Source organism: Salvia hispanica, chromosome 5 (genome assembly GCF_023119035.1).
Source record: "Salvia hispanica cultivar TCC Black 2014 chromosome 5, UniMelb_Shisp_WGS_1.0, whole genome shotgun sequence".
Classification (NCBI taxonomy): Eukaryota; Viridiplantae; Streptophyta; class Magnoliopsida; order Lamiales; family Lamiaceae; genus Salvia; species Salvia hispanica.
The window spans coordinates 37489075-37561163 of NC_062969.1; the positions used below are offsets into that span (position 1 = coordinate 37489075).

At 35.2% G+C, this 72089-nt stretch overlaps 2 protein-coding genes and 2 pseudogenes across 2 annotated transcripts; 3 read left to right on the forward strand and 1 right to left on the reverse strand.

The window, feature by feature from the left end:
- Positions 1–41490: 41490 nt before the first annotated feature.
- On the forward strand, positions 41491–43049 carry LOC125191132. Its single transcript, XM_048088606.1, has 5 exons — positions 41491–41862; positions 41998–42109; positions 42204–42296; positions 42401–42610; positions 42697–43049. Exons 1-5 carry the CDS (start codon positions 41558–41560, stop codon positions 42925–42927), a joined length of 951 nt encoding a protein of 316 aa, XP_047944563.1. The 5' UTR covers positions 41491–41557; the 3' UTR covers positions 42928–43049.
- Positions 43050–45784: 2735 nt separating this feature from the next.
- On the forward strand, positions 45785–51682 carry LOC125189046 (pentatricopeptide repeat-containing protein At2g41720). Its single transcript, XM_048086215.1, has 11 exons — positions 45785–46009; positions 46327–46736; positions 47133–47305; positions 47449–47554; positions 48014–49123; positions 49224–49329; positions 49417–49621; positions 49712–49844; positions 50025–50129; positions 50398–50518; positions 50807–51682. The coding sequence occupies exons 2-11, from the start codon at positions 46365–46367 to the stop codon at positions 50914–50916; spliced, it is 2541 nt and encodes an 846-aa protein (XP_047942172.1). The 5' UTR covers positions 45785–46009; positions 46327–46364; the 3' UTR covers positions 50917–51682.
- A 7739-nt stretch (positions 51683–59421) lies between these two features.
- Positions 59422–60133, forward strand: LOC125189972 (annotated as a pseudogene).
- A 7618-nt stretch (positions 60134–67751) lies between these two features.
- Positions 67752–71450, reverse strand: LOC125187553 (annotated as a pseudogene).
- Between the last annotated feature and the right edge of the window lie 639 nt (positions 71451–72089).

Here is a 72089-nt window from a genome sequence, read left to right on the forward strand (position 1 = left end):
CCAGGATGTGGGATCGCATTGAGGAACGCTACAACGAGGTGAAATCGAAGTCGGCGTTCAAGCGGACCAAGGTTCAGCTGCGCAAGTGTTGGGATCGGATCAAGCTCCACGTCAACAACTTCTGCTATATCTACAACAGGAACAGGGACGGAAGAGCTAGCGGTGAGAGCATGGAGGATGTCCTCAACAAGTCGTTGTCCGAGTACCAACAGCAGTTCGGGCAGTTCAAGCTGTACAATGTTTGGCTGATCTTGAAGGACAAGGGGAAGTTCAACGGAGGGATACCGGTTGGATCCTCGGCTCCGAAACGGACGAAGAACACCGCCGCTGGCGATTACACGAGCAGCGGCCCATCTCTTGTGGATCTGAACGCTGAGCCGGAAGGGAGTTCCGGCACGCCTACGTCTACTTTTAGACGTCCCATTGGTACCAAGGCTGCCAAAGCCCAGGCCAAAGGGAAGGCGAAGGCGGGCGCGTCTGGATCAGCGGCCCCCCCGCAGGCTGCGCCTGCTCCATCTGTTCAGCTCATGGACAGGGCGATCGAGGAGTTCGGAGGTTATCGCGAGGTGGTTGAGTATAGGTTTATACTTGACGCCCAAAACAGCCTTCGTGAAGAAACCGATCCGGAAGCCCGACAGAGGACTAAGAATATGATCAAGAATTTGGCGCAGAGGTTGAATTTAGATGGCTAGTTTGGTTTTTTCTTTTTTTTAGTATTTTAGTTTTAATGTAGTTTTTTTTTTTTAATCTAAGTATGATGTAGTTCCACTTTTCTATTAAGTAATGTAGTTTTTTTTTTTTTTTTTTTTTTTTTTTTTTTTTTTTTTGCATTTGTGGTGTTTGAAATAATATATTTTGATAATTTATAGTAATTAAAAACAAATTAAAAAAAATAATGATTTAAAATTGAAATGAAAAGTGGATAAGAGATAGGGCATGCACTAGGGCTCCACCATTGCAGAAAGATAGGGCATGCTGACGTGGCAACTACTAGGGCTCTCACTAGGGCTTCCACTAGGGCATCCATTGTGGATGCCCTAAAGAAATACAAATACTCACCTCGTACACGATAAATAGTCTCATTTTGCCATTTTTGCATATCCACGAAAAAGTCTCATTTTGATATTCTTATGTCTAAAATTGGAAAGTTTATATTTCATATTTTATCTACTTTTTCTCCATTCTCTCATACTCATGTCTAAAAAGACTTAGACTTTGTTAAGTTACTTATACATTTAATATTTCATACATTTTGATATTCTTATGTCTAAACTTTACTTATTTTTTCTCCACATCCCTCTTACTTTACCAATTTCTCATTACAATTCATGTTATTAACAAAATAAGACTATTTTTTTTTAGATGGAGAGAGTATATCAATCAGTTATATTTTTGTATGTACTTAATGTTCTCTCAATCCAAAACTTTCATGGATCTAAACTCCAAAATATTTGGTTGCATTAGCATTTTCCGTTGCGGTGAGAGAGGGGTTCAAACGGGGCTAGGGAGTGCGATTGTGGCCATTAATCAATTAGTGTGGCCTGGTTTGCAAATCGGGTCGTGACTCGTGTGTTTAAAATTTATTTTCCTATTCTTACTCTTTTTACTATTTGAAAATTTTCAGTTTTCGGTTTCTATTTTTGATATTAAACATAAATAATGATCAACGAAGAAAAAAGTTTACTTGTTAGTAGTATTTCATAGATTTTATTAGATTAAAGGCTATCTGTGGTCCTAAATATATGATGATTTTATGATTTTAGTCCGAAACATTATCTTTTGAATTATTATATCCTGAACAAATACGGTCCGAATTTAGTCCATTTTGGATGGAGCCGTTAAATTTTTAAACGGTCAACGGCAATTAATTAAAGTTTGACTAGATTAACAACTTTTAATTAGAATATTTAGGTAGACCATGGTATAGGGGTATATAGGGATGTAAATCTAGCCCGAAACCCAGGGGTCGACCCGAATTACCCGGAAAAATCATAGGGTTAGGGCCGGAAAATCACAACCCATATTTAGAAGTGGGCTACACGGGCTAACCCGTTCGGCTCAGCGTGTTGTGCGGGCTGGCCCAGGTGGGTTGCGGGTTAACCCACGGGTTGAGCATTTAATATAAAAATATAATTAAAATTTTGGATTATATACTTATATGAAGTATATTTGGTAAAATCAATATTAAATACAATATTGATATGAAGAATATATGGTAATTATGTCTTTTCTCTCAAATTGAAAGTTATAGTTATATGAAATGCATGATTTTCATTTAATTGTAGTCAGATACATGTAGGGGTGGGTCGATACGATATATCGTATCGAAAATATCGATATGAAAGAATTTCATATCGTTATCGTATCGAAAGTTTCGATATAAAAAAATTTCATATCGTTCTCGTATCGATATTTCGATATATCGTACCGAAATTCGATATATCGTTAAATATCGCTATATATCGAAAATTTTGATATATATCGATATATATCGAAAATAAAATATCGATATATATCGAAAATATCGATATATCAAAAATTTTCGATATATATCGTATTTTCGATATAAAACGATATATCGCGATATAAGGAAATTCATATCGTTATCGTATCGAAAACTTACGATACGATATCGTATCGTATCGAAAAATACGATATATCGAAAATTCGATAATTTTTCGATATTTTTCAATACGATACGAGCGATATATCATTTTTTCGGTATTTTTCCCCATCCCTAGATACATGTGTGTTATTAATTAAACGATATGTTTATCTATTTTGCTTCAATTTTCAATTACTATTATTTTCTTTCTCTTGATTACTTTGATAATACTTTACTATTTGCGACAATCTGCTTTTTAATAATTTAGAATATTGGATTGGATAGATGATGTGTATTTTTCGAGCTTTTATATCAATGAACTAATAACACACAAGTATATCAAATAGCTCTAAATTACAACTTTTCTGCAAGAGTTTAGATGTAGCTGTAGTAAAAGAGTATCGAACCACAGGGAGGTGTACGGTTATCTAATTCAAAAGCAAGTAAATTTTGGAATTTTTGGATTGAGAAACCAAATTGAAATAAAAATAAGTGAAGAAATAAAATGACAACACAAAATATAACCAAGAGAATGAGAACAATGCTCCTAATATGCTCCATATGTGAATTAACTTAATGGACCAATAAACCAATGGATTAAAGATTAATCTAATGAAAGTTGTAAATATCTCATTCATTATACTCACACTGAACATGTTCGCAGATTCTTGAATATAACCTTGCTGAACACTAAGATCAAATTCGTACTCATCGGATTATCACTCCTACGGTAGCGAGGTAAGCTCTAACCCAACTTCTTAGTTCCAACGTACATAATTCATTTACAAAATCAATTGAACATTCCTACGGAAGCACAGTAAATGTCCAACAACTATTGTAACGACATGTAAATTAACTTATCCAAGATTTATATGATGAACACAATACAAATCTCAAACTCTTTATCTACGTTTTCACCTTTTAACCAAGTTAAAGAGACATTGGCTAAAAGACATGATTGAAATAATAAATGAGGCCGGAATTATAATTCAATGTAAAAAGCACCGTAGAAAAAGATCATAAATTAATACTAATCCATAGAATCAAAAAGTAATTCACATCTTTCACAAATTAGGAGCAACGTAAGAGTTTAGTTACACATCCACAAACAATAAAGAAGAACCATAGAACTCATGAAATTGATGTGTAGATGGTAGCAAATCTCCTCCGGAATGATGGAAGTTGAATGATTGCAACTCCAATCTTCCTCTCTTCCTTTCTCCTCTCATTTCTCATCTGGAATATCTGAATAACCCCACATAAACCGCTCCAGAAACCAATTTGAAGACTAAATTCAGCAGTTTTCGAGAAAAACGCCCGACCTAGGCGTTTCTACTGGACCCGGATGTTTTCACCGGGTTCGCACTGCTCCGCGCAAATTTAGCATGATGTCCGTAGTGCATTCGGGTGGGAGGGTGGGTGTATATTCCATTGTAGGTGTGCTCCCTTGTAAGCTCCAATATGCATTTGCAATGTAAGTGATATCTCCATGTTGCTCCTACACGAAATTAAAAATAAAAAAACCTAAAAAGTCACTCAATTAATAAAAATACATCGAAGGAAAGAATTGAGTAAAAAAAACCCTCGATTTATCAAAAGAAAAATAAATAAACTAAAAACTCATTGGGTTGCCTCCCAATCAGCGCCTTTGTTTATAGTCATTGGCTCGACTTAGTCTTCTAGCTACAACTCTGAAACAAAAAAATAAAATGTTAGTAAACTATACAAAATTAATCCAAAATTAAATAACCAGTTGTCTCCTGATAAGGCTCGTTTCATGCATCGGTTTAGGGTTAAAATTCTGTGCATTTGGGGCGCTAATGTGCGTTATTGAGTTCAGGTGCGAAGTAAATCTGCCGGACCCAGGAGTTGTTGTTACCGGACCTGGCGATGCAAAAGAGATGAAATTGAAGCAAAATCAGAAGTTGTCGTTCGGACCTGGGAGAATCAAAAGTTGGCGACATGAGCAGAATGGAGCGAGAGCAGATTATTTTAAAAGAGTCTTACTAAAGGGCAAGGGCGTATAATCACCAGAGGGATACCCTAGGGATCAGAGCCTCACATATATAAAGAGCTCGACCTTGAAGAACAAGAAATCCGTGAACAGCCACTTCTACGCTCTCCTAGCTCTAGTTCTAGTTCTCTACTTCAAAATTTTTATCTTCGACTGCTGCGCACTTGGACATGGAGGATTCTGGCCACCGTGGTTCTCATCGTCATCGTTGTCATTTTGCTGTGTAACACCGCCTTGTGGAGGCGAAGAAACAAGTTTATTTGCTTTCGTTTAAAACTTGTTGGTTTTTAGTTCACAACTCTAGTTTCTCGCTTTGATCTACTGGATTCAGACCTATTTCTAGTTATTATGGAAGTTTATGTTTGCTTTTGGTTGAATATCTCTGAGTTTATGTTCATCTCTTGTTTTTAGCTTTCGTTCTTGTTTGTTGTTGGATGTTTGGAGCTGAGGTCTATTGTTTTGTTGTTAGAGGTTGGGGATTTGCATATGGAGATGTTTGGATTTGTTGAATCGGTGTGTTTTGGAGTTGAAGTTTCGCACATTTGGTGCTTGGCGTTTACGTTATGCATGAGTATGGCTATTTACTTTCTGTTCTTTGCATCCTTTAGGTCCAGTAGCGTAGATCTGTTAGTTTAGACTTTAATTTCTCATTTTAAGTCTAGATCTTGAGTTTGGTTTGTTTTCATGGTGTTTAATACTCTGTTTTCTCTGCTATTCTCGTTTGATTCCCGAAGAAGATGAAGTTGTTGGTAGTTGATAGTTCCACGATCTTCTAGCCTTCGAAGTCTAGTCGAATCCTCTGGACCTGTTAGATCGAGTGACAAATATCACAGTACAAACCTGCACTGCACTTCTAGGACCTATCATCTCCCCGGCAACCGCGCCAAAACTTGATGTGTATTTTTCGAGCTTTTATATCAATGAACTAATAACACACAAGTATATCAAATAGCTCTAAATTACAACTTTTCTGCAAGAGTTTAGATGTAGCTGTAGTAAAAGAGTATCGAACCACAGGGAGGTGTACGGTTATCTAATTCGAAAGCAAGTAAATTTTGGAATTTTTGGATTGAGAAACCAAATTGAAATAAAAATAAGTGAAGAAATAAAATGACAACACAAAATATAACCAAGAGAATGAGAACAGTGCTCCTAATATGCTCCATATGTGAATTAACTTAATGGACCAATAAACCTATGGATTAAAGATTAATCTAATGAAAGTTGTAAATATCTCGTTCATTATAATCACACTGAACATGTTCGCAGATTCTTGAATATAACCTTGCTGAACACTAAGATCAAATTCGTACTCATCGGATTATCACTCCTACGGTAGCGAGGTAAGCTCTAACCCAACTTCTTAGTTCCAAAGTACATAATTCATTTACAAAATCAATTGAACATTCCTACGGAAGCACAGTAAATGTCCAACAACTATTGTAACGACATGTAAATTAACTTATCCAAGATTTATATGATGAACACAATACAAATCTCAAACTCTTTATCTACGTTTTCACCTTTTAACCAAGTTAAAGAGACATTGGCTAAAAGACATGATTGAAATAATAAATGAGGCCGGAATTATAATTCAATGTAAAAAGCACCGTAGAAAAAGATCATAAATTAATACTAATCCATAGAATCAAAAAGTAATTCACATCTTTCACAAATTAGGAGCAACGTAAGAGTTTAGCTACACATCCACAAACAATAAAGAAGAACCATAGAACTCATGAAATTGATGTGTAGATGGTAGCAAATCTCCTCCGGAATGATGGAAGTTGAATGATTGCAACTCCAATCTTCCTCTCTTCCTTTCTCCTCTCCTTTCTCATCTGGAATATCTGAATAACCCCACATAAACCGCTCAAGAAACCAATTTGAAGACTAAATTCAGCAGTTTTCTAGAAAAACGCCCGACCCAGGCGTTTCTACTGGACCCGGATGTTTTCACCGGGTTCGCACTACTCCGCGCAACCTTCGTCAAATGGCCATAACTTCTTCATCCGAGCTCCGATTGAGGCGTACAAGGTACCCACACGAAGCTATTTCAGAGACGAAGATAATGGTTGTAAGCTAAAAGAATTTGGAGACCGTCTTGATAGGCAACGAATACTTTGAATCAGACCACACCGTTTTAGCTCATTGTAGTCACTTCACATGTACCTCTATCAACTAATATATAATAATCAAAATTTAATGATTAATTGATAGATGATTTTAATATCAAAAATAGGAGAAATCTTGGAGTAGAATTAGCATCATTTGATTCACATTAAATACCCCCAAACTTAAGTTCTTGCTCGTCCGGATCGAGATTAACTTTAAGCACAATAGTTCAACAAAGCTTACTCACAAAAGTATTTCAAAAGTTTTCATAAAAAAGAACCAAGGACGTGAATGAAAAAAATGTAAACCTCCAACAATTCAATCAGGATTTCCCACTCTCAAGAACAATCACTAATCAACCTAGAACTTCAAGTCTAGGTGCACGTCAAAGTAAGTCCAAGCATAAGATCTTACAACTCAAACCGTTGTCATTGACTCGTCAAGCCATTACTTATCACACAGACTCGCGGATTTCAAATCAAACTTCTTTAACTCTACCAAGCTATTTACAAAACATCCACAATGTATCAACAATAAGGTCCAAGGTCTTAAGTTATAGGTTGTAATGGGGCAAGGGATGAAGTAGGATAAATATGGATAGTGAGCTCAATAACTACACATTTGAGTGCCAAATTTTCACTTCTACAACTTCCTTCCAAAGAACCAAACAAAATACATTTTACAACCACGCTTTCACTCCCCCAAACTTGAGATCTTTTCTAGACAAGAGTACATCTTTACAAAGCAATAGAAGTTCTACTTTCTTTCACTTTTTTTTTTCTTTTTATTTTTCTTCTTTTTTAAAGGCCTCGACTTTTACAATTTGAAGGCTGTCTTTTTCCTTACAAAGAACTTCTTTCTCAACACTTATACATTACATCAAATCTGAAAAATCTCTAAACTTTAATGGAACACCACCCAAAACTTACAACACGATCAACAAAGCTCAAACTTGTATTTAACACCCAAATAGTAGTAAGGTTTATTGATGAGGTTAAAATGAGGTTTATTTTAGTAGCTAAGTAACTGGATAAGTATTTGTACACAACAAAAGGGATTAAGCTCAAAGTGGCTTCTAGGAGATCATTTGTTGGACTAGGCATGTGATCATTTGGCCATGAAGTTTATCCTAGTGACTTATATTCCCTTATCATTAACACAAATGAATGCGAGCACGCAATTCAATAAAGCAAAGCGATCTAAGATAATTTCCACAAGACATATAACTTCCATACTCTCCTCAACTCAAGAAATCGGTTGTAGTCACAAAATGCTATTTCAAATAAATCAATGCACAAATTCCATCCATCCTAAGCTTCAATGATCAAGTAAAATCAAGCAAGATTTCCCAACCAGAAAGCCGAAGATAAAGCATGCACCCGCCAATTACATTGATTCATAAACACATTTGGCATACAATACACCCAAAAACATGTATCATGCATAAAAAAAATCATTCAAACTCATTCAACCCCCCCAAACTTGAATGTTTCATTGTCCTCAATGCAAGCAAAAAGAACATAAAAAAGTAAAGGGAAAGGAAACTCCCCCAAATTTAGCATGATGTCCGTAGTGCATTCGGGTGGGAGGGTGGGTGTATATTCCATTGTAGGTGTGCTCCCTTGTAAGCTCCAATGTGCATTTGCAATGTAAGTGATATCTCCATGTTGCTTCTACACGAAATTAAAAATAAAAAAACCTAAAAAATCACTCAATTCATAAAAATACATCGAAGGAAAGAATTGAGTAAACAAAACCCTCGATTTATTAAAAGAAAAATAAATAAACTAAAAACTCATTGGGTTGCCTCCCAATCAGCGCCTTTGTTTGTAGTCGTTGGCTCGACTTAGTCTTCTAGCTACAACTCTGAAAAAAAAAATGTTAGTAAACTATACAAAATTAATCCAAAATTAAATAACCAGTTGTCTCCCCGGCAACCGCGCCAAAACTTGATGTGTATTTTTCGAGCTTTTATATCAATGAACTAATAATACACAAGTATATCAAATAACTCTAAATTACAACTTTTTTGCAAGAGTTTAGATGTAGCTGTAGTAAAAGAGTGTCGAACCACAGGGAGGTGTACGGTTATCTAATTCGAAAGCAAGTAAATTTTGGAATTTTTGGATTGAGAAACCAAATTGAAATAAAAATAAGTGAAGAAATAAAATGACAACACAAAATATAACCAAGAAAATGAGAACATTGCTCCTAATATGCTCCAGATGTGAATTAACTTAATGGACCAATAAACCTATGGATTAAAGATTAATCTAATGAAAGTTGTAAATATCTCGTTTATTCAACTCACACTGAACATGTTAACAGATTCTTGAATTTAACCTTGCTGAACACTAAAGTTCAAATTCGTACTCATCGGATTATCACTCCTACAGTAGCGTGGTAAGCTCTAACCCAACTTCTAAGTTCCAACCTACATGATTCAATTAAAAATTAAATATAGAAATAATGCTGATATTAAAATGAGATGGGAAGTTGGATAGGCCCTGAGATAGATCCATTCATTGTAGGTAGGTAGATAGATTCGATGGATAAAATACTGACGTAGAAATAGAAAAAATAGTAGGCCTTGAGATGGACTTATCCATTGTGATTGCTTTAATATACAAAGTAAATGATACGAAGTAATAAACATACAAGAATGAAGTAAAATGAGCTTGTAATGAAGACTGAAATTATTTACACATCAGCAAATCTCATAAAAAAAAAAACTAGATCTAATGATCCTAATTTGGTCTCTAGTTCGACCTTTAAAAATGGTTCAACATTGATCACAACTCTAGTAAAATAATTACTATTTTAAGTAAAAAAACTTAACCTGGATATATTATGAATTGGCACAGAACACATTCGGCGACTACATGAGCCTGATCGAAGATGGGTGATCCAAACAAGTTATTTCCATTTAAGTGAAATTTAGTTTTTAATAGCATTCTTAATGTCATACGCATATTATAATTATTGAAGTTAGAGGACGGAGTAGTATAGGGTTGGGTAGAAGTACGTAATGTCATAGTTATAATCATAATACAGGCGTCTAAAATTTATACTAATAAAAATTCATTCTAGAAACACATGCTCAGGGAGTCTTACAATAAGAGTCTTATTTTAATTTCGTCCGTCCTACAATAAAAGCCCTATTTCACTTTTACTATAAATGGTATGTAGACTCCATTCCATTAACTTATTCCATTCACGTGTTAATATAAAACTAATACACTCCATTCGTCCTAGATAATTCGTCCTAGTTTTCCATTTCGGTCCGTCCCACATAATTTGTCCCATTTCACTTTTACCATATCTGGTAGTGGACCCCATATTCCACTAACTCATTCTCACTCACATTTTATTATAAAACTATGTAAAGGTAGAACCCACATTCCACTAACTTTTCAACCCACTTTTCATTACAATTCTTAAAACCTGTGCCCGGTCAAAGTGACCTGAATTATCCGGGACGGATGGAGTACTATATATGTAGGACTCATATTCCACTAACTTAATCAACTACTCTATCCGTCCTACAAAAGATGTCAAACTTTCTTTTTTAGTTTGTCGTACAAAAGATGCCACATTTCCCATTTTTGGAAAAAATTCTCTCTCACATGAATATAAAAATTGTATTTTCTCTCTCCATTTAACACACAAAACAAAACCTCCTAAAATCCCGTTCCGCAAGTGTGACATCTTTTATGAAACAGAGAAATTACTATTTTTCTTTACATTTTTTAAAACCCGAGCCATAACTAAATAGAATTCTTATTTCGGACAGAGGACCGTAGTATACACTTAGAGCTTTTCTAACGTTTGATACCAAAGAAAATGGAGTATAACTTATTTTTTTCCAAAATTTCTCTCTATCTTGTATCACTTGGTGCAACTAATTTAATAAACATAATAATTTATTTATCAATCTATTTTTCATCTGAATATACCAAGAAAGCTACGTGGTGCAACTAATATAATAAACATAAAAATTTATTCATCAATCTATTTTTCATCTAAATATACCAAGAAAGCTACTTCTTCATAAGTCATGATATGTCAGACAGAACTTTGCAAAGGATAGCAAACTCGGTTTATTGCGACTAGGGGAGGATTAAAGAAACGAAAAAGAAAGTGAAATCTTATCACAACTGAATATGAACGAGATCAACGTGGGATCACTTGAAAAATATATATCAGAATACATGATAAAAAGAATATAAGCTCGACTTTTACATTGCAGCAGAAGAGTCAAGAGAGAATGACACCATGTATGTGTTGGGGTTTCGTGCCCCTGCACAGCGGAAGACTTTGTACAAAACAAATAAATCAGATACGGATCTATTTGACCGATTATGCAATTAATCAATTCACATGTTAAACAGATAATTGCATGCTAGAATGCAAATAATTCATGCTTAAAGAATATTAATCCTAAAACATGATTCCTATGGTTTAGGGTTACCGATTTGATTCTCCAAAGAATCGTCGATTGCTCGCGCCTTCTCCACGTGATGATATTCAATAATAGACCACGGATCTTCTGATTGGTTCCCGAACTGTATTCCGATATCAGGGTGGGCTGATCTTACCAGAACACTAGGACTCGAATAAAGAAGACATAATTTTTTCATGGAGGAGAGCTGGAAATCTTACGGAGGAGAAATTCATAGAAAAAATCGTTCCTCTCTCATATATGGAGTTGACGCTATTTTTCATAAAAAATGAATAATTTTTTTCTGTCTCATTTATTCTCCTATTTATATTAAGTTCATATTGGGCCCAGTGAGGGATCTATGGAAGGTTTTGGATATGGGCTCCTCCAATTAGCTTTTTACTAATTAAATTGAACCCACAATTTAATACAAGCTTATATTGGAATATTACGAGCAGCCACTACAGAAGTAATATTGCACTCCCCATCCAAATCCGAAATTACAAGTAATCCGATTTTCTGTTATTTATATTATTTATTTCACGTGCTTAAGATATATAAGTGTCCATTAATTAATTGAAGTCTGCTATGGACTTAATTCATTAACATCTTATTAAATCCAAGAGTGGAGTCAGCAAGAAACACTTATTTATTATTCATGGAATAGTTAAATTCCAACTGGCCAGTTTTCCGAATAATAAAACCTTGTTGGAGCTCCTCTTGAGGACATTATCAAACGAGACTCACCTCGCACGCAATTCAACATAATAGCAATCCTAGCACCGCTAAATATTAATCACCACTACCCAATTTATCAGGATTATTGGGTTGCGAAAAACCCGCACCATTTGATAAGTCAAAGTAGTGCATAATCAATACCATATGCTCAATGCTAACGTATGTAGATTAAGAAATATTTATTTTATCAAGACCTAGTCTTTCAGTAGATAGCATAAAGACACGTCTTGCTGTTAGATCCATTCAGTGCTATACCACACCAACGTCATCTTTTTACAGTAAGGCTTAGAAACAATCGGACTGACATTGCAACCTTTCACGATAGGTAGTCTAAGCCTATCTGGGTTGTGAAATTCTTCTTTCTCTTTTGCAAAGCATTGCATAGAACCGACTGTGTTACCTTAAAGTGGACATCGCCAACAACCAGACTACTAAGCAAAAGACTTAGACTTTGTTTGCTTCTTATACATTTAAATGTTTATAAAACATCTTATAAATGCACAAGCAAACACAATTTAATAATATACTAATTCTATTCATGCGAAACTCCTCGCTTAACCTCACATTTTTAAAACATATGCAGGGCTGAGTACTTGATGTACTCAGTGGACACATGCCAAAATATATTTTCGTAAAAATTGGTTTTGTCAAGCCATCACTCAGTGAACCCGGGGTTTTATTGAAAATGTCAGAGAACACTAAAATCATTTTTTTCTTCAAAAAGCGATTGGCCATTCAATTTTCCTGGAACATACTATATCATATCTGAACTTCTTTTTGGTGCTAGGACTGTGACCACATTCCACGGTCACAACGACCGGCCAACTCGAAAGATGGCTCACAGTCCCAGATGTACACTAACCCGAGCAGGAAATCACTCCCACACTCAGACCCGAATTCGATTCACAACATAACTGGTCTAGTAGGGTCGCTCTCCTTTCTAGACAAACAAATAGGTAATACTCAAAACAAAAACATGGCAAGATAAAACATTCTGTAAATTTAAATAACTGCAAGCATATTTGAACTGTATAGTAAACAGAAAGCCCACCTTGTTCGTTTAATTTCCTTAACTTGATTTTCTCGCTCCGACCTTAACTTGCAGAGTAGGAAACATCATAATATAATATACTCCATCTGTCCCTCTGTAGCTATGTCGAATTCATTTTTGGGGTTATCCCACTTTAGCTGAGTTATTTTTTATTTTTTATTTTGGCAAAAACTACTTTACTCTCTCTTATTTTACTCTCTTTTCATCTCTCTACCTTTTTCGTTTCTACTTTATTTTCTATTTACTTAACTCATTTTAAATATTTTTTCTTAAATCCCGTGCTGAAAAGAAGTGCCTCTACTATAGTGGGACGGAGAGAGTACCAATTAGACTCAAGGCTTAATCTAATTAAAATGCATGCCTCATGATTAATTCCCTTTTCTTATTTCACTTATGTTTAAAGAATTTCTAAAACTCATATACTCCCTCCGTCCCATAAAAATATGGGCAATGAGATGGCACGAGAATTAAGATAAAATTGGTAAAGTAAGAGAGAGAAGGAGAATGATATGATAAAGTAAAAGAGAGGAGGAGAATTGTAGTTAAAGTAGTGTTAGTAGATAGTGAGACCTACATTATTAAATTAATAAAACTTTCCAAAAATGGAATGCACATACTTTTATGGGACGGACGAAAAAAAGAAGTGACATACTTTTATAGGACAGTGAGTATAGTATTTGATGCTACTTCTTCTAATATTCTCGGGCTTTGACTACATTGGATCCATGTGTCTTTTAACTTAAAAAATAATATACTCTCAAAACATAACTGCAAAATAAATTCTAATTTCAAACTGGGCGAAGACTTCTTTTTATTTTCAGTCGAAATAAATAAATCTCAGAATTGGGCCTCTTTTATTTATTTACTGCACCCCAACTATAAAAGGGGAGTTGGGCTCGAAATAAATATTTCATTCCCTTAGCCCAAATAAATAAAATGCTAGCCCAAACAATGGAGTAAATAAAAGAAACCAAACTAGATGAGAGACAAATTCTCCTCCCCTCTCTCCCTCTGACTCTTCCTCTCTCTCTTTATTCGCCCACTCTCTCTTCCTCTCTCGGCCCTGCTCACGACGCCGCCGCTGTTGCTGTGCACGCGGCGTAGTGCCGCCTACGTGCATGTATAGGCGGCGGTGAGTGTGAGAAAATATTTCATTCCCTTTAAGGAATGATCAAGAGAGAGAAGAAAATATAGAGTGTGAGAAAAGGCAAAAATGTGAGATGCAAAAGCCAAGAAAGAGTAGTGGGGGTGAGTGTGAATCAAAGCTTTTAAGAGAGAAAAACCACAAGCATGTGAGAAAAAAAGGTTGTTTGTTAGATTCTAAGATCACCCATGGGAGGGCTCTAAACCACCCTATCCTTTTTGCCCTTGGTGAGAAGAGCGACACTTATCTCACTAACTCTTTCGATTTGTCTTTCATCTTTGATGACTTTGTGATGCAGAAATTGAAAGGTTTGGAATGTGAACCCCGAGTTGAGGAGGCACCGAGTAACTTCTTACCGGTAATGAACTCATGTGAACAAGGCCAAGTTGAACCGCTCCTTATCCAAGGTTCAAGTATTCTAACCTTGACTCGTGCTAAAGATTCAATGAAGCATATGAAGGTTATTAGTGTTGAAAATTCCATGTGGCATGATAATCTAGAATCATTATTTGATAAGTTTAGTCTTACAAGCTATGAGGATCCTTTCTTGTGTATCCCTAGTCATTCTAAAAATGTCAATTCTTTTATGAAGGCAATGTTAGGTATATGGATTGGTAGAGTGGGTGAATTTGGGACCAAGAGGTACAAAGTGTTTGATGCATGTGTGTCTTGTCATGATAAGTTATTTTATTGCATAAAAATCAAACTTTTCCATAGAGTTGGCATATTTTATGGATCCTTTATCAAAGGTCTTACAACAAATGAGTTTGTTTTGGATTACCTTATAAAAGGATTGTTAGAGTTGTGTGTCTCCATATTATGTGCTTATATTTTGGAGTTGTTAGAGTATGGAAAATATCTTGATGAGATGCACAAATGTGTTAGGAGAAAACTTGTTGATAGTACCATTACTTGTGATATTGAGTTTACATGTACATTATGGTTAGGGTGTAGATCTTATGCTCCTTACTTGGTGCAAGCTTCATTGTTTGATCATAACCTCCTAATCCATAGTGGCCGAATTTTTCCAATATCATTATTACTTTATGATCACAATGATGATATGATTGATGAGACCATATATGCATTAGATATACTCCACATGGATATTTGTAATCTTGGCTATATAGCTCTCTACTCCTTTGGCAAGCCTAGTCCATCTTCTAGAACTATGATACTTGATTTGGACTTACTTGGTTTTGTAGGTATGCTTGATCGGGATTTGAGGACAAATACTTCAAAAGAAGGAGGGAATGATGTGAATTCGGGTGTCGGAAAGACGAATCTAAGAACCAGATTTGAGGAAAAATCCTTTCAAAAAGAAGGAGAGGATGATGTGAATCCGGGAAGCGCCAAACCAATAGAAGGAACAAAGGCATCCAATGAACCACACCGGAGCTGGGGTCCGTTTCAAACGTCAATCTGCCTACTGAGACGGTGTCCAAACGCTGATCCAAGACCACCATCGTCTTCATCGTCGAAATACCTTCACGTGGGTACCTCACACGCCCCGAACGGAGTTCGGACGAGAGAGATATGATCGTTTTAAGAAAGCCGCGCAATGCAGAAAGAAACATACGGGTGGGTGTTTTGACAACCCAAAAACACCCGGTCGGGTGTTTTTGCCGAGAAATCAGTTTTTGTCTAGAGACTTCACCCGGGCGGGTGAAATGAGCCGTGGGAAACACCGGGTGGGGTGTTTTACCCGAAATGTGACTTTTTGACCAAAACTTGTCTTGTTTTGCTTCTTTTTAACTCCTAGTATAAATACTCTTGTTAGGGTTCATTTCAAGCAGCTTTTGAATATTTGTAAGAGACAATTTCTCCATATTTGAGAGCTCACCTTCTTCATCTTTTAAAGACTTATCAAATTCCTTCGGGTTGCATTCGATCTTTTACCGGGCTAAGGTTGGTTGTAAAGGTATGCTTGCTAGTTCTTGTGTTGCTAGTTTGTGGAGCCATTAGGTGTTTGTATGTGAAAGTGCCTTTGAGATTTCTTTCTTGTTCTTCACCTAAATCATAACACTAATCCATCCTCTATCATTTTATCCATTTTTCTTGTTCCATTTCTTGGTTTTTCTTGTTTATTTGTTTGGTTTATTTACAAGAATAAGTCCGGGGCAAATTCATGAGTCTTCAATCTAGAAGATTCACATAATTCATACTTCTAAGATAAGCTTTTAAACTAAGTGTGTATTATGGTTGTAGGGTTTAGTGTATCTTATCTTATGAATTTGGTGATCTTGCGGTTTGGGTGACTTGGTGGTAAAGCATGTTGTTAAAGCTGTGTATTCTAAATTTCACTTGGGCACATTCTATTTTCTAAATTTCATATGCATGCTTGTACATAGATGAAAGAAAAGAAAGACTTGGGATTTACCTTTTCGATGTGGAAAAAAGTGTTGTTGGATTAGGGGCATGATCCTACAATTATCTGCAACTCCCCCTCTCCTGGTACTCCTTTATTCTACTATGTGAGTGAAGAAATTTTTTTGGAATGTTTGATAGTGATGGGTTTCCTAAAGTGGAAAGGCTTGGGGTTTATAACTTTATATACTTCTTGTTCCCTTGCAAGTTGCTAGGCAAGTGGGAGAGGTTTAAATTGAGGAAGGTTTAACTTGGGGGAGGTTTATACTCTACGTCAAAGGCATGTTTTTCCTTTTTGTTGAATCCTATGGCCAGAATTTGATTCGATAACTGAAGAAGCATATGAGACCTTGATTGCTTTTTATCTGCATTAAATACTCACCTGCTTAAAATCTCTTCACTTATTGTGATTGGACTTGGGGATGATCACAGTCGTTGGTATAGATTTGAGTATATTACTCGGTCTTCATTAATACATTTTATTCAATGTTTCCAAAGAAAAGGATTTATGTTGAGCCTTGGTATAGATTTCTAACTCTCTTCTTATGTAGGGAATAACTCATTTGGAGAATATTGGCTATTTCCATGATGTATAATGTATTGTACCTCCTTGGAGTGTGAACACGAAACATTGAACGAGCTGCCCGGGACTTGCATGTCTCTCTCTAATTGTAATAGATTAGGATTCGATAAATTTGTATCATAAGACTTTATCGAACTTTTGATGGATGTGCCGGACACTGCTGACTTTTTATTTTGGATCTAATCTTATAGTAATACTTGAAATGTTTGTTGGAGAACAACGACAACTATTTTATGTCTCGTCTCATTTCTTCATAACTCTAAGATCGATGATTTTAAAATATAAAGGGCAGTTTCTTAATACTACAACAAACACTTTGTTAAAATTATTTGTGATTAAACTAATCATAATAAGGTCTAAAAGTTTGGGTTGTTACATCGTATATTGGTGCAACTAATTTAATAAATATAATTATTCATCAATATATTTCATTTGCAGTAGACGCCGAAATGGATCGAAAACATTCTGTATTAGAATAACTTGAAACTCGCACGATAAAAAACATTTTGTGTTAAAATGACTTGAAATTCGCACGGTGTTAACAAATCGAACTGAGAAGTCATTCTGACACACCATAGATATAAGAAATAAACGATAAAAATTGAATAGTTTATGTGTATTTAATTCATTCCACGTCTGTGAATGAATGACTTGAAATTTGCACAATGACTTGAAATTCGCACGACACCATAGGTATAATGTTTAATTAGAGAAATTATTACTTTATGTGATAAATTAAATTGAAATATCAAAATATTACTTTATGTGATAAATTAAATTGAAATATCAAAAGTTGAAAGAGAGACGAATTTACACATGCAATTAGTAATTGTAATTGTCTGTTAAGGATAAGCGAGACAAATGTTCAATTAGAACATGCAATGACGACGTCGTATGTCATCCCTCAATTTAATTATTGAATTGTAAAGAGTAACCACAATACCATATTATATCTGAATCTTTGTCTTTCATTCATCTATATGTATCTCTGTCTTTCTCTCTCTCTAACGTTACAGTAATTTAGTGCAGTGCCGATGGAAATAGGGTTCGTGTCACTGTTTTTAACACAGTGACGGAAGACCCTCTATCCAAAATATGTGTATCGCATGGAGCGGCCGAGTTTATGTTCACGTGCAGTAAAAAATTCAAAGAAGAAGATGCACATACAAAGGCATCGGATATTGCGGATCTAAGGTTAGGTTCCGACGATGTTCGGGTGATGAAATTTGATCATTTATATTTCAATTTTCGTACATGTTGATAAACAGATTTTATCAACAAATGCAAAAATAGTATATGTAAAATCTCAATATAGTATATGTAAAATCTCAATATAGTGTATGAAAAATATCAATAAAACTGTGTTTATATTTTCTTGTAATTGTGTTAATATCCCCATGTCATATTATTGATATTTGGTGGAATAATAGGGGATGTTTTCATTGATATCCATAGAGAGTATGCATGAAATTGACATCTACATATTCGTGGTAGCAGCAAGGCATATTATTTATAGCTTGACCACCATGGCCTTTGGAAAGGCTAAGGTAGTTAATTAAACTATTTTTTTATCTCTTAATTAAACAGTTCGAAACCGTTGATAAATTAACTTATTTTTGGCCAAAATATGTACAGATGAAGAGGTGGAAAAGTTGGGAAAAGGAGAGCCAAACTCCACACTACGTCTACATGATATCAAGCGGTAGACTATTATTTCATATACATATATTATTCATGTCATTTTAATTTAGAATATTTTTATAATATTTAACTTCCAACGAAATAGATCCGGAGACTTATGAGCAGTTTTGGCACAAATTTTGCTCACCTTTGGTGGATTGTAAGTATATTCAAAATTTTCTTGATTTTTAATTTTATTTCAATTTTCTATGTAGAGATCTCACATTTCCTTTTCCTTTGTGGCATAAATGTTTTTTCCGGCATTTCTTCTGGTTTGTGGCAAAAGTTGACTACTTGACTCTACGCCTGAGTTTTATTTTGGTTAGTTTTTAATTTTTTAATTTTTACTTTTTATTCACAACTTATTAAATTATATACCAAGATTTTAATATAGAGACATTTGTGGACTAGAAAACTAGTGTGAACTGTAAACATGGATTTGAGGGATACATTTTAACTACTTAAAATGTCTGTAAAAAATGAAAGATTTTTAGAAAATGTGTTACTTTAATTACACAAAAGATGTGAGTTTCTTTACGTATAAATGCATATGGTTTACTTTGATCGTAACAGGCTCATATATCAACAAAAAGTTCCTTCAATTTTCAAAGGTGTATTACGGCATTCAATGGAAGACGATTACAAAGCTATTTTCGGCATGCAGTAAGTACTCATCCCTTAATCTATCTACCAATTTAATAATTTATGTTGGATATGTGTTAAAACATTGTAACATACTATTAAATAATTAATCACCATTTTACTAATAATAATTTACTAATAGTAATATTTCACATGTGAACAGCCCGATAACGTGATAATGGTGGTGACAAACACCTTTCTATTTTCAACAAATCTATGTGACCAAATTTTGTACAACCAAAAACTAATTTATTTGAAAAAAATAGGTTTATTTATGCATTTAATTAAAATATATGGATGCATATATAGTACATGGAAAGTGCATAATATTATGGTCATATATTTATGATTTGTATATAATTTTTTTACTTTTTTGAAACCATAAATATAATTTGTGCATGTAATTCAAATTTTTAAAAAAAAATAGAAAAGAAATTCAAATATAAAAATAAAAAATGAATTTAAAGGCTAATAAGTCTTTTTAACTTGTCAACTTACTACATATATTATTTTAATATATAATTAATACATCAAATTATTAATATAATCTTCTATTTTATTAAAAGTTTCCATTTGTAGGATTGAGCCACAAAAGGTGGGATTTTTGTGCAAGTGAATTCTTTATTTATTATGAATAGTTAACATAGTCATGACTGTTTTGATTGGTTTATGCCATCACACACCATTGGCAGACCATCAAGACAAGATTTATGATATGTTTTGTTTGGTTTATTGATGTAATGGGTGTGGCAACATTGCGTAGACCATGATAAACAAATTATTGGTGTAGATTAGGTGTGGATTTAATTATTTGGTGTCCTATGTTGCTTTAATAATCTGTTTAATTATTAACGACAATGTGGGTGATTGCAACAGTATGTATCGCCTTCATCTTTCTAGGCATGTCCGTCGAACGCTTGATTCATTTTGCCAGCCACGTGAGTAACATTTCAATATTTTTACTTTTTATCTTGATCAATATTATACAATAATGATTTAATTTTGACATATCTTATTTTGAAATTTAGTGGCCGAAGATATGCAAGAATGTTGCAATTCGTGAAGCCATAGAAAAGCTTAAGTCGGGTAATTAATGTCCTAGTTCAATTCTTCATCTCTCTGTATTTTTGTCTTTCTCCCTCTCCGATGATGCAATAATTTGGTGTAGTGCTGATGGAACTAGGTTTTATGTGTTTGAAAGACTTGAAATTTGCACGGTGTTAACAAATCGAGTCGAGAAATCATTCTGACATACCATATATATAAGACTAAAAATTAATAATTGAATAATTTATGTGTATTTAATTCGCACCGCTTCAATAAAAAAATGACTTGAAATTTGCACGATGACTTGAAATTCGCACGACACCAAAGATATAAAATTAAACCCTATTAATTGAATTGTTACTTTAATTTTATTTTGTTACCATATTATTTGTTTGGCATGCTTTAAAAACTTATCATTATTTTTTGGTGTTAACGTAATTTAATGACTTATTTATATTGTGCTATTGAATGCCAACCAAAATAAAGTCACTTTTTAGGCTGGAGGACAAATGGATGTGTTTCGCTACTTCTTATAAATATGCATGCAAGTTATTGGATTACTACTACTAATTCGTTTTTACTTTGCAACTAACTATTTATTTGTTATGATTTTTGGTATTTTAGTGTTAACATAGTCGAATTTTACTTATGTATGTTGCACTGTCGGAGGTCAATTAGAATGACTTCACATTTCAGACATCAAAACAATGTTGTAGCATACCTAATTAAACACCTATTGAGATGAGCTTTTTCAACTAAAGTATTTTTATGAGATTTTAATTTAACTCCGTCCCCCAATAATTGTCCACTTTGGTTATGGTACGGGTTTTAAGAAATGTAAAGAATAGTAAGTTTAAAAAATTAGTGAAATATGAGTCTCACTTTTGTATATTAATTTTATAATAAAATGTGAGTGTAATTACTTAGTGGAATGTAGGGCCTATTTACTATTTATAGTAAAAAGTGAAAGTGGACAATTAATGAGGGACGAACGGAATGACAAAAGTGAACAATTAAAGGGGAACAAAGAGAGTAGTATTAAAAATTCAAATCAATAAAACAATTGAAAAAAAAGTATATGATTAGTTATTTTATAAATAGCGGACTTAACCAAAAATAGATTTATTTTTTTTCAAACAATCTACACTTTAAACAAATAAAAAATGTAATTTTACATGTTTGATAGTTTTTCTACATTAAAAGTGAGATTAGATCGTAATAAAATTAAGATAAAAGACAATAATTTAACATTCTATTTTTTTATTTGATCAAAATATTAAAAGTAATACTATAATTTTATTAAATATCCATATTCTTCATATGTGATCTTTTATTTGCATTATAACAATTTAAAAAGGTACTACATAATTTTGTCTTTTTCGAAATATCCATATTTTTCACATGTGATCTTTTATTTCCATTAATCCAACAAAATTAGGGATCGGAAACTAAGTTTCAATAAAATATATTTCATTTAGCACAAGATTTTATTCTGATTGGTTTCATTTTAGTCTGAGTATCAGTCCGGCTAATCTGAAATAAAAGCAAGCCCGACCTAGAATTTTATTCACACATCACACGTAAGATTTTCACGTTGGGTCTGACATAACTAATAAAATAACTGCGTTACCCTCTTATGAATTATAATGAATTAAAAAGGATATTTTTGAACAACAATAAATTAAAATAGTATCAATAATAATGATGCGTACTGTTATTAGTACTATAAATTCGATTACAATCTCGATCAGTTTGTATTTCTTAGAGTTGGACTCATGATAAAGACTGGAATCTAACTTGAATTGATTGGTCTATGATTGTGTTACATACATACAAACAAACAGAAGATGAGAGTTAACAACACAACATAATTCGAGAATTTATTTGGTAAAATAGTTATGCAGCTAGAGAACTTAATCATCATTACTTAGTGGCGGTAATAATTGATTTTGTCCTTTAGATAAGTTTGAACTTTGAAGTCCCACATTAATTAAGCAATAAGCATGTGTATGTAAATTCAAAATAATGGAACCGTGTTCACTCAGTATCTGGAAGGACTCGTTATGGTGTTAATTAGTGATTTAAGAAAACGTGGGAGCCTGTTTGATATACGTTTTTAAGTGAAATTTTATCGACTTATTTAATTGAACTGATAGTAGTTGTGGATTATCTTTTTATAAAGAAAACACATTACACAAATATTCGTAAAATATAGGCTACAAAAACAAAAAGAATCATTAATACCCAAATCCGAACATAAACGCAAAAAAAACATTTATTTTAACTTGTGCTTTTATGTCCCAAATTAGGTTGGTTTCTAAAAAATTTGTACGAAGTATTTTGTAATTCATTCAAAACATATTCATATTTAAAGTATTTGATTTGCTTTTTAGCATTAATTCATTTTCAAAGAATTTTTTCAATAATTTTGTTAATCATAATAAAAAATAAATAAAACTTAAAATTAAGGTAATGGGAACCTGTAGATTTGAAAACTGGATAAAATTCATTACATGATAGAATTACTATGCAGATAGTAATATTTTGTCCACCAACCAAAATTAAGGCTGTTTATACACGCACTATGGCTACACTCAAATGTGAAACCGTAATCAAGATTATCGCACTTGGGTGATTAGGTGTGAGGCGATGATACTCATTGTTGAAACTTGAAACTGCAAGAGAAGATGGTCGAGGTGTAGTCAAACGTCAAATGCTATGTTAAGTGACTTGGGGAGTGGTTTGGGGCCGCTGGAGGGGTGGGATACCTGACCTGGTCAGTGGTTCAGCACCGTGCGACCCATGTTGTGGGACACAGCCAAACGACAAGACATTTTTTGTCTTGTCCTTAACTTACGAAATTAGTATGTCTTTTTTCATTTTTTTGACGGAACTATGAAAAACTAATTGTCAACACCTTTTTAACCGACTTCATATACTAATCCGCTTACTTAGATATTTAAACATCGTTAAATAATCATTTTATATATATATGTGAAGAATAAAAATATTTAAATCCAACCATAAAGAGTGAGCCTTTTCTCATTCCACTTGCTTTTTCTTCATAAAATCCAAGAACACCAGACAAACCCTAGTTCTCCCTGTTTGTAATATTTTGTTGAACCTAACGGTCAATTGTTAGTGGGAATCAATTTCTTCATGAGTTAGAAGTCGCTGCTCCCCTTTTATCGTTCCCCTGGTGGCATACACCACATTCGTCTCTCTTGTGTGAGGAGGAAAAAGTTCAAATCCGATTGAAAATAAAGAAAGTTAGTTGGACTTAAATTACTCTCATTTTCTTTTATATTCGTGGAGAGTATTTATGGCCTATTTTAAAGTCATCCTCCAATTTTGAAAAGTGAGTGGGGTCACATTTTTGTGGAATAAAGTGGTCTAAATACTCTATATTTTGTTATATATTGTGATTGTGTGTTATAATATTGTTATATATTGGTTGATATGATCCTAATTAGAATATTCTTGTTGTTTTAGTGTTTTTGATGGTGGGAAAGATGTATGTGCAGGAAGTAATATTTGGATGGTTTTCTGGAATGTACATACAAACGTGACCCTAATAGATGGTCGAAATTGGACCTGGATGATGTTCTCAAAAGCTTGGTCTATATGTGTCACTAATGTAGATTACTCTTTCCTCAAGCTAGATTTGACTATGGATGGATGGACGAAGGGATGACGTGTCTCATCAATTAATGAAGATGACATAAATATCATTGAAAGCATTTCAATGTTATTATGGATGTTTTTGATGATAAACAGGCTTAATACACTTTTTTTTGTCATGAAACACCTTTTGTAATTAGGTTATCATAACACACTATTTTTGTCTTGGCCTTTATTGTTATATGGTGTCGATCATAATTGTTCTTAATTTGTACTTTATTGTGTTGTAATATGATGTTGTCGATAATGAACTATTTTTCTTAACCTACCGAATGTTGAGAATTATATCTGATTAAGCTAGAAATGTTCAAGACGTCTCCATATCTCTAGAATGATAAAGAATGACGTTTGGTGATGTGCGTATATTAAAGAAGAATTCAAAATTTTCAACTTTCAAATATAAAAATAAAATAATTAGTTCATGATGTTTAAGTGTCCAATTAGGCATATTGGTATAATAAGTTCTTCAAAAACATGTTTACTGTTAGTTTTTTATAATTCCGTTAAATGGACCAATTTCACAAGTTAGGGACACGAAGGTTCCAAACATAATGTTATGAACCAAAATTATAAAATGGTCATCTGTTTAAGACCAATTTTAGTCTTTAATCTTTTTACTATTTAAAAAGGTAGTATGTTTTATGGAATATTATTTATTTTCTTATTTTTTTTAATTGAAAACTACATTTAAAAAATATATAGTAATCGGAATTATACGCTCAATGAAGATGGACATTAGCAATCCAGTAATTATTCCTTCCCACATAGCATGTAGTCCTCTTACTAGGGTTGGGTGTGTGGTCATATCAAAATCTTTACTAGCGGTTGACCATATACGATTACGTCAATCCTGACCCAACACTTTATTATAGTAAACATGAATAAGTTAGTAGTAAAACATTACACTAGTAAATAAACAATAGCTTATACTGATATTTCATTAATTTGAATCAGTTTGATTTGAGGCTATGTTACTCAAATAATTGGAATTATCCATAACCACTAGCAAAGCGACCTATACAAATCTTATATGATTGAGAAATTATGATTTTTTTTAAAATTTTTACTTAAGAGATACAAATCTAAACGATCGTTGTTTGTTTGCATCCTAATCTTTGTACTGAAGTAATGTTTGTATCTTAAAAAAAAAAACTCTTTCTGTATGTAAAAAATGTTCCATTTTGTCATATTTTGGGGTGTCCTTAATTTAATGTTACATTTACCTTCTTTTAGTATTTTAGTATTAGACAGGTAGACTACATATTCAACTAATTTTATTTTTATTTCAAAAGTCAAATAATTTATTAAAATTTGTGTTAAGTTAAAATGAGATTTTAAGTAACGTCAAAAAAATTATAAGATTATGTAGTGTATTAAATATTTGTACAAGATGCAGATAACCAGGCGCCATTCATTTCAAAAATCAAAACTATTCTTTGTAACAAGATCCCACGCATTTAAAATGTATGATTTTCTTATTTATCTTCTTCTTCTTCTGAGGTGCCATGCTAGTTCTTAGTTTCCATTTTTTAACATGGTTAGTCTTAAATGCATTAATTTGTTTGTATTCTAGAAAGAGACATTCATGTAAACAAAAATAAAATATATCGATTATTATATCTTCTTTGTACTTATGTTCTCTCAATCCAAAACTTTTATGGATCCGAACTCCAAACTATTTGGTTGTATTCATTTGCAGCCCAGCGTTACGAGGGGTTGAAACGGGGCTACGAACTACGATTGTGGCATTAATTAATTAGTGCGCTTGGTTTGCAAATCGGATTGTGTGTTTAAAAATTTTAACATGATAATATTTGTATGCTTTGGTTGACATACTCATGTCCTTGTGTTGACATACTTATGTCTTTGTGTCAATGAAAAAGACATAAGTATGTCGGCAAAATTTGTGTTGACATTTTTAACATGCAGACTTACAAATTAATAGATTAAGCCAGTTAACAATTGACCTATCATGTGTGTGTTTTTAAAATATATACTCCTCCGTGTCCGTCCGCAAATAGGTGGGATCCGCCCTTTGCTGCGGCTGTATGTCGCCGGAATAGTTCAGCCACTCTGCTTCTTCGGCCACCCGGCGTCGCACCCCGCACAGAACTTCTCGGAGTCCTTCAGCACCCGGATAGCATTCCCGGTAGGTGAACTCCTTATAAGTCCCCTTCACGGGGAAATAACTCTCCGCTATCCTCCGGGCGTCCTCCTAAGTCTGCCCACTAGTCATCATGCGGAGGGCGTTGGTGTACAACCCCGAAAATCGGCCCGACCGCGGCCCCGATGCGTTCCCACCCCTTCCCGGCACTCCTCCCCGCTATAGTCCTTTACGTGCGGGCAGTTCCTCCTGTAGGCTGCTCTAATCTTAGCCCACATGTTGACAATCCGCTGGTTGTTCGCAACCAGCGGATCGTCGCAAACCGACAACCACGCCTTGGCCAGGCCGACGTACTCATCCTCCGTCCACTTCCTCCGCGTGGGGGTGTCGTCATCAGCCGGCTGCGACGACTCGCCGACCACCTTGCTCTTCCCGCTTAGTCTTCTTCTTCTTCGGCGCGGCCCGACCCGCTGGAACGGGAGTGACCGCCTCCCCGATATCGATCCCAGCTCATGCAATGAGAAACGGTCATCCCCGGTGAACTGCGTCTCCACAGGAGTCGACGTGTGAGGCGAAGCCGCCAAAAAATCAAGAGAGGGACGATAGATCGTGTCCCCCCCCCGGTGACCCCTTTTGCACATCCGGGATGCATACCGGGCTGCATCCCTCCTTGCCATACGAAGCCTCATCCCCATCATGCATTTGCGCGTCATCTGCTGCTGCATCGGGAGCATACCTCCCCACCCCGGCGTTGCCCACGCCCGCCCCGGCCCGGCACTGCCCTCCGCCCGGCATCTCCCACTGTCATCCCCCCTGCATCCCCCCTGCGCTCCCGCCATCATCCCCATCAGCTGTTGACAAGGGATTTTAAACCCTTGGCCCATCGCCCACCCATACGGCCCCATCCGGATCACGAGTGCAGAAGTGGGAGAGCGAGATCCGCTCGTCGCCGGATTGGACTCGTTGTTGTTGTCCATCGCTCGATGTTGCTCTTGTACGGAAATTTAGAGAGAGAGAAAAAACTCGTTAAAACAAGTGGTGCAAATGAAAATGAAACTAAAATCGCGTATATATAGTTTTCAAAAAATTTCAAAAAATAAAAATAAAAAATGGGTGCTGGCCGATCGCTCGTTGATCGGCACGCCACGATGGCGGCCAGCGCCTGGAAATCGGCATGCGCTCGTCAGTTTCTACGCCGAAATGCCGCCAATAGTTCGGCTAGCCGACTGGCTAGAGACGCGAATCGGCTAGCCGGTGGGCTAGCCGCTATTGGAGATGCTCTAAAACTGAAACCGAACCGAAACCGAAAACTGAAAAATCAAAATCCAAAAAACTGAAAACCGAACTTAAGAAAACCGAATTAAACCAAAAAACTGAAATTATATAAAAATTCGAAAAATCGAAAAATCTAAAACTGAAAAACCGAATAATCTAAACCGAAAATTTGGAAAAAAAAAAAAAGAACAAAAAGGTTAAACAAGCACAAACCATAACATTGATAACAGAACATAAAGTTTCAAGGCATCAACCACAAATGGAGGCATAACATTGGAGATGTGGAGACCATGGCGTGAAGTTGTAGAGGGGCGTCGACGTGAAGCTGTGGAGGGGCGTCGGCGTGGTCCGACGGCTTGGTGCGTGAGACAAACCTTCTGAGCTCTCTCCCTGACGGCGTGGAGGGGTTTTGGGCCGGAGCTGGCCGATGGAGGGGCGACGGGCGACGGCTTGGTGGTGGATTCGTGGAGGGATTTAGGGTTAGAGAGAGGAGAGGAGGAGGCAGACTGATTCACAGAACGTGATGTTTCAATTTAGGGCTGCAATTTTGAGTACAATTAAATAATAGCATATAAATGTATAAATAATTAAATATAATTCGGTTATTCGATTTTTTTTCGACCGAACCGAACTGAAAAACCGAAAATTTTCAAATTTTTAAAACCGAACCGAAGCGAAAAACCGAACAAACCGAACCGAATTTTAAATTTTTGGTTTGGATCGGTTCGGATATTCGGTTTTCGGATTTTTTGCTCACCCCTAGTTCACAGTCGAAAGTCGAAATGCCTCAAACCTTTTACTGTTAGATGTTAGAATCGTGTGCAACAATACTGTTGTTGAGAGGCAGGATAAAGTGTACATTATTTTATACCTCCTCTGTCCCACAATAAGAGTCACATCTGATATGGGCATGGATTTTAAGAAATGTAAAGAATAGTGAGTTAGATATGTTAGTGGAATATGAAGTCCATTTTTTTATATTGATTTTATAATAGAATGCAAGTGAAGTGGGTTAGTGGAATATGAGACCTACTTATTATTCATGGTAAAGTGAAATGTGATTCTTATTATTTGACGGACAAAAATGACAAAATATGACTCTTATTGTAGGACGAAGGGAGTAGATACGAGATCATAAAAAACAAAATTGCGATAAATTTGAAATCACTTTACGATGAATATATATATATATAGGAAAATGATATATATATATATATAGGGGTGTGATCAATTGCTAACTTTCTTAAGTTGCTAACTTGCTATCTCATCAACGCAGTGTATTGAAAATGTCAACACGATGACATTAAAATGTCAACAAATAATTTTGTTGAACTTCAATATAATGTGTTGATATTGTGCGTTGACATTTTGATGTCACCGTATTGACATTTTTAATACACTATATTGATGAGTTAGCAGAGTTAGCAATTTAAATAGTTAGCAATATAACGCACTCCTATATATATATATATATATATGAGTGCGATCATATCATAACTCATATTTATGTGATAACCTAATAACCCTATCATTTTATGGGTCAAAAGTATCATTTTTACTAAAAATGATATTTATACACGATAAAATGATATTTTTTCAGCATGCATAAAATGATACTTTTATTCCATAAAATGATATTTTGTTCCATAAAATGATATTTTTCGTCCATAAAATGAGGGTTATTAGGTTATCACCAAAAATATGGGTTATGATATGATCACATCCCTATATATATATATATATATATATATATATATATATATATATAAGATTGTGATCAATTGAGATTTTTTATGCTAAATGAGAAATGAGATGCAATATCAGCCACTCATTTTTATTAAATGAGTGGTCCAGATTTTTCCACATGGAAAATATCTTTAGATTAATTAATTATGAAATGGCAGAATGGTAATATCATGGTAAATTTTATTCAATAAATATTTTTTTAATTTTTAATTTTAATTTTTTATTATTTTTTTTTAATTTTTTTTAAATTTTTTAAAATTTTTAAATTTTTTTTTTAATTTTTTCCAACTACATATACAATTCATGTCTACTACACACATATAATGTCAACTATGTGTACAATCCATGTCAACCACAAACACAATTCATGTCAACTACACACATATAATGTCAACTATGTGTACAATCCATGTCAACTACATATACAATTCATGTTAACTATACAATATAATGTCAACTACATGTACAATTGATGTCAAATAGTATTTATTGAATAAAGTTGTTGACATTTGATGTGTAGTTGACATGAATTGTATATGTAGTTGGAAAAAAAAAGTTAAAAAATAAAAATTAATTAAAAATGAAAAAAAAATTAAAAAAATTAAAAAAAATTAAAAAAAATTAAAAAAAAAGTAAATAAAATTAAAAAAAAAAATAAATAAATAAAATTATAATTATGCCCCTCTGTTGACATAAACTACATGCTGTTGACATTTCACAAATATTTTGGATGAGTGGCTGAGATTGCATCTCAATTCTCAATTAGGTTGATAAATCTCAACCTAACAAAACCCCATATATATATGGAAAAAAAGTGGACGCTCGTTTAATAAAAATAGTGGGCGATGAAAACTCATTCTCTTTTGCCTAAAAAACTCAATTGATCACAATGCCTTTTTCATATATATATATATATAGGGGTGTGTTAGAATACCTTTTTTTGTTAAAACGGAAAATTGGGCCCCGGATCATAAGATTGGATGGTTGTGATTAATTTTCATTATCATACTAAAAAAACTACATTATTAGGCGAGGGGCATTTATTAGGTAGAAATGTACATTGTAAGATTAAAGTCATTATCAAACTAAAATACTACATTATTAAACTAAATTGCTACATTATTATCCAAAAAATTTTATTAGTCAAAATTCTACATTATTAGATGACACGTGGCATTAATCTAAGCTGGTTTGATCATAGGATCCAAATTTAACCGGGGTTTTAAGTTTTACTTATACTTAGCGTTGAAAAGAATAATTTTCCCCAAAATATATATATATATATATATATATATATATATAAATATAAAAGTGCGTTAGGCTCCCTTTCGCCCCCAAATGTCCCATTTTTCTTAATTCCCGGGCCCCTTTGGGTCCCCTTTAATTGGATGGTTTTTGATCAATGCATTATTAGTCTATAATGTTGCATTATTAGCCTGTGCATTATTAGAATGAAAATGTGCATTATTAGTCTATAATGTTGCATTATTAGCCGCTGTGCATTATTAGAATGAAAATGTGCATTATTAAATGACACGTGGCATTAATCTAACTGTCAGATGACAAAATCGTGGGGCTAGGATTAAGAAGGAAAAAGGACAAATAATATGAAAAGTATTTGAATACATCCCTATAGGGAGATGCTAAGATGACAACAGAGATTATTTAGGCTAATTGAGAAATGAGATGCAATATCAGCCACTCATTTTTATTAAATGAGTGGTCCAGATTTTGCCTCACAAAAAATATTTTAAAATTAATTTATTTTGAAAGGGTAGAATAGTAATTTCATAATAATTTGCCAATCTCACCTCCCTTCCATCGCCTTCCCTCCCGAATCTCCAAAACCTCTCCAATTTCTTCTCCCGCCACCAATCGCCGCCGCCAAATCCCTCCAAAGGCTCGACCTCAGCCGCAACTCCATCTCCAGCCCCCTCCCCGACCTTAGCCCGCTCCCTCACCGGCCTCGATCTCAGCTACAACAACCTCACCGGCCAATCCCCGTCGGTGGTGAGTACGGTTGTCGGCGCCCGCCGCTACGCTCGGTCCGCTTCTTAGGATTCCTCTTTGCTGCGTGTGTCGCCGGAGTCGGATTTGGCGTCGGCGAGCTCCCGAGGCGGAGAAGGCTTTATTATCGGATCTCACCCCTCGACGATCGATCGCCGTTCTGGCGTGATTGAGACTCTGCGGGAGATTACCGTCGAAGAAATTGGGGGTTTGATGAGAGAGAAACTATGGCGTCGAGATTGAGGTGAAATTGTGAGGAAAAGAGGAGCGGAATCGAATTCTGATCGTCGCCGCCGGAGGATTGCATACCCCCGCTATTGCCGGAATCCATGGCTAAATCAATTTCTAGAGAGAGAGGTGATTGAAGGTGTAATTGATGGAATTGGTAAACTAGCATAAAGTGATGCGCAAAAGTTGAAAAGGGGAAACGGAGAGAGAATCGAAGAATTGCACGTAAAAGGTTAGATCGTTCCATCTCCTTCCATCACTTCAAAAATAAAAGGATCACATTCACACACACATCTCCTCGCCATCCCCCTCCCCCTGCGCCCGGGGGGCGTATTAAACGGAACCTATCACCCCGCGAGCCCTTTTGCGAATGCGGAGATGCGATTGGTCAAATTTGATCGGGGGTTGGTGGCGGTTTCGATGTGGATCAAACCCCCGGAGAAATATTAAAGGGGTTTCCATCTTAAAAGAACAATTACGATTAATTTGTGAAATATATGGATGCTTTTTAATTCAATTGTTTTTTGGAATTTTTGGAGGTGGAAAATGTTTGTGATATTGCCTAAAATATTATTATTGACATAAATTATATGTTGTTGACATGAAAATGTTTGTTGTTAGTAAAAAAACAATGTCCTATAGATTCAATTCAATTATATGTAAAATGTTGTTTTTACATAATTTAAAAATGTTTTTGGGACATTAATTATATGAAAAATTTTTGTTGACATTAATTATATAGGGTTGACATGAAAATGTTTATTCTTGACATGAATTAATAGCTCGTTACAAATAAGTTTGTTGTTGACATAAATTTTATGAAAATGTAGTTGACATATAATTTTAAAACATTGTTTTGACATGAATTATATGTAAAACGTTTAAATTGAGTATTCTACATGAAAAAAGATTGCATAATATCACCAAGATTAGACAATATTATTATGAATTAGAGAGATATGATTGAGGGAAATCTTATTTTATAGCAATTCTGTTATATATGATGTATCATTCATTGTGAATAATATAACATAAAAATTTCCCCAATTTACATGGACCAAGGGTTAGGCTCAAAAAGCTTCATCATAGCCCTAATATATCCTTTCCACCGAAAAGAAAACCAACCAAAACCCAAGAGAAAATAAACCGAAACCAACCAATTGGAAAAATCGATCAACAAAAGGTTACCGTACCCTTCATTTTGAATGGCTCAAACTACCCATTTTGGTCACGACTAATAAAGGGGGCCATCGGCGCGGGGAGTCACCCCCATATCCCGGCCCAACTCCGCCCAACGAAAAGGGGGAACAGTTGGGGGGAATGACTTGATAGTTTTCCCCGGGGATCATCGACAAAAATGGAGACGATATTTCCCCCGTTTTTGCGATCACCGCGGCAAAATCGTTAAAGTGGCTTCCCCAAATTCGACTCGCCCTCATTTATGACCTACGAGACAAAGCGGGAGTTATGGGGTGAGATGATTTTGGGAGGCCTATTGGAGGGGTCCAGGGGGTGGATGGACATCGATCGGTGCCCAAATAAAAGGTGATCCCGAAAAGGGAGTTTCACAATATCAAGCATCAAATCGGAATTGAGATTATTCAAATTTCTCACCGGATTAAACGGGGGGTATGTTTGGGGTCGACGCAAATCCTAAAAGAGGATCCATACCCCTCCGATGAGGCGACGGAGGGAAAAACGGGGGGCCCGAAAAATCATGTCACCGGGTGAATCACCCCCCCCGCCGTCGGAAGCACTCATAAAGGAGGGGGTTCGGTTTTGGGAGCTAGAGAATACCGCCCCCAAATCAACACAGACCAACCACTGCCGCCCCCAATGCAACCCCCGGGGAAACCCCAAACCCGGGAAAAAGGTTTGGTGCTCCCCCGGGAATGCACAAACACACAAAGAAACCTTTTTCCCAAATTTCGGATACCCCGATTGGTGGGAGGAAAAGGCGGCGAAGGCGAAGGTTGCGATGGGGACGGAAAGGACAAATCAACTGGAACAGGGGGGAAAGGGAAACCGAGGGGCGCGAATTCCCAAAAGGGAAGCCAAACTGCCCCCCCGGGGCCGTGGTCCGGGCCGGGGGGAGAACCGAGGCGTGGCCCTTCGAGGGGGGCCCCGATGGGTTAAGGGGTTTGGGGGAAATAACCCAAACCCCTATTAATCCTTCTTTTTTCATTAACCCCCAATTTTTTTGGGAAAATTTAAAAAAAGTGCCCGAATCTTTTTGCATAAAAAAAACCCCCCGATAGAGAATTTTAAAAAAATGACCCCATTATTTTAAAGAACCTTTCTCCCTTGGAAAATTTGTCATATCTTTTGGGGCCCCGGGGATTGGATGGGTTGAGTCCGGGGGATTTTTGTTTGGGGGAAAACCCAGACTTAGGATAAAAGTGATTTTGTGAAATTTTTTGAAACACATAAGTCACATATTCAAACCTAATGGGTAATGACTCCGAAGGGGGGATATAGAAATATTCCCAATGTGGATTACAAATTGTTCCCTTTTTAACTTATCTCGGGTTAATTCATTTGTCATGTGACCAGGGGAAATTTAAAATTTTACTTTCCGATGCAACCAAATTTCTGTTCTTTCGATATCCGGACGGGGGAAAATTATTGGAGGGACCGAGGCTGGGCTCATTTTGTAGACAGATTGTCGACAAGATGGTGCGCGTCTTGCTCACGGACCCCCCGTCGAGACTTGTTGCAAAGAAGGGTCATACCTCTCCGGGATCTAAAATCTTTGTTTCCCAAACTTTTTTTTCCAAAGGATTTTTCTTTTGAATCATGTGTTTTGCCAAACCAGTAACCTTTAAACCAAAAGATACCTGTTGAGCCGTCTTTTTCCAAAAATTCGATGTGTGAGGCCCCGCGCCTATTTATAATTTTGGTTTTAAATACTTTGTGATATTTTTCGATGATTCGAGAGCCCATGGGTATATTTCATGAAACATAAGTGGGGGGTCGTTGAAAAATTATTTTGTTCTATAAAATGGTCCAAACCCCTTTCAAACATCCATTAAGATTTTGCGCTGAAATGGGGGGGGAAATTTTGAATAATTCTATGTCTCAGTTTTTAGGGGTAATGGGTTAATCCACCAAACTTCTTGTCCTCCCCCGAACAAAATGGGGGAATAGAGAAAAAACCGGGTCTCCTTGAAATGACTAAATTTTTTTATTCAAAAAATTCCACCAAGTTTTTTCCCCAAACCGTCGCCACCTCCATTTACCTCCTCAACCGCTCCCCACAAAAAAACTCATCGAAAAACCCCATTGAACCGTCCACCTTAACACAAAACCGCTTTTTCCCTTCCCCCAAAATCTTTGGTTGCCCCGCTATGTACATGTCCCAAAACAAGAAAAAACCAAATTTTCTCCGGGGAATTAAGTGTGTATTTGTGGGATATGGGATCAATCAAAAAGGGGTATAGATGTTCGATCCTAAAACCAAGAGAGTTATCACCACCATGAATTGCAACTTCCCCAAAAAACTTTTTCCACCTTGGGGCTCGGGGGGGGAGGAGAGAAGGGGAGACCCAAAAAAGGACTCTTTTCGTATCAAGTCACTTTGATGTAGACCACCCCAGCAAGTTGGCACATCCATGAGTCAACCTCATGACGAAACGAGCCCCTTTGACGCCCGCCGCCCCCTTAATCCAAGTCCCAAAACCGAGGTAATCTTCCCCATTGTAAAAAACAGAAGGGGAACAGAGGAATTCCCCCAAAAGATACTCTCCCCAAAGAATAGGTCAAAAATATACCAAAAACTTCCGAGGCCCAAAATCTCCAATGGGGGCCCATGCCTATTATAGAGGGAAAAGATACCCACACATTTGAAAGGAAAATCAAACATTGGGGGAGGCAATGGGGTTGAAAGAAGGCAAAAAGAGGAATGGCACTTGGGAGATCCCCGCCATGGAAAACATACGGGGCCGCCTCCAATAAAAAGACCGAAAGATTGAGAGATACAAAGCTCGGTAGCAAAAGGGGACACTCAAACTCAAAGGAAACGATACTCGAGACATTCTCTCCCGTTAAAGATGAACACCGAAAAGTCCTCGAGTTGTCGACATTCGATATTCTCGGTATTGATACGTGAATTGTAAGTGTTATTTGTTAGTTGTTGACATTTTAATACGAGTTGTTGACATTCGATATTCTCGGTATTGATATGTGAATTGTAAGTGTTATTTGTTAGTTGTTGACATTTTAATACGAGTTGTTGACATTCGATATTCTCGGTATTGATATGTGAATTGTAAGTGTTATTTGTTAGTTGTTGACATTTTAATACGAGTTGTTGACATTCGATATTCTCGGTATTGATATGTGAATTGTAAGTGTTATTTTTTAGTTGTTGACATTTTAATACGAGTTGTTAACATTCGATATTCTCGGTATTGATATGTGAATTTTAATTGTTATTTTGTAGTTGTTGACATTTTAATACGAGTTGTTGACATTCGATATTCTCAGTATTGATATGTGAATTATAAGTGTTATTTTTTAGTTGTTGACATTTTATTAAGTGTTATTTTGTTGAAGATTTGAAGATTTGAATATCGAAGATTTGAAGATTTGAATATTGATGAGATTTGAAGATTTGAATGTTGAAGATTTGAAGATTTGAAGACTTTGCAGCTAGAGTTTTAGAGAGGATTTTAGATAATGATTTCAAATACAATTTAATGAAAAGACAATTATACCCCCGTGTTGACATAATGTGATAGTTGTTGACATTAAGTTATTCTTGTGAATTAGTGGCTGAGATTGCATCTCATTTCTCAATTATGCCCAAAAATCTCATCCTAATAAGATCCTATATATATATATATATATAGAGTTGTGATCAATGTCGAACCAATTTTAAAAACCGAACTAGAGACCAAATCTGGGCCATTAGATCTAGTTTTTTTGATGAGATGTGCTGCTGTGAAATTTTTTTCTGCTTCATTACTAGCCCATTTTACTTCATTGTATAGGTTTATTACTTCATTCTGTACGTAATACATTGAAACTACAACATGTTTTTACTTGCTTCCAGTAGGTTTTGAAATGATTCAACATATGCTTCATTCAAATTCATTGACGTGGGTTTTTGCTTGATTAACATTTAAATATGCAATTTATTCAAGTAAGTTTATTACTTCATTCAGAAACGTTATTACTTCATTGGATAAGATTTTTACTTCATTCCAGTAGGACTTCAAATGCTTCTACACATACTTCATTCCAATAATTTATTATATTATTCTATGTGTTTATTAAACCATATTAGCGCCATGGCGGTGGTGATAGATATCGTAGAGAGAAAGAATGGCACGCGACGGCGAAACCACATTTACGTACTGGAATGAAGTAAAAACCTACTAGAATGAAGTAAAAACCTACTAGAATGAAGTAATATATTCTGGAACGAAGTTAAATCTTCGTAACATGTTAGTATGACTTATTTACCTTCGGATGAATTAAAATAGGCTCGTGATGAAGGCGAAAATAATTTATAAATTTATGTATCTTATCCATAAAAAACTAGATCTAAAAACCCTAATTTGATAGGGTTCGGTGGTTCGGTCTTTAAGAGTGCATTTGTGGATAATGAGACTCTATATATATATATATATATATATATATATATATATATATATATATATATAAATTTAAATAACAATCTATTAACAACCAACCACAGATTTGACATGTATTGACATGGGCATGAAACGTGCTTCGTATAATTCAAAATATTCTATAGAGTAGTAGTATAGTATGTATCGATATACATTTTACAATTGAAAGTAAAAACGATTCAAACTGTTCGATGCTAGAATCGTGTGCAACAGTACTGGTGTTGAGAGGCACAAAAAATGTACATTATTTTATAGAATCTAGAGATTATAAAACAAAATTATGACAAATTGGAGTTTTCATTAATCTAGAGATTATAAAACAAAATTATGATAAATTGAAGTTTTCATTAGCGACTCCTGATGCACTTTTTATTAGCACTATAAATACTTGTAAGTATACAAAGTAGATCTAGTATAGCTAAAGGTCAGTACGATATCGAACACGGGAAATAAATTTACAGATTGTCTACCACATACACGGCCTCAAATACTATTTGGAAAAACATGATTTTTTGGGTTGAGTAATTAACTAGACAGAAATAAATAAAGAAAGCAAGTAATGAAACGAAATTGTAGTAAACTTGGTTTGAGAAAGCAGATGATACAAGGGAATCCAGGGTAGTGATTTCATCAACTCATTAGTAATTCTAATTATTTAGTTCTATCTTCATCCGACTCAAGCTCTACTAGGAGTTATTCCTATTGTGTATCAACACTCATGTCACCAATATTGTATTGACACATAGAATATAAACCACTCAAAGTCATCACCGATAAACAATAATCAAAGTAACAACCAAGCAGTTAAATATAAACCAATGAATAATTAATGTAAAACGAGTTCTGAACATTAAACAAACAACAAGAACTACATATCAATTACTTTCATCCCCTAGAATTCTATAAATTTAGTTATCCATAGACAGATAATCTAAATAAATATAAGCAAAATAAGACATGTTCAATCTAACAAAAACTAGATAAAACCCGGAAGAATTAATCTTGCTCCTGCTTGATCTCCCTTGAATTCTATGCTCCTTGTAGAAGATGGAGGAATTTATGTGTAAAGTCGGGGATGGAATTAAGACTCTAAGATTGGTGAATAATATGAATTAGGTTATGAGGTATTTATAGACTTGAAAAGGGATTTAAACTTGGTAAAAAGTGAAGGTGCTGGCAGCGGAAGCGCATGCATAATAAATCACATAATTTTCAGATCTATTTAGCAGATTATTTAGACAAAACCTATTCGCGTAATTATCACATGTATCATGCTCATAACTTCAATTAATCATGCTTTAAGAATATTGAAACCTAAAACATGCTTTTCTACGGAGCAGAAAAATACCTAATTAATTCTCCAAAGAATTGAAGATGGCTAGCTTCTTCTCCACGTGATGCTTTGAGTACTAAACCACAAATCTTCTCTCTGGTTCCCGAACTGTATCGCAATATCAGTGTGGGCTGATCTTACTAGAATACTAGGACTTAAATAAAGAAGACAGAAGAAATCCTTTTTGGAATAGGAGAAGATTTCGAAAATCTCCTCAGCTTTAGGAGAGGAATTTCGAAAATTACACTAATCTGAATTGTGTTATTTGTGTCTCCTTTATTCTCCTATTTATATTAAGTTCCTTTTGGGCCCAGACAGGGATCTATGGAAGGCTTTGGATATGGGCTCATCCAATTTACTTTTTACTAATTAAATTGAACCCACAATTTAATATAAGTTATAATTGAAATATTACGAGCAGCCACTACAGAAGTAATATTGAACTCTCCCCATCCAAATCCGAAATTATAAGTAATCCGGGTTTCCGTTTAACTTTCATTTCCCGTGCTTAAGATTAAAATGTCCATTAATTAATTAATGTCTGCTATTGACTTAATTAATTAACTTCTTATTAATTCCAAGAGTGGACTTAGCATGAAACGCTTATTTATTATTCATAGAGTAATCACACTCCAACTAGCTAGGTTCCGAATAATAAAACCTCGTTTCGCGCTCCTCTTGAGGACATTATCAAACGAGACTCAGCTCGTGCACGGTTCAATATAATAGCAATCCTAGCATCGCTAGGTATCGATCACCACTACCCAATATATCAGGATAATTGGGTTACGAAAAACCCGCACCATTTGATAAGTCAAAGCAGTGCATAATCAATACCGTATGCTCAATGCTAACCTACATTGATTAAGAAATAAATATTTATCAAGACCTCACCTTTCAGTAGATAGCCTAAGGCAAGTCTTGCTGTTAGATCCGTTCAGTGCTATACCACACCAATGTCATCTTATTTCGAGTAAGGCTTAGAAATATGCGGACTGACATTGCAACCTTTCTCGATGGATAGTCCAATTCCATCTAGGTTGTGAAATTCATATTTTTCTTTGTTTAGAACTGACCGTATTACCTTAAAGTGGACGACGCCCACAACCGGTCTACTGAAACAAAGACTTAGACTTCGTTAAGTTAACTTATACATTTAAACATGCATTAACATCCATTAAATGTAAAACATAACAACATTATGACAAAAATAATCTGTTTTATTCATTGGAAAATAAAATAAGAGTTTTACAGTATTCAATCACTCGAAACATGATTTCTAGTATACAAACTCCAACAAAAAGTCTCCTCCAAGCAATGGTAAATATGGAATATTCGTGCCCATAGGTTAAGGAAACGATTTGGCTTCACAAGGTAATGTCGTCTATCCTTCCTTGAATTTCCCTATATTCTGCACTTGATAGTTTTGCGCGACTTTGGTAAAACGGCCATAACTTTTTCTACAGAACTTCAATTGAGATGATCAAGGTACCAACGTGAAGCTCTTTTAAAGACGAAGAGAATGGTATGTAGCATGCTCTAATAGAACTTCAGAATCGTCGGAAAATTGAGTTTGAACAGAGGCTGTCGTGCGCGAACACGCCCAGCGGCCGCTGGACAGCTCCAGAACTCTCTGGACTCATTGTAGCGACCACTGGCATGGGTCCAGCGGGCCGCTGGGTTGCGCTTCAGTTCCAGCTTCCAGATTTGACGTTTTTATGCCCTTTTCCAGCTCTATTTTGCACATTTTTCACAAAACAGTCAAAATACAAAAATGGATAAAATATGCAATAATGGACATGTAATGCAACTTTGGCACTCAAAACGGACTAAAAAATTATCATAAAATGGTGCAAAATCCGAGCGTATCAACACCTTCTATTGACTAGGTAGTTGACTACACATTAGAATCATTAACATGCTAGAGGCGCGTTAATTAATATCATCATCAGTATATAACTATCTATTACTTTCTCCGTCTATAAAATTTGTCATATTTCACTTTTTTATCATTTTTAGCAGTGAACCCCATATTCCATTAACTCATTCCAACTCATATTTTATTATAAAACTAATATATTGAGACTCGGTCTCTACTAACCTTTTCAATTAACTTTCTATTACATTTCCTAAAACTCGTGTCCAGTCAAAATTTGATAAAATTTAAGAGACGAAAGGAGTATTAATCAACCACATATTTGACATGTATTGACATTGGCATGAAACGCGCTCCATATAATTCAAAATATACTATGGACTAATTTATTAATTTAGTATAGTAGGTAGGAAATAATAATACACTGCTCTCTGAACATGAGAATTTAAGTGCCATAAAAGGCATGTATTGTAGTCATGGGCTGGTAAGAAGAAGTCAGTCAAGAGTGCTACTTAATAAATTAATACAGTGTATAATGGTAGCTTTTCCCATCTAACCACTCTAAAATAAATATACTATTATTAGGTGTCATTCCAAAAAACAATGAACGTCATCCAAAACAAATAATCTGGTTAACTAAATATTGAAATGTATATAGTACTATTCAACATTGGATATATTTTATATTTTACTTTTTTTAACATTGAATTTCTACCGCCGAATGGAATATTTATTATTATTATTATTATTATTATTATTATTATTTTTTATTATTATTATTATTATTATTGGCTTACTCTTTTTGATTTCTAATCTGAATAATTCTTTGAATAAAGTTTTTTTAAAAAAAAATTCTTTGAATAAAGTTGTCGTTATTTAAGGTGGCATAAAATAATCCTCATGTATTTCACATGAACTACTATTTCAAATTCGAATTATATTATCAAGTGTTCACACACACACGCTAGTAGGAGTATTATTTAATATTTATATTAAATTTAAAAACATTAGAAGACCATATTGTTTGGACTACAACAAATCCTAAAAGTTGACCAAGAACCTACCTAGAAATTATGTTATTTGTCTTGTTATATAGTCCAACATAAAAAATAAAAAAATAAAAAAAGGCAAAAAAGGTCTCAATCCATCATGCTACTATAAATTGGAGAGCACGAGATTTTAGACATACACCCGAAGTCCCAACCTAGACCAAACCTGAATTAGTACTCCTACTCCAAGTCAAAATGACTCCTCTATTTGTGCTATGCTACATAATCTACACCACTATTACTTCAACTATACTATCACTCCTCCTCGGCCTCCGCCTCCTCCTCCGCCGCATCTCCTCTGCCCGAACCTCGGAGGAGATCGGAAATGTCATCGCACTATACGAAGGCACAGTCTACCACGAGCGACGCCACCCGGCCCGCAACGCCTTCCGTTTCCCGGCTCGTTATGCTCTAATCGACCTCGACCGCCCGCCCTACTCCCCTCCCAACTATCTCTCCGCCGACGACGCCCGCCGCGCCGCCAAGACAAACGGGCCCGTGTAATACTTCTTTCTACTTCATCTAATTTCATCCATATTCGAGCACGTTTTATTTGTAACTATATCATAAGTTACACATTTAAAATTGTTGATCTTAATTATTTCTCTAACATATTTATATTTTGGATCGAACAGACATCTTCTGAGGATACCAACAAGTCTCGGATATGAAAGAAGTCCAGTTAATTACTACTATTGCTATGAAATTGAAGGCTCCACCAAAATTCTCAAGAAATGCCTCGTTGAGGTAACACCCTAATCAACCATTTTTTTTCTCTCTCTCTCTCTCTCTACAAAATATATATCTAATTAACATGGGACAAAATAAACTATTGTTTCAGGCCAGCAATACACCATGGGGTGAAAGTGTGACATTTGTGTTCAATCCAAGCTCCGATTTAGTCCCAAAATCCGAGTACATTAGCCCATTCATGGTGAGTCCCTTCATCAAATTCTAGATTCTTGCACCATTCCAACATACATATAAATCAACATTAAGATATTGATTCAAAATTACTTATTCCACCAATAATTGAAGGATATGCTTGGGAGCTGGAGGCTGAAAGTGAGCGAACCCGGTGAGAATTTGTTCGCATTCATCGCAGTCGAACACCCACAGCTGGGAACCTATTTCCGAGCCTCCTTCACGGCCACGAAAGTCGCGACTCCGATGCCCATTTCATCGGATGATCTTGAGGCATTCTTCTGGTTGATGCCTCATCGAGTCTCGATCATGGCCTATTGGAACGTAAGTTATTTGTATAACGATATTATAAGTTCTTTTTTTCTTTCTTTTTTCAATTTGTTTGATATGATAAGATCATTTTATTGCAGGCTGCGAAGCTGTGGTGGAAAAATGTTCCCTTCTTTGATCATCCAAGAAAAGAGAATCCATCCTACAGAGACGAAGCGATTCCGCTCGATCAAAAGATGCAGTTTTGTCCGATTTTTGGAGGTAATAATTCGAAGGTTCGATGTGAAGAACGAATAGATCGATGCTTCAAGTGGAAGGATGCTAAGAGACCTTGGTCATATCTCATTTCTTACACTGGCAAAATTCTGTAGAGTTTAATATAATTAGGAGTATATGTTTACAGAATTATAGGTGGCCACATGGTCGATTTTTTAATATAGTATAGCTTTAAATTATTAAATAGACGATTAAAGATGATATGATTATTTTTTTATTGAATTTCGACTATAATATTCCAAAAAGTTATGATTTTTTAAGAAATTAAAATCAAAATTAAGAAAGTTTCAAAATCAAAATCGTAAAACTCAATTAGTATTAACCGGACCGCGAACCGGCAGCTGGTCCGGTCCGGTTTGGCCCTAAAACCGTTAGTATGTTAAGCCGCCTTGAACCGCCGCAATCGGCCGGTCGGACCGGTTGAACCGGAAACCGAGAACCGATTTTTATGTTTAAAAGCTTGTTTAAAATATGAGACTAGAGGGGATAGAAACCTAGAGCTCTAGGTAAGAAACCAACACCGCTACCACTCCACCACATGGTCTTGAATGAAATACTGTGAACATTAATTATTGTTATATATTAACTCTATGATTTTTTTTCCACACAAATTAATAATTTGTGTTTAGTTTTATACTTTAAAATAATTTTTAGTTGTGATATGTTTAATTTTTATTATAAGCCACTAAATTTTATTTTTATTGATGTAATATATATATATTATTAATATAGTTTATTACTCCATATTTACTAAATATTACTCCAAACTTACTAATAATTCAAGTTTAATTCCATGTATTAACTAATAATACTATTATAGTAGTATATATTTATCCAAATTAACTAAAAATTGATGTTTAGTTTTATATATTGTCTATAATATTATTTCATCAAATAAATGTTTTGAGATAATATGAATTTTATCTATTTATTATATGTAAAATATGTACTTTTTTTTGTTACATTAATTAAAAATTTATGTATTTAATAAATATTTAAATTTTACCATTCACTTACTTTAAATACTCTTAATATATAATTTACTTAAAATGTTTAATATATGTTTTTGTTATATGTTAATATTAATTGTATTACTCACTAAATTTAATATATTTTGTAAGAGTATATTTAATTTTATATTTGCAAGGTAAAACGGTTCGACCAGTGATTAAACCGGTCGGACCGGTTGAACCGTGAACCAGTAGCCTCATCGGTTCACCGGCTGATCCGGTTTTTAAAACATTGGTATTAACACATCATACATCAAATTTTAATTTATTCATGAGCTAAGAATTAATATTTTATAAAGAAAATAAAAGAAAATATTAACTAAGTAATGAGTTAAGAAAATGTGAGTTTTTCTTATTGAGATTCAACTATAACATTCTAAAAATTAAATATCATGAAATCACAAATTAAGCAAAAATATAATACTAGTATTTATTAAAAACTGCTCCAAAATCTATATAGGGGATTGGTCAGATCAGATAGGTATTGTAATTTAGATAAGGAATTTTAGTTTGGGAAAAAACGATGAGGGAATTGATAAGATGCTTACTGTAATTTATAAAAATTACTCATTATAAGTACTAGTTTTACTATTTTGGTTTGTCCCCTAAAATTAGATTATGTATCAATATGAAAAAATTTAACCAATTAAGCACCACTAATTATGTTGATCTCACAATCCTCTATACAACTTTCACTATCCTTCCGAAAATGATCTCCTACTCCAATATTCCTACTCCAACAACAACACAATAAAATAATGTTATAAACAAGTAAGTGATGGTGGGAGTAGGAGATCCACATTGCTATCCTTCCCCCCTCTTACTTTACCAATTACACTTGTGACATTTAAAAGTTTTCTATTTTTTGAGGATGAAGAAAATATGTTATTTTTAAGGTTACAAATAAAAAACAAATAGTATAGTTATTCTATAATTAATCAAGCTAATTAAACTACAATTATGAAAACTTTCAATGAAACTACTATATATTTATTTTAATTAATATCATGCTACTATTTATTTTAAAAGTAAGCAACACAAAATATTGAGGATGTGACTGGATGCGTGTTTTTATTCAATTATTAAAATTCTCAATTTACGTCAATTCATATAACACAAAACGTTAATTCATATAACACATATAGTGTATGTATCATACGCTATGTGTGTTGTATGAATTGACGTAGATCAAGAATGTTAATTAATTTGATGCAAAAGAAAACTTATATATTCTTTAATTAATTTATTTCATTTTGATTGTATAATTTCAGTTAAATTATTATAAGATGTTTGACTGTTTTGTATATTTAATATCTTTTCATATTAGTGTATGTTTAAATACCAACAAATTAATTAATTTTAGTAATCATCATTTTCGAAATTTAAGTTAATCACGATCAATTTTGAAATAATAGAATTGTCAAATAGGAGAATAGTGTTTTTATTGTAAATTCAGAAACTAAACAAATTTAAATTTCATAAATATAGAGATTTATTTTACTCTCTCTATCCCATAAAGATGTCTCACTTTTGTTATTAATTTGTCTCATCAGAGTTGTTAATTTTCATTTTCCTCTCACATTAACAAAAGTTATTAAATTAAAATTTTCGTTTTATATTTAAATATTGTTAATATACTAATATTAGTAAAAATACATTTTTAAAAACAATTAAAACGTGATTGAAAAAGGACCAAAAATCTTGTAGAGAATAAAGGAGTGGGAATGATATAGTAGTAAAAGTAATGCATATGTACGTGACCCAAGTGACGGCCGTAAAAATTTGTAAAGTAGAAAAAAAAGAATGATGAATAATTAAGAAAGAAAAGAGAAAAAGGATTAATTGAAAAAGCTCATTTAAATCTCAAAACCTTGTAAAAAAGGAATAAAGAAAACTAAAATTGAAGTATGAGGAATATATTGAGAAACGGATAGAAGAAAGAAAAAGGTCTGTCTTCGGATAGCATCTTCATCCAGTCACTCGGCTCTCTTTTATAAACGTGTGAACCCGTCACGCCGTTATTGCCTCTCCGGCAAGACGTCGGTGCGCCGCTGGCCTCCTTTGGTCAATGTGACCTATCTCCATCTTCCTTCTCTTCTAATTCCATGGAAAGGGGATTTTAAGCTTAATGTTCGACACCTCCAATCCCAAAGCTTGTGAAATTAAGGTAACAGCTGATCCTAACTCACTTATGCTATCCTCTACGCTTGAATTTCAAATTAAAATGGATGAATTCAGACTCTTGTGAATGGAATGAATAGGACCGATCAGTACTTGCCTTGGTGGGTTTGTTCTAATTGTTTGGTTTGGGCATTAATTTAGTCTCTAACCTGTAAATTGTAGATGAATTGAAAATAAAACTAGAACTTTGGAGAAGAATCATGATTGGTCTAAGACCTTGGGATCAATTAGAGAACTTAGTCTGATGTATTTAATTGAGTTTAGAATTACGCTAATTGATTGGTGTAAATATGATTTTGGAAGCTTATGTTATGGAGTTGTAACCGCCGCAAAAATCTGCGATGGCAACCTTTTACCATCACCAGCACCTCTTCCACCACCGGAAAAGACCTCGCCCCGCCCCAAACACCATCACATCAACAATCCATTGCTCCAAATTGAAGAATTCCGACCCATATAAGGAAATTAAGCAGGCGCAAGTCGACTACGATGCCGGGACCCATAGGTTGCATACCACCATCTCCGGTCTCAGGAAGTCCGACCTCCCAAAAAGAAACCGTTTGCGGGTGGAGGGCGACCGCTTTCAGAAGGACTGGAGCCTATCAGAGGTGGTCGACATGGTTCTTAAGCTTCATCACTGGGAAGATATCGACAGTGTGCTCAACCGGTGGGCCGGCCGCTTTGCGCGCAAGAATTTTCCGCTTCTCATTAGGGTAAAATTTTCTCACCAAATGTGTGTTTTGCTACTGCACAATCTCTTAATGTTGCTATCTGTAGTTTGCATTTAGTTCTGTTTACAGATTTATCAAGGTATTGAATGAATTTGAATAACATAAATTTGCAACTTTGAAAGTTTATGGTATCAGATTTTCACTTTATTATACATCTACTTGATTAGTTAGGCCATTTTATGTAACCTTGCTTTAACGCCTGAGGAATTCTTTGTTATGAAGATACCCTCACTCCTAACACTTTGAACTAATATTTGCAATATCGTATTTGCTATCCGCCTTCCGACCTATGAACCAATTTTTGCTAATCATTGTACTTTCTTTTTTCTGCTGATGCAATTTTTAGTGAAGCTTTGAATTTGTCCTTTTTCTATTCAGGAATTAACGAACACCGGTTCTATAGAGCATAGCATCCAAGTTTTTAATTGGATGAAGAACCAAAAAAACTACTGTGCAAGAAATGATATTTACAACATGATGATTAGGTTGCATGCAAGGCATAATCGTGTTGACCAGGCACGTGGCCTATTTTTTGAGATGCAAAAATGGAGGTATGCTCATTCTCTCCATTGTTATTAATACCCTCTGTTGCCGATGCAGTTTTTCTTCCGGTTCATGTCTCGATCTTCTTTCTTTTCCCACTTTCATGTCCATTAAAACAATTCTCATGTTGATCTTGTCCCATTGCTTCTAGGTGCAAGCCTGATGTTGAAACCTACAATTCTCTCATTCATGCTCATGGGCGTGCTGGTCAATGGCGGTGGGGAATGAATATTATGGAAGACATGCTTCGTGCTGCTGTATGTATTTACATTTTTACTTCATATTCAGTCTTTCTGGTTCTTATGTGAGCTTCCTCAGTCTTTTTCACTCTTATCATCTATTTATCTTCATTAAGTTAGTCTTCCTTAACATAAAATCTAGGAGTAGCAGCCATTTGATTCTGATGGACCTACTATCATTACTCTTTATAAGATTTAACATCCGTTGAGTCAAAAAGTGCTGCTGGCTTACAATCATTATCTCCACATGTCATGGTTTCCAAGGCCTCATGCATTTTCTTGGTTTTTGTTCAAAGTCTTCACTCTTAGATTGCCTCAAGTGTTCAAAATGAAGGATAAAAACATGTCTCAGCTAAAATAAAGACAAATTTTTTACTGTTGCTAATCAGTTCTATGTGTTTTTGAACTTGTCTCACTTTTTGTAGTTTGTGAATAATGTTTTCTGGTGGTGCCTCATCAGACCTATTTCATCTGCAGATTCCTCCAAGTAGATCAACTTATAACAATCTGATTAATGCATGCGGATCAAGTGGTAATTGGAGGGAGGCTCTGAAACTCTGTAAGAAGATGACAGATAATGGAGTTGGGCCTGATCTGGTAACTCACAATATCATTTTATCAGCATATAAAACTGGATCACAGTATGCGAAAGCACTCTCTTATTTTGAGCTAATGAAGAGTACCCATGTTCGCCCTGACACTACAACACTTAATATTGTGATACACTGTCTGGCTAAACTGGGAAATTATGAAGAAGCTATTAAAGTTTTTAATGCAATGAGAGAGAAAAGATCAGATTGTTCTCCTGATATTGTGACTTATACAAGTATTATGCATATGTACTCTAGCTGCGGGCAGGTTGAAAATTGTCATTCAGTTTTCAACACAATGGTTGCAGGAGGTCTAAAACCTAATATTGTCTCATATAATGCATTACTTGGGGCATATGCCTCACTTGGTCTGAGCGAAGAGGCATCATCAGTTTTCAGTGAAATGAAAGAGAATGGCTTCCTCCCAGATGTTGTATCATTCACTTCTTTACTCAACGCTTTTGGAAGATCAGAACAACCATGGAAGGCCAAGGAAGTATTTGATCTGATGAGGAAAAACAATTGCAAACCAAATTTGGTGACTTACAATGCTCTGATTGATGCCTATGGATCCAATGGATTTCTAGCTGAGGCTGTCGATCTGTTGCGTGAAATGGAGCAAGCCGGTCTACAACCAAATGTTGTTTCAATTAGTACATTGCTGGCAGCTTGTGGCCGTTGCTGTCAACATGTGAAGATTGATTCCGTACTAAAAGCTGCTAAGTTGCGAGGCATTAAATTGAATACCATTGCGTACAACTCTGCTATTGGAAGTTATATGAATGTTGGGGAATATGAGAAAGCTTTGGGTCTATACAGCAACATGAGGGAAAAGAGAGTTAAACCTGATTCTGTTACTTATAATATTTTAATAAGTGGCTGTTGCAAGATGTCAAAGTACAGTGAGGCACTAGAGTTTCTTGTTGAAATGAGGGATATGAATATTCCTCTGTCAAAAGAGGTGTATTCTTCTGCAATATGCTCATATAGTCGACAGGCAAGTGTTAATTGGTATACTTTTATATTCATAATGTGAATATACGTTATTAAGTCCTATTTCACCTTGTCTTCTTTCTTCATTCTAACTATATTTTCAGGGTCAACTTGTTGAAGCTGAGTCAATGTTCAACATGATGAAAGAAGATGGTTTGCAACCAGATGTCATTGCATATACAGCTATGCTGCATGCTTATAGTGTTGCTGGTGAGTCTAATTAAGCGTTTCAATTGTGAAAGTGCAGATTAAGAAAATAGTCTCAGCTTGCAATTATTATTATTTTTTTTTTGCCAGAACACTGGGAGGAAGCTTTGGCAGTGTTTCAAGAAATGGAGCTTAATAATGTCCAGCCCGACTCAGTAGCTTGTGCAGCCCTTATGAGAGCCTTCAACCGAGGGGGTCAACCAGGCAAAGCCTTGCTTCTTGCCGAGCTTATGAGAGAGAAAGATATTCCTTATATTGATGCAGTGTTATTTGAAATGGTTTCTGCCTGTACCATGTATGTCCTGAGGCTACAAAATATGAATTCCATTGGGTTTATTATGACATTACTGTGCCAAGAAACTTAGCATTATACCTTTTGTTGAAGCTTGCGAGAGTGGAAGACCTTAACTGAAGTTATCGAAATAATGGGAACTTCTCTTCCTAGTATCTCGGTTGGAACTCTGAACCATCTTCTTCATTCTTTTGGAAAAGTAGGAAAGATTGACACCATGATGAAGGTAATTGTAGCGGGACTACTCCTCCGTTACTTGTCATGTTGCATGTGTATACTGTACTAGGGTGTGCAGCAGAATGTTAGAAACATTTCTATGTAACTCTTTCTGGTCAAAAGATAATAACCAGATCTTGTAAATCAAGTCGAAAATTTGTTGATTTCTTCCTTCTGATCACTTCTGCAGCTTTTCCTGAAGATAGTTTCATCACGTGGAGAAGCTGATTCAACTACCTATGCAGTATTATTGAAGAATCTTTTAGCTGCTGGGAATTGGAGAAAATATATTGAGGTAATAACCTCAAACTTACTCAGAATTCTTCTGCTGCTCTGATGTCCAGATTTTGCCTAAATTTATATCCCTTTTTCTTACTACTTTATTGGCTGTACAAAGTTTGTGAATACACCCTTGAAAATGCTGCCGATAAACTTTAATCCTACTACATAAAATGTCTACAGAAGATCATTTCTCCATGATGATATCTTGTAGCTTGTGACCATCCAACACGAGCTCTTTCTGGTGTTAGCACTCATCATAACTGGAACATGATTTGATGCAGGTGATGCAATGGATGGATGGTGCAGGAGTTCCACATTCTGCTCAAATGTACAAGGACTTGCTATTTCTTGCTCAAACAAGTAGTGGAACTATGAATGCTGCAGCCATAAGGGAAAGATTAGGTAAGGCAGCTAACCAATCGGAAAAAAATACTCCCTCCGTCCCACAATAATTGTCACACTTCATTTTTACCATAAATGGTAAGTAGGTGGTCTCACATTCCACTAACTCACTTCACTCACATTTTATTATAAAACCAATATTAAAAAGTGAGTCTCACATTCCAACCAACTTTTCCTTACATTTCTTAAAACCCGTGCCCACAATAAGAGTGACAATTATTGTGGGACGGAGAAGCATCACATGTATCAACTGCTCAGTTTCCATTCCATTTCTTTCTCTGTTGGCAGAATCCTGGAAGAGAAAATATGGTCATTCAATTGCAGAAGGAGAAATTAATCCTCCCCTGCACACGAATGCGTTGATCACCAGCACAAATGCATCTGGCACCAAATCATAGAAGTGATGAGGACCAGCATCCAGATCAAAAGGATGAATGTAATTACAAGAAGCACCGTGGTGTTCAGACATCCTATAATATACTATGCATCTTGCGCCAAATCATAGAGGTGATGAGGACCAACATCCAGATCGAAAAGATTAACGTAATTACAAGAAGCACTGTGGTGTTCAGACATCCTATGATATTATGCATCTGGCGCCAAATCATAGAGGTGATGAAGACCAACATCCAGACTGAAAGGATGAACATAATTACAAGAAGCACCGCGGTGTTCAGACATCCTATGATATTACATCAAACACTGATGATTGTGATGGCGGCGACACTGATGCTGATGAGGAGATGCTGATGAGGATATAAAGAAGAGAATGCCACGAATGGGCCGCTGATAGCTCGATTTCTCTAATCCAGAAGCAGATTATTAAGTTAAATCTGCTTTTTTTAGAACAAAGATGGTTCGAAACTGCAATAGAGCTATTTCTTCCTTCTCAGCATATTAATATATATAGATGTAATTCCTTGTAAGGTTCTTTTTCAAATATTATTTCATGTAGTCTTGTGCTATTTATTTATGATTGGGTTAGTTGTTTGTTTATGAGACGGAAATGTGTGTTATTTATTGTACATTCCAGGTTTGGTGCGTCAAAACTTTGTGCCTAGTGAAGATATTGGTAAATTTTACAGATGACTATATCGCCTGTGTAGTTGGATTGGAAAAGACATCGACGTATTATAAATTGCCATTATAGGGGGTGTTCGATTGCCAAGATTAAATCTCGTGAGTAAATATGTATCATGTTTGGTTCATAAGATTGAACCCTACAACTTAATCCTAGATGGATAGTCTCATGATTATTAGTCATGACAATCAAACGTCACCGTAGTGTGATAGCAGTGCAAACTAAATATAGTAGTATTTTTAGATGCGAAAAACAAAAAATTATTATTTTGAGGTGGAAAAAGATTTCAGTATGGTAGTCTTGTAGATACTATTCAGTTTAAGATTTATGTCATTGTATGATATGATGGCTTAGAAAACTGAGATAATAAGTGGAGAAGTGGATATCAAAATTTTAAAAGAAGGCTCTAATAGAACTATGCCTTTAATCCTTTTATGTTTAGGCCGGGTACGTAGGAATCTAAATTTGGGCCAAACAATTTGTTATATGGGCTACAAAAAATTTAAGCTTTGTTAAAAATTACTCTATCCATTCACGAAAAATATGACACTTTCATTTTCTGCACCCGTTTTGAAAAAATGATAATAAATAGTTAAAGTGGAGAGAAAGAAAAGTAAGAGAGAGAATAATATAGACAAGTCTCTCCACTTTAACTATTTATTATCATTTTTTCAAAATGAGTGCAGAAATGAAATTGCCCTATTTTTCGTAGACGGAGCGAGTATAACTCTAAGTCCAATCAGTATAAATAAATGATTGATCAATTACTACTAGAAATCTAACATAAGATAATATAACATATACTCCTGAATAAGTGAATAAGTTGATATAGGATAAGAAGTAAAGGATTAATATTGGGGTAGTGTCCAAAACTGAAAAAATAAATTCTTTGTGCGAAATGACAAAAATGGACTTTCGTTTCCTCATAAAGGATAGATAAACGTTAAAATTAGCGGTTAGATTTGGGGTAAAGAAAAGGATTAGTGTGAGTAGTTGGGTCAAATTAAGTGTTTAGTAGTGAGAAATATGGAAGTCTTCCACGAAAACGCAGTTTGAAATGTTAGTTTTATAATATCAACCTATAAATTCTGCCCAATCACTATTAGTCGGAGCTTCTGATTACGCTATTGTTCTCCAATTAAAGGATGATATCTTGTGTTCATTTTATTTCATACTATTTTATTTTAATAAATAATTTAGCTTATCCAGAATATAGTGATCATGATATATATTTATGCTATCGTGATATCATTAATGAGACAATGGAATGCAAAATTGACACAAAAGTTATCAAGTACCCACGATGTCGAGGTGTAAATAATTAAGTAAGCCCGGTAATAATTATTTGCGGTGTTCGTTTATATTAACGTAGTAATTAACTAGTACATTTTGAATTTCAGATCAATAGTAGCAATATTATAACAATATCTCATTATTGCTATCGCCTATCAACAACAAAGAGGGAAAAGAAAAAATATTACCCAAATCAATATTGCATGTTATATAATGTTACGTGCCTCTATGTTAGATATTTTAGTGTAATTGGATTAAACTTGAATGATCGGTTATTGTTATAATGATACATCATTTTTTTAAGTATGGAGGTGCGGAGTGCACGCTCATTTGAATTCGTTATAATATTAGGAGAGAAGCTCCTAGATAGATGAACGGGGGTCCGGGGGCAGCGCCCCAGGGTAGCGGGGTCCAAGGGGCGGCAGCCCCTGGCGGGGGTCGAGCTGTATCGGAAATTCATCCGAAAATATAATTTCCGAAAGTCGAAGGACTAAATTGCAATTTTGGAAACCTTTGAAATTCGGTTATTTTCGGTTTCATCTCCCAACAGGTGCAATGCTTCATTGCACTGTTTCATCTTTTTCTTTTACTGATCATTTTCTGGTTCAAAATTATCGAAAATACAAACATATGAACTAAAAAGACTCTGAATTTTATCCGATCAAACATTTTGGCTGAACCCTGAAATTGATTTAATCTGAAAGTGATAAACACGACTTTCAGATATCCAGTTTTTGTTTCTCTGTTTTATATCTCCCTAACACTCTATTTTTCACTGCCAACAAAAAGTCGTTAATCTTACCAACTTCTCAACGTATAAATTAATGGATAAAATAATACATATGTCGCTTCTGACCAAGATTTTTTCTCTCATACTATCTCACAAGTTCTCATGTAATTATATTTGTCATTTGTGATTGTGATATGTTCTTCGATATAGTATTTATTTTAGACTACATGTTCAAATTCAATAAGATAACCCAGTTAAGTTCAAGAATGGGAAAGAAAAAAATAAACAAAATTAAGGAGAAGAGAGAATGGGATAATGATATCATGCTTTGTCATGCTCACTACATCTACATTGTCCTCACATCTAACTATAAACTATATATAATTAAGCATATTTAATTTAGCTACTATTATAAATGTATATAGATTTTTTTTATCTTTACATTTTCTTGGTAAAAGCTAAGGATTTCATTATTAAGACATAGAGTTTTATAGTACTAGTGTGATTGTATGAAATAAAATAGTACTTAGTACTATATTATATCAAAAAGTAAATTAACTAAACAGAAATATATGTGGTGTAATAGTTTTTTGTAGTTGCTATTTAAAATTTATGTCATTTGATCCGGCGGAACAAGTTTAATCAATTAGCACCACCAAATTAAAACTTTTGTGCATATGTCTTCTACCATGTCAACATTTACGTGTGTCTGCATAGAAAAGATACGATGGAGTACAAGGGTTGCGTTAGTGTGCTAACTAAAGATTTATAAATTTATGTCTTTGTGTTGATATTTTTAAATACAAAATTGATATTAGTTATTAGTTATTATTGTAACTTAGTTAGTATTTGATCACACACTTAAAGGTTACAAATTATCACATGTTTCTTTATATTTAATGTGCAACAATTAAACAAATCACAAGGTAATGCTAAACATTAAAACTGTGATTTTGATGCAATTAACTCTTATTTATAGAGAGAGTCGATAAATTTTTTTCTGCACAATTCTATGTTAAACCATGTTAGATATTTGAATTTTGAACCATAAACTTGCTAATTACAAGATTACATACTTCATTATATACGCTTAGTAAACTAACACAAGCGTTATACGTGTGCTCGTGAACAAAAAAGTTACCCGCAAAGGTATATATACTTTTATATACTTTTTCACCGAAAAGGAGTTTCAAATTTGGAAAAAAAATGTATAAATATGCGAGCTACGCGGTTTCTAATAATTGAGCCATTTCAATTCATTAATATAATTATATAAATATAGATAAAGAAGCGTAGTAGATAAAGAAGCAGACAAAAACATCTTCCTAAATAATCAAGGCTGTAAACATCAACCTAATTATCACAAATCTTTCCATTTGTTTTGTATCACAAATATATTTTATTAATCAATTATTTTAAATATATTTCTAAAGTCGAGAACAAGTGAGACATAATGTAATACCCGAGGAGGTACTGTGAGAAGTTGATTTGGTTTAACCACTTAATAATGTTGGGTTCACAATTATTAGTAGTACTACTTACTACAAATCATGCACCTAATCCAACATATAATATACAGTCTTACACATGCCACTTTAATTTACAAATAATTCGTTTATTTGTTTTCTATGCAGATAAACTGGGTATGTGCTTGTGTTTAAGACAACTTAATTTACAGTGTTAGATGTAATTGGTTAAAATGGTGAAGTAGTTAGCCATTCATACTTTAATCAATGCAATATGCATCTTACAAAAAAAACCCTAGCTTTTATTGGTCTTCCAAATTATAATTACAACACATTATTTCGATAAAATTACCAAACACCAATATTTTTTTGAAGAGTGATGTTAAATGGTCACATTATGGCCAGCCATAATCTTAAAATATTATTAAAATTCTGTGTAGTTAATGCTCAATTGTTGAAATTTATGCATCTAGAGAGTAACAATTTTTTAAAGATTAATATATCCTCAAATATTAAATACTTATGTAGTAAAATAGTATATTTACTTATGCGTATTTGTATCTTAAATAAGTAGTACTCGTATATTTGTATCCAACCAATAATACGACAATTTGGACTTCAAATTCCATTCCTCATTCTTGACTTGATTGGAAAATCAATAAATCCAACTCTAATGAAAAAAAAATACTTTTTCCTAGTTATTTCCCAGTGCCTATATTTAAAAAAAAAAAAAAGCATTGAACCATACACTTTAATTACGTAATTTAGTTATTTTGATCAATTTTAACTATACTAATATTTAATTATTATAAAATTATTCACATGATTTAATATGTAGTATGTACTGTATAATTAATTTTGAAGTCATAATGAAATATGTTCCTGATATTTCAATTCTATTATTAGTGATTATTTATATTTAGCTTCACTTGTTTAATTTGATTTGATTTAATTTAAATATTATTCTTCAATTTCGATTTGATTGAAATTTTACTTATTCAGTTCATCAAGAACAGAATTATAGAAGTTGAAGTGAATTCCAATTAATGATTTTTTTTTATAAATTTTGAAATTGTTCACGTGAATCAAAATATCTATTGAATGTAAAATCAATTGGGAATTTTCGATATTAGATCAGTTATTAGTTATTTGATAATAATTATAAATTGCGACACCAAATAATACTCCATATATAGTTTAGCTAAAATCTATAATAAAAGTATAATTTTGACAATAATAATAACTCATAATATTGCACGGCTCCATATATTAGCAATAATTAATATATTAATATGATGTTGTATTTATAATTTTTAATATTTGATATTAATTATTATTGGTCTTGTCAATATAAGCTATAGTATATTCTTGTAACAAAATTTTAAATGCTTTCATCATATACTACTGTGAAACTAATAATATACCATTCCGGCCAAACTCTTATCAGTAGTTTAGTACAATGAATGTATTTTGTATTTAAAATTTATCCATGTTATCTATATAAATCAGTATAATTACTATTATATGTTATTATTAGTATTACTAGCAAGTTTAGTTATTGGCGTGTGTAAGTTGTATTATGTTATATGATAGTTATTTTTGCAATAATATGATAATTATATAATATAGTTATTTTTGCAATGTAAAAAATTAAATTATTTTACATAATACATCGTAGAAAAATAGTATTATACTAGTATCTTAAATACACAATAATTTATAATATTAATATATGACTTATATTTACAGTTTAGAAGATATGAAAATTCTAATTAATACAATATATAAGTACACTTTATATGACTAAATTCCCACCACACTACACAATGTCCCCGGGGCGATCACCCATCCGAACATGGGGGAACCACGGTGGGTTTGACTGGGGGGAAGAACCCGGGAAACCCCCTTTTGGCCCCCCCCTCAAACCCGGGTTTGGGAAGCCCGGGGGGCCACCCCTCCTTCCCGTTGCATGGCCTAAACGCCCCGGGGCTGGGCCCCCGGACGGGGAGGGGGAAAAAAGGGGTTTAAATCCTACTCCCCCTTGTCCCCTCCCCCTTGCCGTGGTTTCCCCAACCCCCCAGGGGGAGATGATAACGATGTTCAAAACCTTACTTGGGGGACTCCCAAGATGAAACCCCCAAGACAACCAAAGGGGGAAAAATTGGTGGCGATCACTTTGCCTAAAAAACCGGCCGGGGCCCTAACGCAATGATAGTATGGGACAGAAGCATCTAAGATAACGAAAACCCGGGAAATTCCCGGATTTTTCCGGAAGAATTTGGCCGGGGAAACCGGGACCAACGAGCCGACATCATCCTGCCGGGCCCGGATACCGCCCGGGGGAAAAACCCGTTTAAGTATTCCCATTGTTCGGGAGGGCCGACATCCCGGGTTAAGGGGGCAAGCGGCCCTCCTCCCCCGGCCCCTCCAAGGAAACGGCCCAGGGGTTTGCCTATCCTCCTCCGTGATGTGGCTACCCCCCCGGAATTCCAACCCGGCCCTTTCCCGGCCCCAGGGGGTTTCCCCCGGCCGGCCCGGAAAGGAAAAAGGCGACGACCACCCGCCCCCCCGCCCGGGGCCCCCCCGCCCGCCCCCCCCCTTCCGGCCCCCTCCACCCCCCACCCTAAGGGGCCATTTGAGTCAACTCCAAAGACCGATAATTTCACATTAATTCCGGGAAAAACCCCCAAAACAGAAACTTTATGGGGCTAAAACAAATTGGGGGTTTGGGGGAATAGTCTTCCCCCGTTTTTAATTTTTAATTTGTAAGGTTTTAATTATGTATTTTTTTTTTTAATTATGTATTTTTATTTTTTGTATTTTAATTATGTAATTTGTATTTTTTTTTGGGTTTTAATTATGTAATTTTTATTTTATAATGTATTTTTATAAGTAGAAAGTTTTTAATAATTGGAAAAAAATTTTAAATTAATAATGGGGAATTGGGGATTAAACTTGCCCCAAAGGGATGAAGCGGTGTTTTCCTTAAAAGGAAAACCAATTTAAAATGGGGCCCCACCCCCCGGGTTTTTTTAAAAAAAAGACGGATGGGAAAATTTTCTTTTATAACTTTGCAATTCCCGGAAAAAAAACTACCAAAATATCATTGTTCTACCATATTAAAGGTTTTAAAGATTACCTTTTTGAATCTCTTTTTTCTAGTACAGTTATAGTTGAAGTTAAGACCTAAACAATGGTGGTTGTAAACCCAAACAAATTAGGGGAAACCCAAATATTGCTAATTGACGGGTGCAATAATCTAAAAAATCACAAATTATTTCATCACACATCTCCCCAAATTGTAACTATCATGACCCCCCATTCTCTTTTAAAAAAACACCTCTCTCCCTCCATTCAAATGATCAAACTCTCAAAAATCAAAAATTTGAACCCAAAACAACCTAAGATTTTTAGGCCTGCCTTAATCCCCTCCCCTCTTCTTCATCTTTTTACCCCTCACCCCCGCACAATCATGCAAACTACACCTTCACCGGCAACCACATATTCAGCCACTGCGCCGATCTCCCGAACCTCAACTCCTTCCTCCACTGGAACTACGATGAATCCCCCAAAACGGCCAATATCGCGTACCGCCATGTGGGGGTGGCGCGTCGAGAGGGGTGGGTGGGCGATCAACCCTACCGGCAGAGGGATGATCGGAGCACAGGCGCTCGTGCGTTCCAGAAATCAGACGGCACCATGAGGGCGACACGTCGCCGGGGAACGCTACCAGGTAGCTGGCGGAGGGGGGTTTGAGCTTTCCGGTTTTTGGTTGCGGCCTTTTGCGGGGAAAGGTACACCATCTTTTCCCGCCGGCTTTTTTGAGCTCTACCATGAGTCAATGTGGCGGAAGGCCCCCCTCCGGGATTCCCGCCAAATCCCCTCTCTGGCCCAATGTCCAGTCTGCCGGGAACTTCAATCTTCTTTCGGTCAGACGGGGAGAACGTCGGAGCCACCCATCGATTCCCGACCAAGAAAAAGAATGTGAGTTTTTTAAAAAAATTTATGCTTCCAACAATTAAAAAAACTTAGGACAAAAAATTGAAAACTTGCAATTCTAATGTTTGGAAATTTTGAAAATAACTAATTTAGGATGAAAAGAAAGCATCCCTAAGTTGAGGGCAAATTATCTCTAATCTTTGCTTTTTTTGGTATAATTAGACAAACAATTAGCGTCCTTGATACCATTAAAAAGTGTCCTTATCTGATTTTTTATTGTAGTGCAAGCACGAAAATAAGGAATTGATATTTCAAGGTTAAGTGAAAGAGATAAAGTCGAGACAAAGATTTTTTTATTAAAAAATGAATGTGCAATAGTTTGAGACGGACCGAAATGGAATATGATGCAGATTCACGGGTGCTGAACTCAGTGAGTTGGGGAATACTACTTCCAATCGGTGCCATCACAGCGAGGTATCTAAGTTTTTCCCGGCAGCCGATCCAACATGGTTTTACCTTCACGCTCTTTTCCAGAGCTCGGGCTACATCACCGAGTGGCAGGCTGGATCCCCCGGCCTCCAGCTCGGGAGCCAGTCTCGGAATCACATCCCACGGCTCACAGGATCATCGGCATTGTCATCTTCACCTGGCGACCCTGCAGGTGACGGCTCTGCTTCTGAGGCCGAAGAAGGAGCACAAACTGAGATTCTATTGGAATGATGTCCACCACTTCATTGGATACTCTGTTATAGTTCTCAGCATCATCAACATTTTCAAGGGCTTCAACATCCTACATCCTGATCAGAAATGGAGGACTGCCTACATCGGGTACTGATCGGCCTGGCTGCTCTCGCTGCCATTCTCGAGATCTGCACATGGTGTGTTGTCTTGAAGAGGAAGAAGTCGAGCCGCCCTGACAAGATGTCAAATGGAAACCATGGCTATAATGGATATGGTGCAAGTGGTCAAGATAGGGTTTGAAGTCTTTTGTAAAGTTTATGGCTCTTGTTGGTTTTTCCATGTTTTTCAGCTCAGTTTATTACTTAGGGTTTGTTTGGGATAGTTATATATGTTTATTATTTATGGTGCATAACATGATTTCTGAACCTCCTTTTGATTCAATTTTCAAAAACAGAGATTATATATATAACACAACATGCTAAAGCTTTCATGATTCATAAAAGATGAGGAATTCTTCCATAACAGATGATTTAGGTTTAGTTGTGTAAAGGTAAAATTATGGTGTGTGAGAAGAATTAGCAAGCAAGTACTCCATATGTTATTTAGTGTTACAGAGTATAGTGTGGCAAGAAACTAACCTGGCAAGAAGAAAAATATGGTGTAGGACTCGATCTCATTGAGGTTCTTATAAGATGCAGAATTACATCAACAAAGAATGCATGAAGCAAATTAGTGAATGAATGAGTATAAGTATAAACAAGTGCTTCATAGTTCCTTAACCAAATACTTGACTACACACAGTATATCAGTCTGTCAAACAATCACTGTACTGCAATATAATATGTATAGTTGAGTACCTCTGTTGCAAGTAGGAACCTTACAAGCTCGACACTGCATATTCAAAATGTCATTGCAGAGATCACACACCCACCATAAAATTGATTTGAGGAGATTTTAATAGAATTTCCATTGCGAAAAGCATATTTTTTTGAATGAGTTAAGTAGGAGTACTATTTTGGTCCTAAACATATGATCGTTTTACGATTTTGATCCAGAACATTCACTTTTTGAAAATCAATTACTATTTAATGATTCATAATCGATCTTGGTAAATAACTATTTGCAATTTGACAATTTAAAAAAACTTTTCAAGTAATTAAATGTCAATATTCCTCAATCGATGAAAATGAAAAAATTTATAACCCACGTCACGGTAACATTATTTTAATTTGAATTGGTATTTTACCCAATAATTGTAAGAAAAATCTACAATAATGAATCTTGGACAGTTTATTTGTGAAAAAATATATCTAGCCAAAAACACACCACGCCTAAAATTAAAATCGGGTCAAGTTATACTTGTTCAAGTTGACTCTCGAATCCAATACATACGAAACGTTGTCGAATAGGTCCTTGTTTGAGCTTACGTCATTTTTTGATCACTGTCAATTGGTCCATATTTGACCCAATTAGATTAATCGAGATTATTAGTAGGTTAATGTTAAGCTAATTATTTTACTAAATAACTCAATTTTTAATATTTGAATTTGAATAAAAAATCTTCTAAGTTCACTTAAAATATCTCTTAACTTTTCATTTGAAAAAAAATGAAACGTCAAACTCTCTCTTTTTCTTTTGCCCTTCAAAAAACCCCTAGTTTGATTCACCAAAACGAACCCGATTCAATTATTGTGTTGGTTGCCATGAGTTGGAAGTCGTCGACCCAAACTTTCGTTCCACGATGGTCTCCGTCGACATGAACGTTGCATATGCAAGGAAGAGAAGTTCACACATCCCTGAAAATGAAGTCAAAGAAGGTTCGGCCTCTCATCGGTAGTTCGAAAGAACGATTCTTTGAAGAAAAACGAACAAGTCCCATCGGGCGCATCGGGTTTCTAGGTTCTTCTAACCCTAGTTCTCACGCAAGTCCATTCTTCTCCGATTCCGGGTTGAAGACCATTGAATACTTGGTTTCGCGTGTTTGAGTTTTGATGGTTTTTGGGTTTTGATGGTGTTAGGGTTGATGCGGTGCCATAACAACAATTTTTTGGATGTAATTCGACGGTTGTGATTAAATGTTCATGAGCAATTCAAAGTAGAAAATGAATATGAAGGACTACTTTATCTTGTAATTTATTGTCCATTTATCGCCTCAATTTGATGTCGGTTTATTGACATAGATTATTGCCTCATTGTCGACAAGAAGCAATCACATAATTGTTAACTTGTTATAACTATGCATAATGTATCAAACCAACAACCACCGGAAAAGTTTTTGCAGTGATACACTATTTTTTTGCACTAAATAAACCAAAGTATACGAGTATATATGGTATAGCCAAAGGTCGATTCGGATATCGAACACGGGAAGGCAAACACAAAGTGTCTATCCTCTACTAAGACTCAATTACTATCGAAAGCGTAGGTTTTAGAAAACTTTTGAAAACTAAAAACAATAAAAAGCATATAACAACTAAATGCAAATAAACACGGAGATAAACGATAGAGATAAGGGAATCCCGGGGATGTGCATTCACATTTATGGTTATAGAAGTTCCAAACTACAATACCCAGCATAGTTTATACTTTGAAAGGACGAGTCACCTAGCTTATGCTCATGCGATACAAACGTTGATTACAAAATTAGGGTTGTCAATCCTAACACGTAACTCCAAAAAGCTCCTAACACCCTTGAAAAGTCCTCACTTCTCAATTAAGCAGTGCGTTTTAAGGAAAGCTAATTGTAGCGTCTACTAAGTGAATCTAACTCAGCTAGAACTCGTCCAGTTATGAAGCAAGTTATATTAAATCATACACGATTGTGTCACTCAATCATGCAACATCAAAACTACTTAGGTAAGAAACAAAGTAAAAACAAAACGGATATTAAATAGAAAAAGGAATTGTATAACCAAAGTTATTCTTAACACATCCCTAGAATCCTATGAGTTTAGTTCACACGATAAAATAAGCTAAACACATAGATTGAAGGGAAAACAATTGAACATAAAACTAGTAGGTTGAATCCTTGTCATTCTGATATTCTTGAAATCCTTCTCCAACTCCTTACAAGTGAAGTACTCTAGCTCTTGATCTCTATGAATTATTTTGCAAGTAGAAGCTCTCCCTTTAATGAAGCTTGAGGTCTTATTTATAGAGGAAACAATCCTTGTTGTACAAGGAAAAGATCTCCAAAATATGGTAAATCTTGGAGCAAATCGGGCATCTCGGATTGCCGCCTTTCTCGCGAGCCGTCGCACTCTTAGGCGGTCGCGCGTTGACTCCGAGTCTGTTTCCTCGGGCGGCCGCCGCACGACTTCGGCGTATGGCCAAGACTTCTCTTCCAAGCGTATTTTACAGGCGGACCGCGCATTGATCTGTCCGCCGGGCGCTGGCCGGTCGCGACACATCCGCGGCGGTCGCCATCCGACCCCGATTTCCAAATTTTGCGTTTTGCTCCTTTTTCGCTCATTATGCACGTTTTCACAAAACACGTCAAAATACCAAAATAGACAAATATGCAAATAATGGACGTGTAGAGTGACTTTGACATCAAAAAGCGATCAAACAACGGCCTTAAAATAGTGCAAAATCCAGAGCTGTTAGGCTTAAGTTTGCATTGGGTGTGGTTAAATGTTCGGACCAATTGGTAGTAGATAATGAATATGGACTACTTTGTCTCGTAATTTGTTGTCCATTTTTATTTCACATTTACATGAAATTTCCCAAAAATATTTTTAAAAAAAATCAAAATTAGATACGTAATGAAAATCGGCAATCGGTCAAATTTTTGCTAATTGACGGTTAGGTCATCGAATTAACGGAACCATGAAAAAAGGAGCTAAACGATAGTTTTCGTATTTTTTGGGATTTGATTTTCAAAAAGTGAATGTTTTGGCCCAAAAATCTTAAATCGGTCATATGTTTAAGACCAAAGTAATACTTTACTTTTCATGAATTGCGGTAAAAGCTGAATATCAGAAAGTATGAGAAACTGGAAAAAAATAAACTCTTTTAAAATTGAAATTTAAGTTGTATACATTGTTATACCCAATAACATAATTTATCAAGATAATTATGAAGTATGAACACTAAGGAATAGAAATCTTTGTGAATAGCTAGGATGAGAAGATTGTGGAATATGAGGAAGTTTTTGCAAAATAGATATGGATAAAGTTAGTTGTTGTTGGAATCTATGCCCGGTCAATGGACTTTGACCAATTATAATTTCAACGAGACATTTAATTTTGTAAAATTAAATGATATAGCGTCGATCTACGTTCGGAGTAGAAGACCGTGGTATATTTATTTTCTCAAATCCGATTCCCGATGAGTGAGAAATAATTATTTAAAGTTGTGCAAAAATTGCAAACTTAATGAGCTATGAGAGGAGATTAGGGAATAATTAAGAGAGTTAATTATCCCACATTGAAAGTTTCAACCTTATTAAACTAGTATTTAATAAGAAGGATTATTACATGTAATAATTATAGTGGACTAAGATGGGCTGTAAGAGCCCATACGCGCGCTGCCCGCTCCACCGCGAGCCGCGTGCCGCGAGCCTCGAGCCGAGCCCGAGCCCGAGCCCGTGCTCGCGCTGCGTCCGTGCCCGTGCCCGTGCCCGTGTCCTTGTCCTTGTCCTTGTCCTTGTCCTTGGCAATTGGTCTTGGGCGTTCTTTGGGCCCGTCGCGGGCTTGGTGCTTGGGCCTAGTTGCGGGCTTGGCCCAAGTCTAGTGGACAGCCAGCGGGATGCCACCTCGTCGTATGACGCGGTAAGCCAACGTGGCTGACACGTGAGAGTCCACGTCGTGAACGAATCTAGAAGCTTCTAGCTCGAGCGCGTAACGGCTTGTAACGCCGAACGTTACGAGCCAGAACCACGCACCGTTACGGTCTAGCTTTAATGACGGCCATTATGGCCGTTGACCCCCTGGGGACCGAGCCTATAAATAGGCTAGTCATTCCATGCATTCTACACACCAAAAACACTAGAAAGCATTCCCGCATCATAAGCTCTCTCTCTCGCATTGTTCTTCGCCAAGCTCGCCCTCTCCTCCATCCAAGGCCAGCTCGCCGATAGCGGTGCGCTTCATCGAGACGTAGCCGTTTTATCTTTGGGGACGAAACGCCAATCCGAAGAGCACTACCGGGCGTATCTCGTCTTGCGGAAAGAGGCCTCCTCGACTCGGCTATTTCCTTTTACGGTTCATTAGTTTCGAATTTTCCGTTGTAATTTTCGTTTCAGTTCTTCTTGTATTCCTTCTTGTAATCCCTAAATCTCTAACAGCTTGTTCCATCCAAAGGATCACACCATAAGAGCTTGAAATTAAAAGAGAGATATTGTAGTTTCTATCAATAATAATTAAAGACTCCACACATATTTATATTATGGGAGGCGCAAAAAAAATCTTTTATAATAAGACAAATAAATCAAATCCTAACAAACTATATTCTAGATTTATGGAAACAATAGAATACAAACTATATTCTAGATTTATTGAGAAAATTAGACGAAGTGGATGCCATACATGGATTTGCATGGTTCTATTTTCCTATGTTAGTATTTTGACCATTTTAACTATTTTGATATACATTGAACTCACAAGGAATGCAGAAGTTGAAAGTTATCTATAAAATATCCCTCCGTCCAAGGAAGATGACCCTTCCTTGGCAGCATGAATTTTATGCAGCTTATATTTTGTGGTAAGAGGAGATAGTAAAATAAGAGAGATGAAATAAAGTAGACATAAAAGTGTTTTCATTTTAAGTAATGGGTCATTTTGATTGAACAAACCAAAAAGGAAAGTGAGTCATCTTCAAGGACTGGAGAGTACTTGCTTTTCTCAAGCAATACAAAATTCATTCATCTAATTTGATTCTAACTCCAAATTGTGAGTCATTTTGAAATTGTTGTGTATTTAATTTTAAATCTAGTTCTATATAATATTTTATAAAATCGAGCAAAAATGAAGTCCACTCGCACGCTCAACAAGTGAGCATCGCAACCACGTTCCATTGTGAATGGCGAGGGGGAAGAGGGCATGGAGGGACAACCCTCCCCTGAGTCCCCTGGTTCCATTCCTCTAGGACATAGAAGTGTCATCAGTGCCAAATTGCCAATGATATTTTTTGGCTCGATCATAAGAGATAATTTAACATTCCGGACGGTCCGGATGAGTTGACTAAGGTCTCCGCCCTATTTAAATATGTCCATGTCTACATTCAGATAGTTGGAATTTTTTTCTATTTGAAAAAGATTAATAATGGTTTTTCATATAGAGTATCTATCATAACTAAAACCCCTCTAACATATAAAATAGATGAAATGTATTTTATCAATTAAATTGCATTTTATCGCATATAAATAGTGGGGTTTACGGATTTCGATTTTATTATTTTCCTCGTGGAAATTTCAATTATATACGATGTCAATGAAAGCAACTATTTTAAAAAAAAGGTATTCCTCACAAGAAACATCAGTATTGATAAAAATGTAAAAATGGAAGACGACTTTACAGTTTTTATAGGCAAGCGTTGCATTCTAAGTACTAAAAATTTGTCATTAATCATTAGCATCAGCAAACATTGGATCAAGAAAAGTTAACAGGATAGACACAAAGATTCATATTCCTTGTTTAAAAATGACGGGAGTGGATTCCCGTTGTGGTGGGAACACGGATGGGGATGTTGTGCTATTAAACGGTGGCGATTGGGACAATTATTGCATTCCTTTTCCTTTTTCAGTTAAGTTTATTAAATATTACTTGCTGCCGTAATTTTATATGGTCAAATATGATATCAAGGTGAATCAGTGTGTTCATATTTTTTTAATGTTAATTTTTAGTTATTAAACTTTTAACATTTTAAATTATAATTAATATAATATTAGTAGATTATAATTTGAATCATAATTAGAGCTTATTGATTAAGGGTGTTATTAACTTAATTCTAATTTTGTTTTTTACTAAAAGTTAAATTTGAATCCATTTTATATTTAAATTTAGAGATAATTGTTATTAAATCATAGTTTTTCGTTGAATTTTAGCTCATTACACAATTTTGAAACTCAATTATAACATTTTAATTTTCTCAATTGTCCCATGTGGGTTAAGTAAAACTAATACTCTTTTTGTTTGCCATTGCTTGTCACTAGCTTTCCTTTTCTCTCTGTCACCAAGCTTGTCACACCTACTACTTTTGATAATATATCTCACACTCCACTAACTCATTCTTCTCACACTACAAAAAATTTATCATTTATGGACACAAAAATTGAGATACAATTACAGTGTTTGGAAATTTTTAAAAATAACTAGTACTACTAATTTAGGACGCAAAAAAATGTTCTAAGTTGAGGGAAAATTATCTTAATCTTTTACTCCTACTTTTTAAGATGCTTCTATTTGGGTCGCCTAATTTTAGTTAGGACACCAACAATAAAGACACAGTAAATAACGCATTGGTGGTATAATTAGACATAGCATAGGACGGAGGGGTATTAATATTACATTAAAATAATTTAAAATAATGTTTTATTTGCAACAGATAAGATTTAGCTATGATTTTAAATATAATAATTTGTTGATATTAAATTAATTTGTCATAATATTAATACCTTAATGAAATTGAAATGAGCATGCAACTAAATATAAAATTTTGAAATTTTAATTAGTGAACTAAATAAGCCATAAGTTTTAATGAGTAGTTCGATACTAATTAATCGTTAATTTATAAAACTATTTTACAAAATAAATCACTAAAATAAAGTATACTATAGAAATGGTTAGTGAATCATGAGTTAAACTATTTGGATAAAGTAAAGTTTGTACAAGTTGACTCAATACGTCGTCGTGTAAATAGCACAGCATCCATCCCCTGCTGTGTTCCCACCATAGCAGGGTGATCCACTCCCAAAAATGACGCTGCAAGATGAAATAACAACTAAAAAATAATCTGACAGGGAGCACTTTGTAGATCAATTTCTCAGTATTTTACAACATTGAGATCCGATGCGTTTTAATTAACAATTCCATATGGAAAAGAAAAAAATACTATCACAACTAGAATTACTGGTACAAGGCAGTCATCGCAGCTGATGCACTTAAACAAGAGGTCGCAGCTGATGCACTTAAACAACAGGTGAAATCATGCCCGCTCTTTAGGCTCAAGTGCAGCAATTTCTTTGACAACTTGCGCTTTATCAGCCTCAAATTGCACATCCTCTGCAACCAAAGCAAAATTTCAAACAAAGATATTCGAAGATTATCTGCGTGAATATGTCATTCCACATTTTTACCTTTTTCTGTCTTGAAATCAGCAAAAGGCGTAGTAGCTTGCTTTTGTTGGTAACGAGAATACTAACAATGTCCGGAGGTTTGTTCTGATTAGCTGCAAATAACTGCACATAGTTGTATTGCAGAAAACACTTTCAGTTATCCATGTCTTTCCACTATATGTGACAAGCTTGGACAGCAATATAAAACTGTACCTTGAAAACATGGAATGCTTCAATCTGTATGCTCTTGCTCGACTCCTGGGTAAGGCAACGGTTCAGTATTAATATAGATGCAGTTTCAAGTAAAGACATCAAAGAATGATATGGTTCAGAACGAATTCCTTAAAAAATTTATTTAACATGTTCATGAGGGTTTTCAGAATATGGCAATTCAGCAAACATCAACAATAAAAACCATAAAATAGTGCTCTTTCAAGCTCTTCCAATATTGATTGTCATAAAACAAAACAGTCTGAAGTACATGATAATTATATTTGAGAATGAGTAAGGTCTAATATCAGATCATTTAGTTTATTGAGATAAATTTAAATAGAATTTACCATGCATTTACCTATATGTACTTCTCCCTTCCTCATACACATTTTTCAACACTTCTTCAGTCATTTTAATAGCAAGGAAAGTCAGGACTTAATCTAAAAGTCAAGAATGTAACATACCCTGAGAAGATTCATGAGGATCCTCAAGTTTTCCCTTGAACTAACATATCGCGTCATTACAGCTGAATTCGACCGATCCAGCAAGATATCACCCAAGAGCTGAAAGGAGTGTATTGAGAATCAGAATCATAACCATACAGAACTGTGCATGAGGACATATCGAATAATAAGAATTGATCAACTCTTCATTTGCCTGCCACCATCAAGCGTTTTCATCATTTTTGTACAATTTTCAATAAGAAATGGTGGTTCCGCATTACCTTGACAGCCTGCCTCCTAGTAATGTAGTTAGTAGATTCTAGCAACTTCGAGTTGTACTCCGCAAAGAACTATGAGGAAAAGATGACAAAAATCAGGATCAGGTGTGAAACTCGTGAAGGACTACAAGAAACAACATTGTTAAATTCCAGGGTAGGACACACATGAACATATTATGAGACATGGGAGGTTCCCAAAGTAGTAATGAATAACGAGCTTAATGTACAAAAGCCTGCAGGGATAATTTTCAACGCCCCATGGCAGAAATATCATGTCAGGACATATGCGGCACAAAGAAGAATATTAACTTATCTAGCTGCTTAATGCTGATGCAGCAAAACTTACCCAGTCATAATTTTTAGAAAGGAACTCGGCAACTGTTGATTTGTGCCTAGTCAGTAACTCCTGCAATAAGATGTCAATCCTGTTATATAGACTTTAATGTCAGTATCTATACCAAAAAACACCAAAAAAGGCATCATTGAGGACGCAATCTAGAACTTGCATGTCCTAAGTTTGAGCAGCTTAGATCAAAGTGCCTCGAGAAAATGGCATACGTGCTTAACATAGATCATCTAGGTGTTGGACATGTAGTAAGTAACCCAATCATGTAAGAGCACATGAAGAAAGATATAGGGTTATAAGATAATGCTACCCAGCTTAACCACCGAGTCGCACATCCCACTGAACATCGTAAGTTCACTTTCACCATTACCATCTATAGCACATTCTCAAATCATAGTAACAGGAAAATATACTCTGAGGCATTAAATCAAAGACATTTTTCAGTCAAATCAAACACCCACAATTTTTTAAGCACAATGCCAAATGAGGGAACGCTATATTTAACACTAACTGCGATATTAACCTTTGTGACCAATCAAAATGTAAAGTGAGCAGACCTATCAATCACTGATCAACTACAGAACACATATAACGCAACAAAATGATGGATAAACCAAATAACTGAAAATTAACATTTAACAAAATGTTGGTTTTCATCTGCAGCACTTAGCATTGATGTAACCAGTAAACTTATGCAATAAAGGACACAAAAAAGCAGCCAATGTAGTCGGTGACTTTTTATGCGATAGAATGATTGGCACAATAATATCATAAAGCATGAAAATTGAGTGATCTACTCACTTTGCAACGATTTGATGGCGTATGCATTCCCTCAACATTGCACCATAGTGTAAAGCCAGCTCAGTGTTCTCATAACTAGACACAAACAGAAACCCAAATTGAAGGCTATATTGCAAACAAGAACATCAGGGAGACCTCTCATACAAGCAATTTCACAATTATCAGATTAAATCCCAATTCGAGTAGAAGCCTGGAAATATAAGTTATTTGATCGAACAATCCAGAATCTAATGCAGATTCTTTATCCTAACATACCCTGCTATCAAGACATCCATGAGATCTATGTTCTTTTCCAAGTAATCACACGCAATCAACTTTGACTGAACCTGTTGCCTCTGCAGATTTGCAACAACCTGAGTAGCATCTTTGCGGGTCTGCAAAATTGTCTATCAGTCAACTCAACTCTCCCTTAATTCTTATGGTAAAGAATTAGATTGAACAACTATCAATTTGTCAGATATTCTACACCAAGAAGTAGAATATTGTTCTTGCATTATGTCCAAACTCAACACACTCAATTCAATCCAACCATAAAGCATAATGCACAAGGCAGAATTCTTATAAGTTGTAGTGACCAAATTAGGGACTGATCTACAAGTACCTCTAAATTCAACTTTGGAAGACATGTAATTAGGAGGCGAAGAGTGTCCTCTCTGAAAAACTCCTGAGTCAACTGGGTACATGCTTCTGCTACTGGCTCAGATTCACTGTCCCCATAAAGAACTTGTTTCAACTCTCTCATTAGTTTGCTCAATTCCAGCATCTACACAGTAAAATTAGCAAAAGATATAACACTAGAATCGGAAAAAGGACAGTAAAATCGTCTACTCTACTGCATTCCAGTTGCTACCCTATTAAAACATAGAGCAGACGTTTGAAACACAATGAGTCATCGACTATACTATCAATGCAATTATGCAAAGGTTCCACAAAAATGCACAAGATAATAGGTGAAACAGTAATACCGCAGTTAAATAAAACTGCAAATCAGTACTCAGTAGCACCCACTATTCACTAACTAACAACATAATTTGTCATATATACACATTAGATGACAATGTCAAAGTACAAGCACCACCAGATCAACCAAAACAAAACAAAAATTCATGCATAGGGTAATTAAACAGGAGAACCTTCTCGTCTCGCTTGCTTTCCTTAGTGTCAGGAGCTCCGAGATCGGCGAAGATGAGTAGATCGCGCGTCTGCCGCACCAAATCAGCCGGAGTCCTCGGCTTGGACTTGAACAGACTCTTCATCTTAGCATTATCCGCAACTCCGTCGGTGGTATCCGGTAGCGGAAGCCTTCGGACAGTCGCCTGTAACACCGGCGGCCGCTGCGCCGGCGGTTTACCGCCGGAAGACAGACACCCTCCAATTTTGGGAAATTGTTAAACCCCCAAAATTAGCCCTTGAATATTTCTTGGCGATTGGTTTAGGGATTCGGATTCCGATTCGACAAAGTTGATTTTTCGGTCTGTATTTTCCTAACAGAAAATTTTCAAGCTTTAGTGAATTTGCGGGGGTTTTAAATTTCATTTATATATATCGACTGTGAACTGTGATAGCAGATCGTTTTCACTTGTGGGCCTAACTTCACTTGAAAGTATTATAATTTTCCTTTTTATTTTACTTTTTTGAGAATAATATAACTTGGTATAGTTAGATTTGTCGATGTGAAAATCGTTAAGATAAAGACGAATATCTGATTACAAGGAGTACTTAATATTTAGTCAACTGATCCAACAAATTCTATTTCTATCAAAATTAGAAGTCCATTTGAAGCCAATTAGTTAATTATGATAGTATTTGAATTCAAATTTTATAAACATTCTAAAATGAAATACTATGACTATTTTTTTGTGATCTTAACTTGCACTAGAATTAAATGGGAATTGAAGATCAAAAAATTTCGAAGCTATGAGAGGTAAATTCGTTGACCACCTTGTGAGTTGCTAAACGCGAAATCAGTTAAAATGTTAAATTCAGTACATTATATACCGAAGTATGATTTGGAAGATGAATAGC

Bases quoted from the DNA above. Each gene is read 5' to 3' on its own strand.
- LOC125189046 (XM_048086215.1), top strand. From the start codon at position 46,365: ATGGCAACCTTTTACCATCACCAGCACCTCTTCCACCACCGGAAAAGA. The intron at 47,306-47,448 runs GTATGCTCATTC...CATTGCTTCTAG, and splicing joins TTTGAGATGCAAAAATGGAG to GTGCAAGCCTGATGTTGAAA. The intron at 49,845-50,024 runs GTAATTGTAGCG...TCACTTCTGCAG, and splicing joins AGATTGACACCATGATGAAG to CTTTTCCTGAAGATAGTTTC.
- LOC125191132 (XM_048088606.1), top strand. From the start codon at position 41,558: ATGACTCCTCTATTTGTGCTATGCTACATAATCTACACCACTATTACT. The intron at 42,297-42,400 runs GTGAGTCCCTTC...CAATAATTGAAG, and splicing joins AGTACATTAGCCCATTCATG to GATATGCTTGGGAGCTGGAG. The intron at 42,611-42,696 runs GTAAGTTATTTG...ATTTTATTGCAG, and splicing joins CGATCATGGCCTATTGGAAC to GCTGCGAAGCTGTGGTGGAA.